Here is a 72,089-nt window from a genome sequence, read left to right as displayed (position 1 = left end):
TTGTAGGTGTTTTTTATACAGTATAGATGTTTACCCCTTGTCAGATATATGATTTGGAATATTCTCCCCCATTCTGTAGGTTGTCTTTTCACTTGATTGTCCTTTAATGGGCAAAGGTTTTGAGTTTTATGTCGTCCAACTCATCTGTTGTTGCTTTTGTTTCCTGTGCTTTTGGAATCACACCCAAGAAATCACTATAAAGCCTGATGTTGTGAAGTCCTTCCCTTGTGTCTTCTCCTAGGAGGCACATAGCTGTAGGTTCCATGCTTCGGTCATTAATCCGGCGTGAGCCAATTTTTCACATACAGTGCAAGGTAAGGGTCCAACTTCATTCTGTTGCGTCTGGATATCTGGTTTTCCTTTCTTTCCCGTGGCATTAGGACTCTGGGCTTCACGTCACTAATCAGGGCCTGGAGGTCTGAGCCTCACCTGGATTTTGGTCCTGACCATCAGAGTAAGTGCAGAACTAACACATGTAATTTCTGAGTGGTACAAACAAGACAGCTGCTTATCCTCATCTTTGACTGCCCACTGACCCATGGCACCATTCACACTGGAGGTAAAGCCCACTTTACCCAGAGGACAAAGGCAACTCGCTAGCAGACAGCAAGGAAGAAAGACAGGAAAATCCCATGAGCGCTAGATTATGTGACTGGTGGAGTTGCCTCCTGCTCTGAGCAGCCCCACCTTCCACACTTGGAAAGGAAATGAAATCAGTGTAAAATTTTGGAGGAGCAGGGGTATTACATAGATTAGCCTGTACCCTCAAGGCATGTAGAAACTGGTATCTGGAGGTGTTATACTGGCTCTACAAACTCCTAAAACATACGACGTTGCCTTGGTTTTGACAGAGGGAATGGAAAATTTATTATCCTGGTTACACCACACCATTTTTTTTTTTTTCCATTATAGCCAGAAATGCAATGGAAGGCAGAACTCTTCTCTATTGAACTTGTAGTTCTGGGGAAGGGAGTAGGAACATCAAAATAACATTTTTCTTTTGCCCTTCATTTCTACTTTGCCAAGATACTAGTTGCCAGACAAGAACTAGCCAGTTTGAAAACACACATGCAATGAAAATTCTGCTTTGCTAAAGGAACGTCTCTCACCCTGTGGTCAGAAAATGAAAGGGATTCCATACAGCCGGGACTCTGACAAGACCAGATACTGATCGTGGCTACTTTTTGCTTCCGGAACAGACAACCTGCCAAGTTGTGGAAGGAAGGAATTTATTTCAACAGAAAGTGCAGCAACCCTCATAAAACAGCGTGTAACAGATTGGGTCCTAAAGACCATCCACGGGCCCCGAGCCCGTGGCGCCAGGAAACAGGCTGTAGAAACAGAGAGGCCTCAAGTCAAATCCTAATCCACAGACAACAGACGGTCCCCTGGGTCCCCGGGTCCCCACTCTGTTCTTCTTCCTTACAGAGTTGGCTGGGCACACGGACACGTCCAAGAGCAGCAGGACAGAGCATGGGAGGACCCAGGAGCCCTTCGCGAGTCCATGGCCGCAGCTGGCCACCTTCACTGGGCCACTGGACTTATGACTCATAAGAATCAAAACCACTTCCTTGCTGTGCTTCACTGGGTCTTGGGACTTCTAGAGAGGCTGGGGGTTCAGTAATGCACCATTTTTGTTCTATAAAAATCTTCTGTAGAAACTGGGTCTGTTTCCAGAAATTAATATTTGTTCTGCCGATCTCTTTATTGGTGCACACACGACATATTTTCTCTTTATTCGTGCACATGTGACAAGTGCGAGAGCTTTATTTTATATACATTTACAACTTACGCATTTCTTCTTTTATTTTTCTTATTTTCCATGAATCTCTCTTTCTTCTGGAAGTTTCTTTTTTTTTCTCATAAACCTTAGTAAATTTCTAAGGGAGTATTTTTTTTAATAAATTTCATTAGAATTTATAAACTTTACAGAAAGACTTAAGAACACTTGAGATACTTCTGATATTCAGCTTTTTATCTATGGACAGGCTCTATTTGACATTTATTTGAACTCGACCAATTTTGTCTTTTGATGATACAAACGTTGTTTCTTTCATTATATGTTATAATGGTGGAATGCACAGGTTAAGTTCATTCTTCTATATCTTGTCTAAATTTTTAAATGTATCGACATAAAACTGTTAATAGTGTGATCTTACCATCAGTTGTAACATCTGCAGTGGTAACTTTTTTTTTTAATGTGTGGCATGATTTATTTGTTTCATTTCAATCTTTTTAAAAATTAATCCACTTTACTATGAGCTCCAGAAAATGTATTACATTATCCAAATATTTTATCCTCTTTCTTAATTTATCAACTCATTTCATTACACGAGTTATGCGCATTTATTGAAAAAAACTGAGGCATTCCAGATAAGCAAAAAAACAAAACAATAACAACAACGAAAAAACACCTATGATCAGGACATCTGGAGATAAAATCTGTTAACATTCTTAGGTGTGAATATAAGCGTTTAAATGTGCAAAAATGTGTATTACCAGTCTATACATTTCTTAAATTTTAATAGTTACTTAATGTTCCATCTACAAATATGATTTACTTAGTGAATTTTTCATCCTACTTGGAGGATCTGAATTGTCTGTAATTATTCACAGCTTCAAATAATGCCATGATGAACACTCTCATAGAAAATTACAGATGAAATTAACATTTTTTTTGCCAAGTTACAAAAAAAATAAGCCAATTTGGAATTTAACTGAAATGTAATTGAAACTACAGTGCAAACTTGGAGGTCACTGTTACTCTAGTGCCACTGAATTTTCCTATCCCGAAACATGGTATTTCTCATTTTATTAAGAATTTCTTCAATGTATGTTTCTTTGTTTGCTTGCAAATTTTCTCCACCATAATCTTCCTAATCTGCGAGACATCTTCACAGAAATTCTATTTTATTGCTCTATTACATATTAAATAATTTATTTTTATCAATATACATTCTAATCTATAATTGTTAAAATGAATGCTGCTCGATATTTGCATCCCAATCCTGCATCCAGAAAGCATAATGTGTTATTACCCTGTCCATCCTACTGGCTCAGCTGTGAATCACAGAAAGCCCTGAATCAATCTACAGACAAATATGACAGTTTTCTATCTGTAAAGCTTTACTCTAGCACTGTCGGAGAGAACCCCACTTCAACTGCCATTTCAGAATTTTGCTCATACTCAGTTACTGTATTTCTAGAAGACCTAAAAAACTTCCCCAAATCACACAATGTTAATTAACACCCTCGTGCAGCACCTCCAATCAGCCTGTCCACTCTATAAAGTGGTCACTGCCCTAACTCAATTCTCAAGCTCAGTTTTATGAGCTTTCAAACCTTACATAAACAGCACTACCTACTTTTCTTTCCTAGCTGGCTTCTTTAACTCAGCATTTTGCTTGTTAAATGTTTTCCATCCTTTTGCATTAGAGCCTATCAATTTTTTTTCTCTATACATTCATATCCCCTAATAGTAACCCATGATTAATTAATTTATCTATTCTACTGTGGATGCACATTCTTATAAATGGCATTAGGTGCAGAGTGGAGACACTGGGCCGGGCTATGTGTATGAACCCGGTTACATTTCCTCCACCACTGTACCAGAGTGCCCTTGGTCCACACCCCTGCTGACACCAGGTTCTAAAAGCCATTTCCTGGGTTACTTTAACGAAAGCAGAGGGAACGTACGCCATAGCATGATACGCTGACTCACACTGTACTAGTAATCAAGGTGCACGTCTGCTGTCTGTATACATTTGGACACCTTTTATGAAGCAACCGCCCAAAAGTCTCTTGTTTTGCCAATTTTATTTCCATAGGACTGTTTGTCTTTTCCTTAGTGATGCTGGAAGTTCTGTATATATTCTGAATACGAGTACATAGTTGCTCATTTGTTGGTCAAATATCCTCTCCCAGTCTTTGGCCTACGTTTTCATTCTCCAAATGGTATCTTTTGATAAAAAGAGGTTTTTGATTCTAAGGTATACGGGAGTTATCCATTGTTTCTTTGTAAGGTAAGTGTTTTTCACGTCCCATGTAAAAGTCTTTCCCTATCACAAGACCATGAAGATTTTCATATATATATATAAAATATATATTTTTATGTATAACTAATTTTCATATACAACATGAGGTAAAGGTCAAATTTTTATGTTTTCTATTGAACTGAACCCAACAGTATACTTGAAAACCTCTTCCTTTTTACCACAGTTTATGATGCTGCCTTCACGTCCACATACGTACGCCTCTTCTTCCCCATCCTCAATTTTTTGGGGGCATATCTGTAGCTTTACCAACACTAGTCACATTACTGGAGCAGTGAGTGCTGATGCTAAGTGGTATTACGTCCTTTTGCTTTTTCTTCTTTAAAATGTTCACATCCGTTCCTGGCCCTTTAGTTTTCAGCTTATTCAATTACACACGGGTGCTCAAACAGCTTACAAGCATGTTGGGATTTCGACTGAGCTGTTACGAAATCTGTAGATAAATGGGTAACTGAATATATTTACAAAGTCGAGTCTTCCAATCCATGAATACTCTATACCTTTCCATTTATTTAATTTGCCTTTATTTTTGCTCAGTAACGTCTGATAATCGCTTTCTGCATTACACCAATCCGGTTGGGGGTTTCTCAAGGTGTTGGGTATATTTTCATGTTATTCTAAGTGCTTTCTTCTCAAATTTTAGTTCTCAGCTGCTGGCACCGACATATAAAAAGACTGTGGTCTACAGGGGCCTTGTGTTGAGCAGACTTGATAAATTCCATTATAAACCTGACGAGAAATATTTTCAAAATTTTTATGTGCATATCATACCATCTGCAAATAATGACAGCTTTATTTTTCTTTCCATCTTTATGGCTTTTATTTCTTTGTCTTGCTGCATTTCACCATCTAGTGGATGCCATTGTCTTGCTCCAGCTATCGAAGGGAAACCCTAAACATTTCACCCATAAATATGTCTAGGGATGTGAGGCATTCTTAATCAGTTTAAGGGGGTTTCTGCCCGTTCCTAGTTTGCCAGGAGTTATGATAAACTAGTGCTAAAATGGAATAAGTAAGTACTCACACGATTTCACCTCTTCACTCTGTCAGTGTGGTGAATTTTATGATTGATTTTCAGTTAATAATCCAATATTGCATTAATGAGGCAACCTGGTCATGATGAAGTATCCTCGTTATATATGGCTTTATTAAGTTTGCTGGTATTTGGTGACTTTCTTGAGTCTTAATTCAAGAATGTCATTAATTTCCTTTCTTATATTCTCCTTGAGTGATTTTAGTGTCAGGGACACGCTGGCCTCATTAAATGAAGTCAAGCCCCTCCCTTTCTCTGTGTCTTTTTTTAAAGGGTGTTATTATTACATTTTCTTAATATGCCACTTTTAGGCTCACAGAAGCCGAAGGGAAGGTACAGAAGGTAGACGTAAGCCGTGCGCCTGGACACACAGCCTCCCCCACTGTCAGCAGCCCCCACCTGATGGTACCTGCCTCACAACTGATGCACCCACAGGCACACGTCGCAGTTGCCCTGCCTCCACCACTTACAGTAGGGGTCACTGTTGGTGCCGCACATTCTATGGGTTTGGACAAACGTATAACAAACGTGTAATGACACGTACCCACCATTATGGCATCACACAGTGTTCTCTTAAAATCTTCCCATTTTTGTTTTTTATTATTCCCTGGAAACGGTTACGTGAGACCAGAGTTTTTCCTACCTAAATATTCAATACTTCTGATGGTAAAGCCATCTGGACTGGGATGGGTGCTTCCTGTGGGTTTCCCACCTCTCTTTTTATGAATGATGTTAACGTGCAGCTTTGATTTTTTTTAAAGCTTCAAATAGTCAAATTTTTTTCACTCCAGGTATACTCATTTATACTCATTCCAGGTATATCATATTTTTAAAATGTTTTTTGAATTTAAATTTTCCAATTTACTTACAGTAGTTTTTTCCAGTTTTCCTTCTATAATCTCCTTAAAAGCCGTAAGCACTGATTTGGTTTTTTCCCTGCTGACACTGTACATTATGAGCCTCTCTTTATATGGTGTCTTTCTCAAAGCCTAATTTTAATCGAAAATCAATCCCTCCCCATTTCTTGCGAAATATTTCCCTATCTAATACACAAGACTCGTTACGCTGAAAATACCATTTTGTATATCAAACTTAATGATATTCCAAGTGCTGAAATGTTATAAAAATCTGTTAAGATATTACAATCTCCCATGTCTGTTATCGGAGCTCTCCAGCAGCAATTTCTGGCACGATGGAATCGGTCTATATCTGTGGAGTCCAGAGGCACTAGCCTCAAACAGCTGTTGAGCCCTTGAAATGTGACCAGTGCCACTATCTTTAATTTAACCTAATTTTGGTTTATATTTATCTTTAAATACCTGCATGTAGTGTTGGTGACCACTCTACTTAATTTTGCAGAATTCTCAACAATGAAAAATGTACACAAAATAATCGAAATAACCAAATCCATATTTATTCTTTTTTTAAGTTTATTTATTTATTGAGAGAGAGAGAGAGAGAGAGAGAGAGAGAGAGAGAGAGAAAGAGAGAATCCCAAGCAGGCTCTGTGCTGTCAGCACAGAGCCCAACACGGGGCTTGAACTCACAAACCCCAAGATCATGACCTGAGCTGAAATCAAGAGTCAGATGCTTAACCACCTAAGCCACCCAGGTGCCCCTTTATTCATTTTTAATTTCAGAATATCTTAGTGAATTTTAGGAAAAAATACATTACATTGTACAAATATGTTCAGCAGGATGACAATACTATTTTCCAATTCTTCAAATGTTAATAAACTAAAAATTATTGACATAAAATATTTTTTAATACTTACTTATTGATTTTGAGAGAGAGAGACAGAGAGAGAGAGAGAGAGAGAGAGAGAGAGAGAGAACGCCTGTGCCCGAGTCAGGGAGGGGCAGAGAGAGAGAGAATCCCAAGCAGGCTCTGCCCTGTCAGCACAGAGCCTAATGCAGGGCTTGAACACACAAACTGTGAGATTATGACGATTAACGGACTGAGCCATCCTGGTGCCCCCGTTGATACAAAATTCTTAACCCAATTCCTTACTTCTACCTTTATCAGGTAGAAATGTGTGTGTGTGTGTGTGTGTGTGTGTGTGTGTGTGTGTGGTTGAGACGAAATGTTGGAAAACATCTTTATCTCGTTTTTATTTTTTCAAAATTTAGATCTCTAAATCATTTTGATCAAAGTCCAGAAGTCACCTTCTGGCCCCATCTGTGTCCATGTGAGTGACGCTGAAACGCGGCTGAACAGGTGTGTGGGCGGATGGGTGTGGCCGCCTGTCTTCCGAACAGGACACAAGATCAGAGGGTGGCCTGACCCCGCTCAGCTATTACGGGCAGAGCAGAAGATGCCACTTGTCCTGAGAAGAGCGAGGGGGCTCCCAGTGGTCAGCAAGGTCACCCCCACCTCCCGCAGTAGCTCCATCACGTGCCTGCCGCAGGGAAAGGCAGTCGAGTCGACTCAGGGGACAAACCAAGTGGACAATAAGACCTACACAGAGTGGTAGGTCTGGAGCCCCACTGGCGAACTGTGGGCTTTCTGGCTAAGACCCACCGAGAGGCCGGGCACATCCTGCACCCCCTGCCAGGGGTACAGGGGGCCACCACAGGGAGTGTCTGCACTTTCCACTGGTTACTTAAGCCAGGTTGCCTGTTACTTTGCTTCTACAGATGGAAAACCACCTGATGGGTGTGGAATGACTGCTTTTTCTCTCTTTCTTCCTTTTCCATCACTACCCATCTGATGTGTCTTCACTGACTGGCTCACTGCCCTCTCTGTTCACATCAAGCCGGGCATTGAAAGTCTGGCCACCCTGAGGTCACTTCCTTCCCTGTCTCCTTCTTCAATCAGTGGCTTCGCATACACCTGTTCTGTTAGCAATGATTGTATTAACTCAGTCTTGTGCTTAGTGTTACTTTTAAATATCACTCAGGATTTTAGAAACATTTTAGAATAAAAGGAATTCAATAGCTTTTCACCTAGCGATTATTATCAACTAAAATAAAATATGTAAGATGACTCATTTTTAAAACAAGTGAAAAGACTATGTTAGTCGGTAATAAGCTATGCCAAGCATGTACCAAACCATGAAATCTGGCATCACAGAAAAGTATCAAATCATACTCGCGTTATTTATCACCCAATGTTGCGGGCGTCTGGGTGGCTCAGTCGGTTAAGCCTCCTACTTCAGCTCAGGTCATGATCTCGTGGTTTAAGGGTTTGAGCCTCGCGTCGGGCTCTGTGCTGACAGCTCGGAGACTGGAGCCTGCTTCGGATTCTGTGTCTCCCTTACGCTTACGCTCTGTCTCTCTCTCCTTCAAAAATAAACATCAAAAAAAAATTTTTTTTTAAATATCACCCAATGTTTCAATTCAGAAAGACCAACTCTTCTGAAGACAGTTTCTCCCAAATTACATATATTTGAAAAAGAAGAACTTAACAAGAAAACAACATAAAAAATAATAAAAAGAAGAAAATTTTAAAAATCCAGAAATGCTACAATTACTAAAGTAAGCAGAGAGAAGTTGAGTAGCAAAAACCTTTTACATATGCAATCTCTTCATTACTGTTTTATAATGCCTCATTTTACATATAAGCCTTACTTTAAAGATGAGCTCCATTAAAAAAAATTTTTTTTTCAACGTTTATTTATTTTTGGGACAGAGAGAGACAGAGCATGAACGGGGGAGGGGCAGAGAGAGAGGGAGACACAGAATCGGAAACAGGCTCCAGGCTCCGAGCCATCAGCCCAGAGCCCGACGCGGGGCTCGAACTCCCGGACCGCGAGATCGTGACCTGGCTGAAGTCGGACGCTTAACCGACTGCGCCACCCAGGCGCCCCAGATGAGCTCCATTTTATATTGTGAAGTGAGGCAGCAGAAAACAGCACTGGGCTTGAATTATTTAATAAACATGGCCAGAATATTGGTTTTATGGAAAAATATGTCCTCCCACTATTCATAATCTAATTCTGGATGGGTTAAGGAGATAAGAGGGAAAATCAAAGCATGAAAAGAGAAGGAAGTGTTGATTAATATTTATCTGATTTCTAGGTGGGGATAGCCTGCTGAGCACAAAGAAATGAAACCTGATTTAAAGCAGGATTTGATCGTAGATTATTTCTGGTGATGCCGGCTGCTCAGAGAGCAGAGCCTGGGGCTGGTGAGCACAGGCCTGCAGGCAGGAGGGGTCTGGCCACCCACCCAGAACAGTCAGTGTGGACCATTAGCCCCCTCCCCAGAGTCCCCACGACCAACAAAGAAATGTACGAGAGCACTTTCATTAGGTGTCATGCCCGGGGCTCCGTCCCACGAACCACGAGATCATGGCCTGGGCTGAAACCAAGAGTCGGATGGACCTTCAAGCTACTGAGCCACCCACGCGCCCTGGATATCACACTTTGACGCGGCCGATTGGCAGGAAGAGGTTTTAAGAAATGTGTAACTCAGTGATGTCAAGAGGATTTTTGGCATAACTCTGGGTCAAGGGATTTGGGTAAACTCAACCCGGCAAAGCAACAGATTCAGAAGTCACTGTGTCTCTTGTCAGGATCTAGGGTGATCCTGTCGTGCCCCGCAGTGTTTGGGGCTAAAATACATGTATCCAGGGGCAGGCTGGTCCCTTTGTGTAAGTCTGTGCGGGCCTCCTACAGACGCTTCATTATTTCCCGAAGCGAAAGGTGAGGGTCACGTGCACGGAGGCTGCTTTTTCATCCACGTTGCCAGGGATACTTTCCATCGTGGAAGACTCAGAAAAGGATGGCTTCATGGTATTTACCACCGTCTATAATAAGTAGATACCAGAACAACGGCATTTAAATATCTTCTGCGTGGGGCGGGGCAGGAGTCATCAAGTATGAGGATCTCCTGTGTCGGTTTCCACAGAACCTCGTGTCCCACACGCAGAAACTCAACGCCAAAAAGAGATCAGCAGACTTGAGACTGGTGGCAGGAGAGACCACAGGCTACTAACCGCATCCCTGGACGGCTGGGAGCGAGGTCTGCACCGCGTGGGTCACAGGCTGACCGCAACCCTCACGACACCTAGAATCTTTTTTTTTTTTTTAATCAAAATGTCATCTGTCTCCGTCTGCAAACGTGGGCGAAAATCCCTTCCAGCGCATCATGGCGTGGTTTATGACGGTAATTCTAAGAGGTTTTCCCAGCTTCACTCCAGCCAATGGCCTCCTTGGAATGTTTTTTAAACCTGAGCCAAGAGGTACCCACTTATCCATGATTTGGGTTTGTTTGTTTGTTTGTTTGTTTGTTTGTTTGTTTTCGGAAACTGAGATGTAATTGGCAGTTACAAGTTACGTGTGTTTGGTTGTGCTACTGTTGGGTAACTGGATGTGCGCGTGCACTGGGGAATAATCACGAGCCAGTCAACACAGCCAGCGTGTCTCAGGTTACCTTGTGCACGGGGAGAGCCTGTGACATCTGCCCCATCGTCAAGCTCCCGGGAGGCGACGGCAGCCAGCCTTCGCGGAAGAGGAAGGAACAGGTGGACGCCGACCCGGGGCTCCCGGGTGAGCGCAGGCCCGTGCAGCTCCCCAGACCTGCGTCCTGGAGCCTCGCCACCTGTCACATGCGCTCATTTTCCAGGTCCAACGGGTGGAAATCAGCACCCACCCGGTCAACGTCCGCCCGCCTGCCTTCCTGCCTCCGGCCTTTGCTCGGCCTGGCGGGCCCCACCTCCCCCCGCACCAGGCTTCGCTTCCCTCTCCCTCCTGCAGGCGACCCAAAGCCCCGAGGGGCTCCTCGCTGCAGCTCCATGAAGCCACGCCCGGCCGCCTCTGCACATTTTGCCCCTGACCCCGGGTGCCGTGTAAATCGCCTTGTCTTTGAAGTGGAGCCCCTGAGACCCGCTTATTTAGAATTCTCTTCTATCCAACAGAATGGTGAGCAAGGCTCACTGATCCATATCCTGAGCGGACATCACTTCTTCCCACAACTCCCTTACTTGCCGTGTGCCCCCTGCACCCCCGACGTCCAGATGCCCAGCACCCGGGTTCTCCGGCCCACTGCACACACCTCCGTTCCCATCAGCCTGGTGCCCCGGGTCTCCGCTCCCCGGGCAGCTCCCCAGGGCCTCTGCTGGGATTCCCAGCAAAACCTCCTTGTGAGTAACTGACTCTCACGGCTGTGGTAGGTGACACCCCCCCCCCCCCACCCCATCTCAACCATTCTGGACGACAGACCAGCACGTGTGGCAGGGAAGGCGCACGTTGTGACTCGGGTAGTGTTTTCCCGTGAGCGCCCCTCACCTCCCTCAAGCGGCTAGGACTCAGCCCCTCCCAGAATTCCAGTTGAATAAGCACTCCGGGGTCCCACCTAGGATCCAAAGCAACCCACCCCTGCTCTAACGTGCTGCAACCTGTGAGCGGTATCAGTTTAACAAGAGCGAGGCAGGCAGCACGGTAAAGGATGCCGATGGGGCTGGGCAGAGATCAAATAAGAAGGTGGAGCTGAGGGAGCCCCAAGGAAACGTCTACACTGTGGACGTGTACACTGCAGATGCTCAGGGCGCGTCCCTCCTCTCTCCACTCAGCAACGACCATGGCGTTCCCTGAGCGTCCCAGCAACTCACCCAAATACGTAACATACACGGTTGACCCAAGTAACGAAACATTTATGTGCAGAACACACGAATATACGTGTATCCACTGTGCATATGCTAACCACCCATTCGCAGGAACCAGCTATTTGTGACTTGTTTTGAGGAAACGGGTTAATATTACAGGCAAACAGGCAAATTTAAGTAAAACAAATCAAGCCTTACATCATATGCTAATTTCAAGCCATAATTTCCCTTTCTTTATGCAGTAGTGAACCCTCAAATCTATAAACACAATGCTTACAGTGTTGTATTTTATTTTGAATGCCGTTGCAAAGCCGGTGCAGTCGAAACTCTTAAACGTGAGGGCTGACACTCACCATCGGCGTATCTTTCTTTATTTAGAGTAACATACCTGTACGCTCAAAATAAACGCCTTAAGGTTTGCCCAAGTTAGAATTCATATTAAGTAAGACTTCTTGCAGGAATATGTATGCGTTAGCGAATTTGCAATCGCCCAGGCCCCTTGCCAGTAACGAAAATTATTACAACTTCAAGCACGCACAAAAGTATACTGCTTATTAATATGAAATATTGAAAATGAAAATGGTAAAGGGTGTTCTATTCCATTGAATTTTTTCATTTCAGAACCTACTATTTTTCTCCCCAGATATCAAGTCAGTGTCCTACAGTCTAGGTTACCAACCTCGATTCTGTAAGGAGCCTGCTTGCTCTCACAAGGGCAATACTGTATAGTATGTATTTCTTTTATATGTCTTTATATATGTATTCTTTCTATATATATAATAGCTAAGAATATATATATTCTATAGGTATATGTATATTTCTGATATTTTTTCTTTCCCCTTTTTTTATTTTTCAAATACCTTACAACCTACAAAACTTACTTGTGTCATTTAAGAAGCTCAATTTTCAAAACTTTTTAAAAGGAACACAGTGTAAGGGTGCCTGGGTGGCTCAGTCAGTTAAGTGTCTGACTCTTGATTTTAGCTCGGGTCCTGATCTCATGCTTCATGGGTTTAAGCTCTGTGTCGGGCTCTGTGCTGTGTCAGAATGGAGCCTGCTTGGAATTCTCTCCCTCTCTCTCTCTCTCTCTCTCTCTGTCTCTCTCAAAATAAATAAACTTAGGGGGAAAAAAGGAACACAGTGTAAAGACAGCAGTAATCTCACCTCATAGAACCACCTGCATTCATTGTCCCCCAATTTGTTATGTTCTAGAGTATAATAGGCATTACTAATATCGTATGTGGGTTTTTTTTCCCAGCTTCATTGAGGTACAACTGACCAATGAAAATGTAAGGTATTTAAAGTGTACATTGTGGTGGTTTGAAACACGTACACGTTGTGAAAGGACCCCCATGGAGTTCATGAACACATCCATGATCACACCTGTTTACCCTCTCTTTTGGTGAGAACATGGAAGTTTTACTCTCTTAGCAAATTTCGAGTACACAGCACTGTGTCATCAACGATAGTCACCATGTCTTACATAAGATACTTAGACCTTACTCATCTCTTAACTGAAAGTTTCTACCCTTCGACCAACCTCCTGCTACTTTCCCCAACCCCGAGCCCCTGACAACCACTTTTCTGCTATTTCTATCATTTCATTTTCTTCATTTTTAGACTCCACATACGTGTTACCATGCAGTGTTTGTCTGCATTTGTATGATTTATGTCACTTGGCATAATGCCCTCAAGGCCATTCGTGTTGTCATAAATAGCAGAATTTTCTGCTTCTTCACGACTGGGTAATATTACTGTGTACACATAAGCCACTCCTTCTGTGTCTACTCACCATCAGCGGACACTTCAGTTGTCTCCACACCTCGGTGATTATGAATAACTCTGCAATGACCCTAGGAGTACACATATCTCTTCAAGATAACAGTTACTTCTTTTGGATATATACCCAAAAAGGGGATTGTGGGATAATATGGTGGCTCTATTTTGAATTTTTTGAGAAACTTCCATACTGTTTTCCATAGTGTTCATGCCAAGTTACGTTCCCACCAGCAACGCACAAGACTCCCTTTTCTCCCTGTCCTCCCCAACACGTGTCACTTCTTATCGTCTTGGCAACGGACATCTTAACAGGTGTGAGGGGATATCTTGTTGTGGTTTTTATTTTCATTTTCCTGATGAGATAATCATTTGAGGTACCAGTTGGCCATCTGTAAGTCTTCTTTAGGAAAGTGTTTATTCGGGTCCTTGGCACATTTTTAATGGAGTTATTTGGGTTTGTTTTTTTTTTATTGAATTGTAAGAGCTCCTTGTACATTTTGTGTCATTAACCCCTTACTGGGTATGTGGGTTGCAAGCATTTTCTCCCACCCCACGGGCTGCCTCTTCATTATTGCTATGGCTGGTTTCCTTTGCTGAGCAGAAGCTTTTAGTTTGATGTAGTCCCACTTGTTTGTCTTTGCTTTTGATGCCTCTGCATTTGGTGTCAATTTTAAAAATCACTGCCTAAAGTACTGTTAAGGAGCTCACCCCTTATGCCTTCTTCTAGGGGTTTTATGGTTTCAGGTCTTACGTTCGAGTCTTCAATCCATTTTGGGTTAATTTTTGTGTATAGGGTAAGACAATGGTCCAGTTTCCTTCCTTCGTATGTGGTTCCAGCACCATTTATTGAAGAGGCTATCCTTCCCTCATGGCACATTCTTGGCTCCGTTGTCATAAATTAATTGACCATATATGTGTGGGTTTGTTTCTGAACTCTCTATCCAGTTCCATTGATCTATGTGTCTGTCTTAATGCCAATATAAACATTTTTTGGTTACTATAACTTTGTATAGAGTTTGCAATAAGGAAGGGTGAGGACTCCAGCTTTGTTCTTCTTTCTCAATATTATTTTGGCTATTTAGGGTCTCTTATGGTTCCATACAAATTTTAGGATTGGCTGCCCTATTTCTGTGAAAAAATGCCTTTGAAATTTTGATAGGGATTGCACTGAATCTTAGATTGCTTTGGATAATATGGACATTTTAACAATATTAAATCTTCCAATCCATGAGCGTGGTATATCTTTTCATTTATTTGGGTCTTCTTCAATTTCTTTCACCAGTGTCTTATAGTTTTCAGTGAACAAATCTTTTACCTCCTTGGTTAAATTTATTCCTAAGTATTTTATTATTTTTGATGCTACTGCAAATAGGATTTTTTTAATTTCTCTTTCAGATCGTTTGTTATTGGTGTATAGAAACATAACTAATCTTTGTATATTGATTTTGTATCCTGCAGTATTACTGGATTTATCAGTCTAACAGCTTTCTGTATATAATATTGTCTCATCTACAAATAGAGACAATTTTACCTCTTCCTTTCTGATTTGGATGTCTTTTATTCTCTTCTCTAGCCTAACTACTCTAGCTAGGACTTTTAGTACTATTTTGAGTAAAAGTAGCAAGCATAGGCATACTTTTCTCAATCCTGATCTTAGAAAAGATTTTAGTTTTTCACCATTGCATATGTTATTGGCTACGGGCTATGGCCCTTATCATGATGAGGTACATTCCTACTTTGTTGAGAGTTTTTATAATAAAAAGATGTTGAATTTCATAAAATCCTTTTTCTGCATCTATTGTGATGATCATGTGATTTTTATCCTTTATTTTATTAATGTGGTGTATCATGTTGGTTGATTTGCAGGTGTTGAACCCTTACATCTCCAGAATAAATCCCAGTTACTCATGGTGTATGATCCTTGTAATGTATTGTTGAATTCATTTTGATAATATTTTGTTGAGATTTTTTACATCTGTGTTCATCAAGGATATTGGCCTATGGTTTTCTTTTCTTGAAGGGATTTTGAGTGGCTTAGTATCAGGGTAACACTGGCCTCATAAAATGAATGTAGAAGTCTTCCCTCCTCTTCAGTATTTTGGGAGTGTTTGAGAAAGATTATTACTTTTCCTTTAAATGTTTGGTAAAATGCCCCAGGAAAGCCATCTGGTCCTGCACATTTATCTTGTCTCTCCTTCTTTCCTTGTTTCTTTGGCGCCTTCTTTGAAACCCAAAGGCAGTGTAATTTTGGAAGTAAACCTTGCATATTCCCACTTCCTCAATACAAACCGGATCTGAGAGGGGCGCCTGGGTGGCTCAATTGCTTGAGTGTCTGACGTCAGCTCAGGTCATGATCTCACCGTTCATGACTTTGAGCCCTGCATCAGGCTCGCTGCTGTCAGCACAGAGTCGGCTTCAGATCCTCTGTCCCTGTCTCTCTCTGCCCTTTCCCCACTCACACTCCCTCTCAAAATAAATAAGTAAATAAACATTAAGAAGGGGGGGCATATCAAAAATGATGGACCCATGACTGAGCCAATAGATACATAATCAGAACCATCAACTTCTGCTAGTCAGTATCCCTCCATAGCCACTTCCTGGTTCTTTAACAAGATGTAATTAGCATATAATTTTAAATGTTCTCACCCTCTCTCTCAAAAGAAAAATTGCATGGTATCCATTTCTGGGAGCCAGTCATGTTATCCATCTTTAGGCAACTTTAATTCTTCCTGTCTGGTTTGGCCATAAACCCAAATGAATATTCTATAATCTTTGTTCTTGCTTCTCTTTAATATCCTACCCTTCAGGCTCTCTTTTCACACCCAAAAAGGGGCTTAAAAGGTCTTCCTAAAAATGCCCTTCGTTAAATTCCCTATATTATTTAACTCTGTTATATAAGACATTACTGAGCTTCTATTTATTTATTTTTCCCATTAGGGGGCTGAGGATACAAAAATGAATAAAGTTAGAGGCTTCATGCCTTTTTATAACTTAGGCTTCTCTCTGTTGTGGGTGTAAAGTTTCCTCTTTTGTTCTGGGTGATCCATGGAAACAGAAGTATCCCAGTCGCCACAGGTTTTCAGAAGGTACTCTGGCTTCTCAAATCAATGCCAAGTTCTGTTGTCTGGAGGCTCAGAGCCACTGCTGGCTCCGTCCCAGGTCCCGAGAAGACTGAGTCCCCTTGGTCAGTCTTTGCCCTCCAGGGTCATAGGCCACAGCGACCTGGAAGAAAAACGTCTAAACGTCCTAGAGTGATGTCTCAATGGTGCCGTTTCCTCTTTGCCTTTACGGGTTGCACAGTTTCTTTTGAAATCAGATGGTACTTGTGACTTGCATGGACCCTGATATCTTGACGTCTCAAGCTGCATGATTTAACTCCTCTGGATTTCATTTACTCACCTTTTCTAATATGAGGAACTCTGATGATTCTCCAGACTGTGAATCTAGGAATCATCCATTTACACCACATAGGAGAGACATGAGTGTAGGTGAGTGTAGGTAAGTGTAGGTGAAGTGCCTCTGCTATGATACTAATTTGAGATGACAGGCTGTCCTCTTTGGGTTCAAACTCTGGTCTTCAATGGCACCTAGCAATGGAGTCAAATTCACTGGACTCCTATTCAATTCTTGAGATGATGAACAATATCGAGTAAAGAATAGACAGGAGGAGATTATGCTGTGCACAGACTTGATTATTCTCCCTGCCCAAAGTAACACCCCCAATAATTCTGACATCTTCAGAATCTCTGCCCACTCCTACAGTTCACTTATAATTGAGTGATTTTTAAGAAAAATATAATCTTTTAAAATCTATTCTATTATTAATATAATAGATAATATATTAGATAATAGATATATATAATATATAATATAGATTGATAATATAATAGATAATATATTAGATGATTAAATAACATAATATATAATATAATATAATATAATATAATATAATATAATATAACAATCTATTATATTATTAAATATATTATTTATATTACCACTGCTGTGATAGACTCGACTTCTTCCAGCTGTCTTGGACATGGGGGTTATCTTATAGATGTCATAGAAGTGTAAGTTTGGCCTTACCAGCACTTAACACATAACTAGCATGGTGGCTGACATTTACTTAAACATTTGCTATGGTAGACAATGAGACTTCGGCTTCATAATGAGAATATCAAATGACAGCAGAAACGCTTAAATGATTAGAAAAAGGCAGGGAAGCACATGGTTATATGGCATGATTCTGTTATGTAGGCATCTCGAATACTGTTTAGAGAATAAATAAATAATATAATTAATTGCAGACTTCTATCATTAACAATTTATTTTGTACTCACTTGCTATTCTAGTGTTAACACTCTTCTACGGAAAGAAAAATTGTAATAACAGTGTTTACTTTTATGCAATTAAAAGCACGGTGTACACAAGTGTTACTCTATCCAAAGAGCCCTGGAGATGGTTATTGGTTTCTCGTTCAATACAGTGGCCTTCTCAAACTGCGTGACACTAACATATTAGCCAAAGTGCATTTATTATAGCTTTTTCACCAACCCAGGCAACTCTGATTTAAAGTCATGCATTCTAATGTGTTTTGACAAGTAAATTGCTTGCCTTTTTTCACGATAGCCAACCACATAAATAATGCATGTGTGGTAATAGCTGCAGCAAAAATGTAAAAGTCAAGCACAAAGAACATGCAGCATGTTAATGATAAAGGTGCTCTCGCCTCCGAAGGAGCAAGTCACAACCCAAAGAAAGCCAACGCGCCTAAATGCATATCTTCTCATCCACAATGTGCCCAAGCTTGCAGCTTCCTTCTCCTTCCTCGACTTCTCCCTAGTTAAGACCCAATGTTTTCCAAGAAATATGCAGATTCATGACATTGTTCTGATGTTCATAAAATACTTTATTTTCCTCGGAGTTATTTTTCTGAATATAACACTACGGGAAAGCATACTGAAAATAATAATCAAGGGAACTGTAAAGTACAGGAGACGATTTTATCCTAAACTGAATTATTTTCCCAGCCTATCTACTACAGTAGCCCAGCCTCCTACCTACCAAACCGTAACATGAAGCAAAATGAAAATCATCGAAATTATTCCTCCATATCTCCCGCTGGGTCATCTATAGTGCACCCTACTTCTTCTTTAGAGTCTCTACGTTTGTCTGCAGTTCTACACCATGGATAATTTGAATAATGCACATACCCACATGCTGACTATGATTATCATCATCATCGCCATCATCATCATCATCACCATCATTATCATCACCGTTATGATTATCATCATTGCCATTACTGTTGTGTCAAAGGTAAAGCAAACCGTATAGACAGTCCCAAATCCTTCCTTGCTAACCCTTGGTTTTGTGTACATCCTAGCAAAGGAAACAAATCATAATGCGTTTGTCTAACACCGTAGTCTCTCTTTCCCCCTTATTATTTATTAACACTGTGGTGCTCACGTGTGCCAGAAATACTGATGCTCACCAAATATTGATGTGTTTCCCAAATATCCCAATCTCTGTGCAGTGTGCCATGTTTCTGAGCCAATCTTTAAGCAGAAGACAGGTGGGCTGTTACCAGGATGAAGGTACTTAGATCCCGTGTAAAAAGCTTCCCCATCTCTTTCTATGGTAATAGCACGCCCTGAAGTTATCTGTTGAGATTTCTGAGACAATATCACAACACAGAAATGGTCTGGATCTCAGTCAAAGTTCGGGAGGGAGTTGCTCAGGACAGCCACTGGACCCACCGTGGGTTATGTGTGAAAGAATAATAAATGTGAATGCATCAAACTTCAGAGAGAAAAGGTTTGTCTGCCAACATCCAAACATCTTGTTAAGTAAATTAAAAATGGCCTTATGGTTTCAGCCCCTGTTAGTCAAGCATTATTTTCCTTATAACCAAAGCCATTATACCCTTGCTTTTGCAAGAGAGGCCACTAGCCATTACAAACAGTGGGGTTTTATTTGGGGGGTGGGGGGTGGGGGGGTGGGGAGGGGAAATCCTACGCATTTTCATTCACAATTTTTATTCATGCATTTCTTCTTGTTATTATCCTATCACAACCATTATTCTGGCTCACTCTTTCTGCTACTTGATCTGAAATAGTTCCTCAAAAATAAAAGCCTAGCACAGATGTGTTTGGAAGATAAGGAACTGAGATACAGACATTTAGAATGACTTAGTGAAGATCTCAGGGAACACTATACGGGGAATTAGATCTCCTCAGCTCCTTTAGAAAGCCCTTTTCACAGCTCAGTTTGTATCCCATATGCTGCCCCAACAGGTCTGTCATACTTTCTAATATTTTAGAAATTTGATTTCCATTCTTAGAAGAGAAAAACAGAAGACACCGAGTTTCCAGTCCACCATGTAAGGACCTTGAAAGTCATTACTTCCACCCTCATGACAAGTAGAAAGCTGAGTACACTGAAAATCAGCAACTCTTCATAGACACGTGACAGAAGGGAAGCCACCAGGCAGCAGCTGCCCCCAGGATTGGAGAGCTGAGCAGGAACATACAGAAGGTCGCAATTTGGCAGAGCAGAAAGCTCTGGAAGAGCCTATGTCAGCCCAGGAGAAGCCAGACAGTAATCGATGAATTGCTGGAGGCTCCATGCGGACTACTCCGAGGGGTAAAAACTCCAGTGGACTCAGCCACGTGGGGACCACAGAATTTTGTCAGGTTTTTTTTTCCCTTCAGGAGCCCCAGCAAACTCTGAAGGTGAAGAAATAAGAAAAATCTCCTAGTGTTTCTGGCAGGGAGAGGGGAAAAGTACCATCTTGAAATATGCCTGTTTCTCTCAACAAGATCTGTCCTCAGGAGAAACCATTTTTACCAGAGTTGGATTTACCAGAGCCTAACAAAATGGGCAAAGGGAAATACCCGCCTCCACCCACCCTGCCAGCCCTGCTGTCACCCCTACTGGGGAGGGGACTTAGAAATATTTATAAAGGTCACAGTCCAGGGACACAGACACCAAAAGACTGACACCTAATCGTAGACTATAGAACATTTTCCATTTCCCCACATCACCAAAGGCCTATTCATCATGGTAACAGCATGCCCTGAAGTTTTACCCAATACATCATGCCCAGCTTTCCAACAACAAGTTACAAGGCATACTAGCAGGCAAGAAAGAAAAAAAAAAAAACAGTTTGAAGAGACAGAGCAAGAATCAGAGCCAGACTCAGATATGCCTGAGATGTTGGAATTATCAGAACAGGGATGTAAAGTAACTACATTAAAATTCTGAGGATTCTATGGGAAAAGAAGGCAGCATTCAAGAACAGATGTGTAATGTAAGCATAGGGATGGAAATTTTTAAAAAGAATAGGAAAGACATGCTGGAAATAAAACCTACGGGAACAGAAATGAGGAGTGCCTTAAATGGACTCACATACAGGTGAAGAAAGAATTAGTAAGCTGGAGGATATGTCAATATGATCCTCTAACACTGAAAAGCAAAGAAAAAAAAAAAAAAGACTGGAGAAACTACAACCAAAAAACCCAAGTACGTGAGACAATGATAAAGGTGCAATACATGTGTATGGGAACTAGAAGAACAATTAAATAAGAAAGGGATATGAAAAATATTTAAAGTAATAATAAGTAAGAACCTCCCAAGATTAATGCCAGAAATCAAACGGAGATCCAATAAGCTCACAGAATACCGTTAAGGATAAATGCCAAAAACCTACACCTCGGCAAATCATATTTAAACTTCTGAAATTCAAAGACAGTGAAAAAAACCATGGAAGAAGATGTGTGGTAAAACACACCTTAGTCATAGGGGAGTAAATAGAACACTTATAACGAATTTCTCTTCAGAAGCTATGCAAGTAAGAAGACAGAGCATGAAAGATTTAAAGATTTGAAAGAAAAACAAGACATCAACCTACAATTTTGTATCCAGTGAAATTTTCCTTCAAAAGTTAATGAAAAATAAAGACTTTCTCAGAAAAACCAAAACCGAGGAAATCTGTTGCTGGTAGACCTGCCTTGAAAGAAATGTTAAAAAGAATTTTTTTCAAAAAGAAGAAAATGATACAGATTACAAAATCCAACCCATATAAATAAAGGAGGAGAATTAGAGATGGAGTAAATGAAGGTAAAACAAAGTCTTTTCTTTTTCTTATTCCTATTTGGTTTAACAGGTAACACTGCACTCAAAATAACAATAGTAACAATGTACTTGATGATTACATCTTATGGATAAGTAAAATGGAAGCAGTGATAAAAGGAAGGAAAGGGAGGAGTTAGGAATCATTTGTGTAAAGTACATGAACTACTCGTGAGGCAATCCAGTGTTCTATGAAAGTAGACTTGTATTAGTTGTAAGTGTATATGTGAACTCTAGTGCAACTGGTAATAGAAGGCAAAACTAAATACATAATTGGTGTGCTATTAAGGGAGAGAAGCTTAAAAAAATTTTAAAGTTTATGTATTTTTGAGAAAGAGAGAGAGAGAATAGGGGAGGGGCGGAGACTGAGGGGGAGAGAGAGAGAGAGAGAGAGAATTCCAAGTGGGCTCTGTGCTCACAGCACATTGGCTCAAACCCACAAACCATGACCTGAGCCAAAATCAAGAGTCAGATGCTTAGCCAACTGAGCCACGCAGACACCCCAGGAGAGACAATAAATTTTAAAATGCTCAGTTAAAACCACACATGTTGTATCTCAGGAAGAAAAGTCCCAAATATATAACCAAACTTTACACCTAAGGGAGCTAGAAAAGGAGTAGCAAATAAAGCCCAAAGCCAGAAGAAAAAGGGAAATAATAGAGATTAGGGCAGAAATAAATGATATAGAAACCATAAAAAAAAAAAAGCCAGAACAGATCAATGAACCTAAGAGATGGTTTTTTGAAAGAATAAACAAAATTGATAAACCCTTAGCCAGACTCATCAAAAAGAAAAGAGAAAGGACCCAAAGAGACAAAAATCACAAATGAAAGAGGAAAGATCACAACGAATACCTCAGAAATACAAACAATTATAAGAGACTACAATGAAACATTATATGCCGACAAGCTGGGAAATCTGAAAGAAACGGAAAAACTCCTAAAAACTCACAAAGTATCAAAACTTAAACAGGAAGAAATAAAAAATTGGAAAAGACCCATAATCAGCAAAAAAATTGAATCAACTATCAAAAATGTCTCAACAAGAGTCCTCTGCCAGATGGCTTCTCAGGAGAATTCTACCAGACATTAACTCTAAGGAAGAGTTAAGGGGCGCCTGGGTGGCTCAGTCGGTTAAGCAGCTGACTTCGGCTCAGGTCATGATCTCACGGTCCGTGAGTTCGAGCCCCGCGTTGGGCTCTGTGCTGACAGCTCAGAGCCTCGAGCCTGTTTCGGATTCTGTGTCTCCCTCTCTCTGACCCTCCCCCATTCATGCTCTGTCTCTCTCTGTCTCAAAAATAAATAAACGTTAAAAAAAATTAAAAAAAAATAAAGAAGAGTTAATACCTATTCTTCTCAAAATGTTCCAAAAAAAAAAAATAATAATGGAACGAAAACTTCCAAACCCATTCTATGAAGTCAGCATCACCCTGATTCCAAAACTAGACAAAGACCCCACTAAAAAGGAGAATTACAAGTCAGTATCCCTCATGAACACGGATGCAAAAGTTCTCAGTAAGATACTAGCAAACTGAATTCAACAGTACATTAAAAGAATTATCACCATGATCAAACGGGATTTATTCCTGGACTACAATGGCAGACTCTCAACACTCACAAGTCAACCAATGTGATAAAAAGAAAGGATAAGAACCATTTGATCCTGCCAAGAGATTCAGAAAAGGCATTTGACAAAATACAGCATCCATTCTTGATGAAAGCCCTCAACAAAGTAGGGATAGATGGAGCACACCTCTCCATCACAAAGGCCATATACAAAAGACCCATAGCTAGTATCATCCTCAATGAGGAAAAACGGACAGCCTTCAGGAACAAGACAAGCATGTCCACTCACCCATTACTATTTAACACAGCACTGGAAGTCTCAGCTCAGCAACCAGACAACAAAAAGAAATAAAAGACACTCAAATCTGCAAGGAAGAAGTCAAACTCACTATTTGCAGAGGACATAATACCGTATGTAGAAAACCCAAAAGACTCCACCAGAAAAATTGCTAGGACTAATACATGAATTCAACAAAGTCGTAGGATATAAAATCAACACGCAGAAATCTGTCTCAGTTCTATACACCAATAATGAAGCAGTACAAAAAGAAATCAAGGAATCGATCCCATCTGCAATTGCACCAAAAACAGTAAGATACCTAGGAATAAACCTGACCAAAGAGGTAAAAGATCTGTACTCTGAAAACTATAGAACATTGGTGAAAGAAACTGAAGAAGATACAAAGAAATAGAAAAATGTTCCATGCTCATGCATTGGAAGAACAAACACTGTTAAAATGTCTATACTACCCAAAGCAATCTGCACATTTAGTGCAATCCCTATCAAAATACCACCAGTATTTTTTGTAAAGCTAGAACAAATAATCCTAAAATTTGTATGAAACCACAAAAGACCCCAAATGGCCAAAGCAATCCTGTAAGAGAAAAAGAAAAAAACAAAAACTGAGGCATCACAATTCTGGATTTCAAGTTGTGTTACAAAAGTGTAGCCACCAGGGCAGGATGGTACTGGCACAAAAACACACACACAGATGAATGGAACAGAACAGAAAACCCAGAAATGGACCCACAACTATATGGGTAACTAATCTTTCACAAAGCAGGAAAGAATATGCAATGAAAAAAAAGACAGTCTCTTGAACAAATAATGTTGGGAAAACTGGACAACGACATGCAGAAGAATGAATCTGGACCACTTTCTTACACCATTCACGAAAATAAATTCAAAATGGACAAAATACCTAAATGTGAGAAAGGAAACCATCAAAATCCTAGAGGAAAATACAAGCAGCAGTTTCTTTGACCTCAGCCGCAGGAACTTCTTACCAAATGTGTTGCCAAAGGCAAGGGAAACAAAAGCAAACATGAACAATTGGGACCTCACCAAGATGAAAAGCTTCTGCACAGTGAAGGAAACAATCAACAAAACTAAAAGGCAGCCTACAGAATGGGAGAAGATATCTGCAAGTGACATATCAGATAAAGGGTTAGTATCCAAAATCTATAAAGAACACTTACACTCCCCCCCAGCAAGGGGGGGGGACTTAACACCCCCCCCCAAAAAAATAACCCACTTAAGAAATGGGCAGAAGTCATGAATAGACACTTTTCCAAAGAAGACATACAGATGGCTAACAGACACATACGAGATGATCAATAGTACTCATCATCAGGGAAATATAAATCAAAACTACAGTCAGATGCCACCTCATACCTGTCAGAATGGCTAAAATCAACAACACAAGAAACAACAGGTGTTGGTGAGGATGCAGAGAAAGGGGAGCCCTCTTGTACTGTCGGCTGGAATGCAATCTAGTACAGCCACTCTGGAGAACAGTGTGGAGGTTCCCCCCAAAAACTAAATATAGAACTACCCTACAATCCAGCAATTGCATTATTAGGTATTTATCCAAAGGATACAAGAACACTGATTCAAGGGAGTACATGCACCCTAATGTTTGTAGCAGCATTATCAACAATAGCCAAACTATGGAGAGAGCCCAAATGTCCATCAATGGATGAATGGATAAAGAAGATGTGGTATATATGCAATTGAATATTACTCAGCCATCAAAAGAATGAAATCTTGCCATATGCAATGACATGGATAAAGCTAGAATGTACTATGCTAAGCAAAATAGAGAAAACATACCATATGATTTCATTCACATGTGGAATTTAAGAAATAAAACAGATGAACCTATGTGAAGAGGGGGGAAGAGGAGAGAGGGAAACAAACCACAAGAGGCTCTTAATGACAGAGAACAAACTGAGGGTTGATGGAGGGAGGTAGGTGGGGGATGGGCTAGATGGGGGATGGGCTAGATGGGGGATGGGCATTCAGAAGGGTGCTTGCAGGGATGAGCACTGGGTGTTGTATATAAGTGATGAATCACTGAATTCTATTCCTGAAACCAATATTTCACTGTATGGTTCACTAAGTAACATTAACATTAAAAAAAAATCACACATGGAAGGCGCCTGGGTGGCTCAGTCAGTTAAGCATCTGACTTTTGCTCGGGTCATGATCTCACAGTCTGTGAGTTCGAGCCCCGCGTCAGGCTCTGTGCTGACAGCTTGGAGCCTGGAGCCTGCTTCGGATTCTGTGTCTCCCTCTCTCTCTGCCCCTCCCCTGCTCATGCTCTCTCTCTGTCTCAAAAATAAATTAAAAAATATTTTTAAAAAATCACACATGGCAGAAAATGAGTAGATAAAAAATAAAGAACAAGGGCAACAAATAAAAACATAAATATGGTAGATATTACCCCAACTATACACATAATCACTATAAATATCAATCGTATAAATATACCAGTTAAAATACAGAGTGTCAGAGTACTCAAAAAATATAACCTGACTATATGCTGTCTATAAGAAATCTACTTTAAACATATAGACACATATAAATTAGAAGTAGATGAATAAAAATACACCATGCTAACACTAATCTAAAGAAAGCAGGAACTGCTATATTAATTTTAGACTGAGCAGACATTAGAGGAAGGAAAATTATCTGAGACAAAGACTGATATTACATAACTATTAAAAGTTCAATTCTACAAAAAGACATAATAATCCTTAACATGTATACACCTAACAACAGAGCATCAAATTACATAAGGCAAAAACTGATCAAACATCAAGAGAAACAGATGCACCCACTATTGTAGCTGCACATTTCAACACCCCTCCATCAGTAATGGACAGATCAATTCAGAAGTATGAAGATCAATAAGGACATAGTTGAACTGAACAGCATGATCAATCACCTGGATACAACCGCCATTTAGAGGCTATTTCTTCCAACAACAGCAGAACACACATTTTCTCAAGTTCAGATTTATCGTTGACTAACACATATCACATTCTTGTCTGTAAAATGCATCTTAACGGATTTTAAATAACAGAAATAATTCAATGTATGCTTTTAGACCCCAATGCACTGAACAGGAAATAACTACAGAAATCACGTGATAAATCCCAAAATACTTGGAGATTAAACAGTGCACTTCTAAATAACACATGGACCGAAGAAGAAATCTCATGAGAAACTTTAAATAGTTTCAACTAAATTAAAATTAAAATATAGTCTATCAAAATATGTGCGATACTGCAAAAGTAGTGCTTAGAGGGAAACTAATAGCGTTCACTGCATATATTAGAAAAAAGAAAAACCTAAAATCAATAATCCAAGCTCCCACCTTAGGGAACCAGATAAGGAACAGCCAATTAAGTCCAAAATACGCAAAACCAAAGAAATAATAAAAATCAGAGGAGAAATCAGTTAAGAAAATGATGGAACCAAAAGCTACTTCTCTGTAAAGATCAATAAAATTGATAAGCCTCTAGCCAGGTAACTAAGAAAAAAAGAGGGAAAACACAAATTACTAATATAAGAAACAAAGAGAAAACAATACTACTGACCCCACAGGCATGAAGACAATTAGAAAGGAATATTATGAGTAACTCTATGCCCACGAACGTGATGACTTAGTTAGAATGTATCAATTCCTTGAAAGACATGATCTTCTCAAACTCACACAAAAAATACATTCAGAATAGGTTTATGTGTATTAAAGAAATTGAGTCAATAATTAATATCATTCCAATACAGAGAGCTCTAGGCCCCAAAGACTTCACTGGTAAATTCTTCCAAACACCAGTAGAAACTATACAAATTCTCTACAATATGTTTCAGAATATAGAAGCGAGGGAATATACCAGGCCAGAATTACCTAATATCAAACCCAAACAAAGACATCATGAAAAAAGGAAAACTATAGACTAATATCTCTCATAAACATAGATGTGAACAATCTTTACAAATATTAGCAAATCAAATGCAATGATATTTAAGCCCACCTATGACCAAGGGAGATTTATCTCAGGTCTACAAGGCTGGTTCAATAATCAAAAACTCAACGTAATCCACCACATTAACTAAAACAAACAAACAAACAAATCACATGATCATATCAACAGATTCAGAAAAAGCATTTAACAAAATCAAACACCCATTCGTGATCAAAACTTTTAGTGAGATAAGAATAGTAGAAAACTTCCTCACCTTGATAAAGAGCATCTACAAAAGCCTATAGTTAATGTCAGGCTTCATGGTGAGAAACCAAATGTTTTACCACTGAGATCTGGAGTCAGGCAGGTATGTCTCCCTCCTACAACTAATCCCCAACATTGTAATGGAACTCCCATTTCCTTACTAATACAGTAAGAAAAAAAGGGAAATAAAAGATGTACAGGTTAAGAAGAAAAAAAACTTTGTTTGCAGATGGCATGATGATGTATGTAGAAAACCCCAAAGAATTGATTAAATAAGCAATTATAACAATGTTTCAGAATATAAGGTTAAATGTACAAAAGTCAATTGCTTTCCCATATCCCAGCATTAAACACTTGGGATTTGAAATTTAAAAATGCAGCAACATTTACATTGGCATCAAAAGAATGATATGTTTAGTTATAAATCTAACAAAATATGTATAAGATTTATATGGGGAAAACTAAAAAACTCAACCAAAAATAAAAGAAGTAGAGAAATATTCCTTATTTATGGATAGGAAGATCCAGTTTTTCCAAACTTAATCAACAGATTCCATGAAATCCCAATTAAAATCCCAGAAAGTGATTTTGTGGATATGGACAAGTGGAATCTAAAGTTTATATGGAAAGTCAAAAGGCCCAGACTAACCAGCACAGTATGGAAGAAGGAGAAGAGAGCTGGGGGACTAACACTGCTTGACTTCAAAACTTACATAAAGCTACACTAAATAAGACAGTGTGGAACTGGCAAAAGAGTAGGCAAGTAGACCAATGGATCAGAACATAAAGCCAAGAAACAGACCTTCACATACAGAGTCAACTGATCCTTGACCAAAGGGCAAAGATAATTCAATGAGCAAAGAAAGCCTTTTCAACAATCGAGGGGGGGGGGGGAAGAATTGGACATCTACATGTAAAAAACTGAATCTAGACACAGACCTTGCACCAAACTAAGAACATTAACTCAAAATGCATCACAGACCTAACCGTATATAATTCAAACCTATAAAAGTTCTGGAAGAAAACGAAGGAGAAAAATCGATGTGACTTTACGGGTATGCAATGACTTTTTAAATACAACACCAAAAAACATGCCCCGCGGAACGACATTTGAAATTGATAAGCAGGACTTCAGTAAAATTAAAAACTTTGGCTCTGGGAAAGAGGGCACCAAAATAACGGAGGACAAGGCACAGACTGAGAAACTACCCACAAAAGACGCGGCTGATAGAGCACCGTTAGCCGAAATGTACAAAGTGCTCCTAAAATATATCAAGACACGAACTATTGCAGTAAAAACCGGGCCAAACATAACAAACATAACGTAACATAACAAACATGCGAAAGCCTATTCGACGTCATGTGCCATCAGGGAAACCCACACCAAAACAACGAGATGCCAGAATACAGGTATTAGAACGGCAAAAATCAGAAACACCGACGACACCGAATTCCGGCAGAACCGTGGAGCGGCTGTAACTCACTCACTGCTGATGGGAATTCAAAATGGGCGGCCACTTTAGAACCCAGTTTGGTTGTTCCTTACAAAACTACACTACTTGTACCAGGTGATCAGGCAGTGTGATCACTGCTACTGGCCCACAGAGGTGAAAACTTACGTGCACACAAAAACCTGCCCATCGATGTTTATAGAAGCTTCAAAACTTGGAAGCCACCAAGGTGTCCTTCAGAAAGTGTCCTGCAGTACATAAACCGTGGTGCATGAAGATGATCCAATATTATTCCATGCTGAAAGAAATGAGCCAGCGAGCCGTGGAAAGATACGGAAGCACTCCGCATGCATATAACTAAGAGGAAAAAAAAGCTGTATGATCCCAATCTTATGACATTCTGGAAGGGGCAGAACTGTGGAGACAATAAACAGACCGGTGACTGCCAGGCACTGGGAAAGGGGGTGAACAGGTGGGGCCCAGAGGATTTCCAGGGCGTTGAAAATACTCTGTGTGATACTATAATAATGGACACAGGTCATGACACATTTGTCCAGCACCGAGGGTGAACTCTGTGTGACAATGATGTGTCGGTACAGGTCATCAGTTGTAACAAAATACCACTGTGATGTGGGGTGTTGATAGTGGGCGGGGTGGCTGCGTTGTGTGGAGGGAACTGTCTGCAATTTCTGCTCAATTTTCTGTGGACCTAAAACTTCTCCAAAAAATAAAGGCGATTAATTTCAAGCAGAGAAAGCTAAAGAACAAAGCTTCAGCAAATCTATTTTTATGCAAAGCACAAAATGCACTTTTATTTACTCAAAATTAGAATATATTGATCTGTTAGGAAAGCAATACATTTTGGTAACAGCTGTGCTTTTCAGAAACTAAAATTCCCCTTTGACAAGTATCTGGCTGACTTTTTTTTTTTTTTTTTTTTCTTATTTTTCTGAGGTTGGTTATGTCTTCCAAGATCCGGCTTATGAGACTATGGTTTCTATCATTCACACAGCATGCTATGCTATATTATGTAATGACACTGAGCCCAAATCTATCTACAATCTGTTGTTTTAATGACAACAAAAATGCATTAAGCAAATGGAGTAAAACAGAATTACTGCCACAGATGCCCATTTCCACAGCTTTTTGTTTTGTATTTTTACCAGGCTGCCAGGGTTCTTCTCTGATCAGGTTTATCAACCAGTAATTATAAGTGTGTGGTTTAAATGTTCATGTCTTTCTACAAAGCAGGACATAACTGCCTAAATTCCTCCATGTGGCCCTTTGAAACACTCGAGACATAAACCCACTCCACACCGTATCAGCAAAGTGCCCTTGGTGACTGATGGTGTATTTGATTCTTGCAAAATTACTCACGTGCAAATTTACTTAAACTATATCTATAATCTACTTTACCCAGCTTAAACAGGGGTGCCATTTACTTTTTTTTTCAGGCCGATACACTGACATATGATTATGTCTTTGTCCTTGATAAATGGCATGATTCCAAACAAAGTCAATACAGGCCTTTGAACAATCACCAGCCCTGTTACGTGTACAGGCTGTTCACATTTTGACCCTGAAGTGCACGTCGCAGAATCTAGATGCTGGCAAGTAGCAAAAGTTGAATATTCACATCTTTTTTTTTTTTTAATTCAGTCCTATTTTTGAGTAAATACCAAGAGTGGTGAGTTACCTAGGTCTGTCGAATTAACTATGTAAGAGATTGATGAGATCAGATAATATTTGGAATTACGATAAAATTGTATATACATCACTAAAGGCTTTAATCTTGAAATCACTCTTATGTAGTCTTTCAACCTTTTATAGCATGAAAGTACTGTATCATCATGAGGGAAAAAGGGAACAGAGATATCATAGAAGGAAATACTATAAGTGTATTATTCCTCTGCCCAAAAATGGTTTCATGCCTATTACACCACATTTATTTAAATGTACGTTGAAGCTGGGGCGCCTGGGGTGGCTCAGTCGGTTAAGCGTCCGACCTCGGCTCAGGTCATGATCTCGCGGTCTGTGAGTTCGAGCCCCGTGTCGGGCTCTGTGCTGACAGCTCGGAGCCTGGAGCCTGCTTCGGATTCTGGGTCTCCCTCTCTCTGCCTCTCTCTCTCTCTCTCTCAAAAATAAACATTAAAAAAAATTTTAGGGCCGCCTGGGTGGTTCAGTCAGCTGAGCGTCCCACTTTGGCTCAGATCATGATCTTGTGGTTCATGAGTTTGAGCCCCGCGTCGGGTTCTGTGCTGACAGCTCAGAGCCTGGAGCCTGCTTCGGATTCTGTGTCTTCCTCTCTCTCTAACCCTCCCCCGTTCATGCTCTGTCTCCTTCTGTCTCAAAAATAAATAAACATTAAAAAAATTTTTTAAATAAATGTATGATGAAGCTTACATTTTATCACAAATAAGCTCTACTGGGGCGCCTGGGTGGCGCAGTCGGTTAAGCGTCCGACTTCAGCCAGGTCACGATCTCGCGGTCCGTGAGTTCGAGCCCCGCGTCGGGCTCTGGGCTGATGGCTCAGAGCCTGGAGCCTGTTTCCGATTCTGTGTCTCCCTCTCTCTCTGCCCCTCCCCCGTTCATGCTCTGTCTCTTTCTGTCCCAAAAAATAAATAAACGTTGGAAAAAAAATTAAAAAAAAAACAAAAAACAAATAAGCTCTACTGTTCCATCCTATAAATTGCAACTACCAAAACTTAACTAGTCAACCTATAGATCTCAGACAAAATGTTGCTCCCATCTTCTACAGGCTAAGAATGCTGCTCAATGAACACAAAGAAAGGGCATTTCCTCTGGGGGGAAAAAAAAAAAAGACGTTCAGAATAAAGCAGCTAGGACCTCAGTTAACAGAATGTGAAGCTGAAGGAAATGTGCCGTCTGGGGTTCTCAGGAGATTCCCGGAGACCCCCTCTCACTGAGCAGGTGAATGACCATGGGCTCATCTGGGTTTCAGAATTGCCTGCACCTGGAGCTACCACGCAGCAATGACCCTCAGGATTCTTGCTTCCCCAAATGTCATAGTTACCATCCCGGTATCCCCAATGGGAGCCGGGAGCATGAGGGGCGGACAACTGGTCACTTCACTCACAGGTCTCTGAATCCCAGAACCCGCTCAGAAGCTGCTGTGGGGCTTTGCCCACACTCAGACCCTATAAGGCATGAGGTCCCATACCCCAACGCTCTGCTTGAAGATACGATGGGGACAGGGGTCTTGTGGGAAGAAGATAAGTTGCGATGAGCTAAGATTGCCCCAAATTCCTTGTCGCTCCATCCATCAATAGATGGCGGCTACTCCCTCACCTACAATCTAACCTGACTTAGGATCCTGGAAAAATTTGGTATGTGTAATTTCAATGCTGGCCTTGAATATGGGTGAGCACAGGGGATGTTAGGGCAGTGAAACTACTCTGCATTACTCTGTACACTGTAAATGTGGACAGGTGACATCATACACTTACCTAAACCCAGGGAACATACAACCAAATGGACACCAGGGGCTTTAGTTAATCATAACAACCTGATACTGGTACATCGGTTGGAACAAATGACCATCCTAATGCCAGATGCTAACACGTATACAAAACAAGTGTTATAACATACAGATGTTAATAACAATTACGTGTGTGTATTCAGTGAGGAAAGTAAATCATCACAGATATGATGACTGCTATTTAATATAGAAATCAGAACCAAGACAATGGCCAGGTATGTTAGAGCGTGAGATATTTCTGTAACTTAGTTTCGAGAGCTACAAATTATTAAAAATAAAACCCTCCAACACCAGAAAATTATTCTCTTCAAATGCATTATTAATAGAATTAGGAATTCATCTAACTAGCAGGATCATTAGTGTTTACACATTTTCCAATTCACGAAATTCTGTTATAAGGCTGATAGAAACATCATCTAATTTACAGTTTCTGGAAGAATATGAGACAGGTGGCCTTTCTACGGAAAACACATTTAGGCATTGAGCAGACAATTTTTCAGGAGGATAAGTTAGAAGACAGTTGAAATTTACATGAAGACAAGAGTAAGATTAAAAATTAGACTAGGTTTACTGAATTATTTAAAAAGAATTTCCTTTTTCAATTGTTTTTCCTTTTTTTTAAATTTTATTTTAGAGAGAGAGCATGTGCACACACGAGTGGGGGAAAGGGGCAGAGGGAGACAGAGAGAGAGGGAATCCCAAGCAGGCTCCACGCTGACCATGGAGTCTGACATGGGGCTTGATCCCACAACCCTGGGATCATGACTTGAGCCGAAACCAAGAGTTGGACGCTCAACCGACTGAGCCACCCAGGCAACCCAAGCATTTCCTTTTAATACTAATTTAATTATGACATTCTCATCACCTCTAAAGTCATAAAAAATTTCCATCATACTTGTTTGTTTATTTATTTATTTTATCAACAATCCACTAGTGGTCTCCTACTATGTTCTAGGCTGTATGCCACAGGCACTAAGAATATAAAGTCAAAGTATGTGTAATTTTTTGTCACACGCATGCATAGTACGTATATCTGAATAAGAAAAGTAAGGACACATCATATGGAAGAGAAAAGGTGGATTTCAAATAACTATCCAAACTGACAGCAATTCTGTAACTCCCTTTTAACAATGCCCTAACTATTTTGGGGATGTGTGTTCTCCGAGCTTTGGAACATTTATCATACTTCCCACACATCTGGCATGAACAATTAGTCTGCAGTGACTGGCACTCATATAAATAGGGGCCATGCTTCATTTTTAAAAACTGCTGCTGTAATTTACAATGACATCATTTAATTTTGACATCTTAATACTGTCTCCATAGGTTTGCTTTGACAATGTTTTGTTGTGTTTTGACACTGTTTGTAGTTTTATCCCAAATGCTTAGAATCTTGACTCTTTGTTTCACATCAGAGGCACAATAGCACTCCATTAAGACTTTTCTTGCTCTTGGAATGGAGAGCTGTTCTCTGAGATCTGCTTGACAGTTTCACTGTTATGTGGGGTGTCATTTACATCATGACCCGAAAGGCTGTTTTTATCCCCCCATTTAGAGGTAGCTCAAAATTAAGGGTTCAGGAAATAACACTGAAGCATGAAGTTTCACTTTGGAAAGTCTGGAACCCTGAGCTCTCAGGAAATTTAACTTGGCGAATAATATTTATTTTTCCACGCATCTGAGCATAAACTCTTACAAACGGACAAAAGGCATCGTTCTATGTGTCCAAAGGTATCATGTGCTTTACGACAGAGGATTCAACATGGAACTCATCTTGGAATCAGTGGTCATGCGTGCTTCCTGGCCATACAGCCTTGAAACCATTAACCGGGTGATAGCCTCCTTGTCTGTGTGTTTATATTACTGACTCACCAAGTTGGAGTCTCTAGCGATTCAAAGGAACCGTAAGAGTAAGGACTTAGTCAGTGTTTAAATCCTAGCTATGAAAGACTTTCATATCCGACAAGTTGGTCAAGGGGGGGTCACGTCTCATCTTTACTTTTACTTACTTATTTTTTAATGGAATTTATTGTCAAGTTAGCTAACATGCAGTGTATACAGTGTGCTCTTGGTTTGGGGGATAGATTCCCATGATTCATCACTTACAAACAACACCCAGTGCTCATCCCAACAAGTGCCCTCCTCAATGCTCATCACCCATTTTCCCCTCTCTCCTGCCCCCCCCATCAACCCTCAGTTCATTCTCTGTATTTAAGAGTCTCTTATAAGTCAGTCAGAGAAGGACAGATATAATATGTTTTCACTCATATGTGGAACTTGAGAAACTTAACAGATGACCGTTGGGGAAGGGAAGAGGAAAAAAACAGTTTCAAACAGAGAGGGTGGCATATGAGCTTATCCACAATGACGAAAGATCATTCTACCCCTATGGATTCATACAAACTAAAATGTATTGATATTTTACAACTCAGTCTGCGTGAGACAGCTGTCCTACAATCCATGCTTTCTCTTATCCAGGCAAAATAATCCACATATTTTCCAATTCTTGGTGTGATGTGTGTGTGTGTGTGTGTGTGTGTGTGTGTGTGTGTGTATCTAGGATGTTCTAGGGTCTCCGACCATCCTAAAAGATGTTCCATGAATATTTTTGTCATACCATCACCTTTTAATATTTAAAAATATTTTATGTTATACCATATGTATTTCCCTAAAATATTAAATATAAATCGCATTCAATTCATTGTACTAGACGGGCAAAACATTTTTGAATATTTATCCTGCCGCTTGGTACATTTATCGGGCTCTAATTTTTTTAATGTGTATTTATTTTTGAGAGACAGAAAGAGAGACAGAGCATGAGCAGGGGAGGGGCAGAGAGAGCGAGAGACACAGAATCCGAAGCAGGCTCCAGGCTCTGAGCTGTCAGCACAGAGCTCAATGCAGGACTCAAACCCACGAGCTGTGAGATCATCACCGGAGCCAAAGTCGGACGCTCAACCGACAGAGCCACCCAGGCGCCCCACATATTTAAAACAGGATAAAGGGAGGGTGCTGAGAACAGTGGCTCCCTGCTATCATACCCTGCGCCTAACCCCAAGTGGAGAGCACCCCCACCTGCTGGCTCACTGCCCGGCCCGCTGCAAATCCACAGCGGTAATCCATTCTACAACCCCCACTGCTGAATCTTAAATCATCTCAAATCTTTTCCCACCGGTTATTAGTCTGATAAAACAGGCTTCTTCTAATTGTTGCCTTTTAGGACACTACTGAGTATCTAACACAAAGTTAGAAGCAGCCGAAAAAGTCAGTCACCCCTCCACGTGGGAGGACACGAGTGAGTTCTAGTATCATGGGGTAAATAAGCTTGATGTGGCCAAGAGAGACGCACGAACATCAAACTGCTATCTGTCCCTCCTCCTGAAGCCCCAGGCGTCACAGCCATGTGCTTCACCTGTGATCGAAGCAGTCGTCAAGACGTACGTGTCTCAGTGCAAGGTTTTAATTCGCGTGTGCTTGTTTTTCTTAATTACGGAAGTAATGTGTGTATATAGTCTCACTGGAGAAAAATCAAATAAATCAAAACAGAGAGAAGATTCACCACGCAATCCCACAACCTGTTTTCTAGAAATCAGCATTACCGTTTGACGTGTTACTTGATCTAGCTTAGATGAATTGACACTTACATAAACGTGTATAATTGTAAATTTTTTGTCCTTAAATGAATCTCAAGGCCTATGTATGTCACACATCTTTTGTTATCCATGTAGCTGTCATTTTAGGCCTTTAAAATAAGGTCTTGGATAATTCAAATGATGTTTGATAATTCAAGGGGTTCAAGTCTGTGTGTACATCAACCACCACTCTACAGCCCACGGTGTTATTTTAAAAGAAATTAAAACCGGAGTGCCTGGGTGGCTCAGTCGGTTGAGCGTCCGACTTCAGCTCAGGTCATGATCTCGCGGTCCGTGAGTTCCAGCCCCGCGTCGGGCTCTGGGCTGACAGCTCAGAGCCTGGAGCCTGCTTCTGATTCTGTGTCTCCCACTCTCTCTGCCCCTCCACCACTCATGCTCTGTCTCTCTCACTCTCGAAAATGCACAATGTTAAAAAAAATTTAAAGAAATTAAGACCAATGTGAAAATTAAAGAAATTAATGCTAATTAAGATGAATTTGTAGTCTTTCCAGGGTAAGCATACCAAGAAAGAAAATTTGAGTTGTAATTAAAAAAAAAAGTTTCCATATATTTGATTTTATAAAGCTGTATTCTTCACCTTGATATCAAACACAGACCTTAGCATTTTCTTACACCAGATTATTGTTTGTTTGTATATGTGTGTTTGTGCGATTTTATGGCAGACACTTGAATAACAATCATTGACTTTTCTACCTCTTACATGTTCAAACACATGTATTGAGACTCTAGCATAAAATAAGCAGACTGCGTGTGTTTTCTAAGGAGAAATGTTTCCCAAAGCAAAAGGAATATAACATGACAACATAAATTGTTCCTATTTAGAAAACGCCAAACTGTAAAGGTTCCATAACGGGCTACTCCCTCCTTCTCACTTAAAGAAGATGATACACACATATGTTATTCAAGATGGGCCAATTTAAAAAGAAACCATTTCTGAAGCACTTAGACATATGGTTGACTTGCTTTTGTTTTAAGAACAAATAATAATATTTAGGCTGGCAGACAAATATATTTTTATACGTTCCAATTAATCTGGAAAACATAACCAGTAGTAGTAAAACAAATCTCGGCCAGAAAATGAGGGGCAATACCTAGAATAAGTCTCCAAATACACGGACCTCTCGCTGCATTCGGGCTAGGGGGCTCTAGCCCCTCCCTGGACCGGCACTAAGCAAGGTGGTTTGGTAGGAGTCCCACGTCCTGTCCCCACACAGATGCCAACTTAGCAATGAAATCTGGCCAGAACCCCAGAGTAACTGGGACCCTTGCACACTGTTGATCAGAATATAAAATGGTGCAGCCGCTGTAGAAAATGGCACGGAGACTCCTCAAAATATGAAAAATAAATGATCATATGATCCAGCAATCCCACTTCCAAAAGAACTGAAGTCGGTATCTCAAAGAGATGTCTGCATTCCCACGTTTACTGCACCATAATTCACAACGGCCAAGGTGTGGGCACAGCCTAATCCATGGATGGATGAGTTGATAAAGAAAGTGGGCCACATACCTAGAGCTGGGCCAGTATTCAGCTCTAAAGGGAGAGGGAGATTGTACCACACACACACTGCCACGTGGGCGAACCCGGAGGACTTTTTGCTGGGTGAAATAAGCCAGTTACTGAAGGGCAAGTACTGCCTGGTTCCACGTATGTGAGTATCTAAACTAGTCAAACTCACAGAGACAGAGGGTAGACGGATCGTTGCCAGGGGCCGAGGGACAGGGGAGAAACGGGGAGATGCTGTTCAACGGGTAGGCAGTCTCAGTCACGCGCGATGGATGCCTCTCCAGGTCTGCTGGGTGGCACTGCGTCGTAGGTCAAAACCACGGCGTTGTGCCCTCAAAACCGTAAGAATGGGGTGATTTCGTGGGGTCGCTGCAGTGAGGGACTGCAAAGCAGAGATATAAGATCCCTAGATGTAGACTGCCCCTCGGAAAAGCGTATCAGAGATAGGACTGGGTGTGAAAAAGAGAGAGAGGGACATGGGTGACAAACTTGTATGTGACAGTGAAGATACCGTTTTCTTAGTTGTGCTACCAGTTTGGGGCAAAAGAGATATAACAGCAGTAGACCTGTCACGGTACCCTTGTGCTACTTGATGTTCCAAAGACGACTGGGACAGTGTCTCCTACCCCACATTTCCTTCTACAGGGAGACCACCACTCCATCAAGGTGGGCCCACGTCCTTGTGTCTGGGCAGGCCCGGGACTTTCAGCAAAGCACCACAGAAGCAACGCTACGTGACTTTAGAGCTGAGTCACGGACGCAGTGGAATTCCTGCCTTAGCCATGGGAAAAGCACACAGCCATAGCGCACCCAGAGGACCGAAGCCAACGTGGAAGACACAGGAACCCCTTGCAGCCGCCACGTTGCCGGCAGACCACACGGAGGAGCCCTGTGCTGACGCTCAGGTTAACTACCGTGGTGTTGGAATCGTCCCTGCCCAGGCAGAGCGGCCGCGGTGGTGAAAAGGAAAACTCAGTGATTCCAGCCACCCCTAAATCTAAACCAGATTGCGCTGGCTTTGCAGCAGGTGGTGCAGAGGAGCTAGGAGCCATTCATGAGAGGTTGACACCCTCGCGGGGGGTGTTAGCGCCAATCCAAAAGGTTCTAAGGGGGCTGTCAGTAAGGGCTCGTGGGAAAGACAGGGAAAATGGTCCTGAAGCTGGAGAAAGGCAGACCGTTGTCAGGATGTGGAGGGAAGCTGGCAGCCCTCACGTGAGCCCACACAGTAACTCAACGACGGGGCTCGGGACACTCGAGCAGCACGCTGGGGAGAAGAGCCGTCTTCGTGTCTTCTCGCTGATCTTGGCAAAATGCCAGGAAGTAGAGGCACAGAGAACAATCTATTCAGATTTCAGGAGGAATCTTCTAGAAATCAATGAGCCAGCACTTGCTGGGTCTGGAGATCAAACTCTATCTCATCCCCAGTTTCTCTCTCTCAGAGAGAGACAGGACCTCAGAGGAAAGACCAGAAAAATATGGCCCTGGGGTGACTATGGGGCCACCTCCGACCTCAGAAAGATTCTCACCTCACACACCCTCCCAAGGACAAAACCCTTCCCATGTACGAGGGCATGGCTCCCGGCACTCGCTGTTAGATGTTGTTAGATACAGGGCCTCTCAGAAGGCGAAGGGTCGGGTCCCACGTCCCTCAGTCTCTTCACATGGAGCCCAGGACAGAGAAGGCCTGCCTCAGGGTTGGGATCAGGGTTTGGTTCATGGACTGAATCCCGTATCTTCTAAAATCCCACAACGTTTGCGGAGAAATGGACCGGCAGAGGGAACACCCACTGAGCTGAAGTGAACGGAGGTAAGAGGAAAATACAGAGAAATGAGCCCGTCACGACAGGAAGCAGCTAGAAAGGCCGGTCATCGCCAACACTGGGCATCTCCCACAGAAGGGGCGGGCTCTGTGAGCGTGTTTCGTTCAGTCGGTAAGCTCTGGGGCCGTCTGTTCCACATCAGTAACAACCAGAGCTGCAACTGAGTCTTCTGCTGATAATGATTTGATGAAAATGGTGCGAGTGACTTCTGGCCCAGCCCTGTTGTACCAGCGGGGTCTCGTCCACCAGGCACAGAAGTCCGCTCCAGGCACCCGAGAGTCAAGCGCAAACCTCTTCCAGTCCTCACGGCTCCTGGCTCTGCAGGGGCTCTTAGAGGTCAACGTCACGGCTCCCGGCTCTGCAGGGATTCTCAGCGGCCAAGGTCACTGACAAATATTCTGCCCGTCACACACCCAGACGCTCGCACAGTGTTGGAGAGGTTTCAGGAAGAAACTATGCAGAAACAAGTCAGAGAAAAGTATGCTAGTCTTAATAGTTCTTAACAAAACATTTCTGTACGTAGAGCACCCCACTTACGTTTCTGTCATTTAAAAAAATTTTGTTTGAGAGAGAGAGAGAGCACAAGTGATTGAGGGAGGGGCAGACAGAGAAGGAGAGACAGAGAATCCCAAACAGGCTCCATGCTTAACGCACAAGCAGACACAGGGCTCGAACCCACAACCCGGGGATCATGATCTGAGGTGAAATTGAGAGTCAGACACTCAACTGACTGAGCCACCCAGGCACTCCACATTTCTGCCATTACTAATAAATATTTTGAATAAGTAAGTCTCATTTTTATATGAGACTGCTCAGGTTCCATAAAGTTCAATCTCCTTACGGCCTATGAAATGCAACTTGAGTAGAAAAAAGAGTCTCTTGGGGCACCTGGGTGGCTCAGTCGGTTGAGCGTCCGACTTCAGCTCAGGTCACGATCTCGCGGTCCGTGAGTTCAAGCCCCGCGTCGGGCTCTGGGCTGATGGCTCAGAGCTTGGAGCCTGCTTCCTATTCTGTGTCTCCCTCTCTCTCTGCCCCTCCCCCATTCATGCTCTGTCTCTCTCTGTCTCAAAAATAAATAAATGTTAAAAAAAAGAAAAAAAAAAAAGAAAAAAGAATCTCTTTAATGTAAACACGACCTTCAGTTTTCCTTAAGTTATACGTTCGAATGTCTTTTTCATCCTGTAGATGAAAACTTCGCTCTATTACGAGGTTTGAGAGATGGTTAAGCCCCGGTCGGTTGGCACTGTGTGAAGGTGTGCCTGTCCCTAGACGAACACAATGTCAGCTCACCCGTGACACCCCTTAGTATAGGGACGCAGCCCGTGTGGGTAACAGCCTGTCTTGGTCCAGACTCTGCGATGGGCTCATCTTCTTTGTGTCCAAGAAGATGTGCAAACAATAACCCCGTGTTTGTAACGGTTTCATGTGACAATGCAATTACCCAGCGACACAATCCAACACCAGTCTATATCATTACCTATTTTTATATGATCGCTCAGCAAAATCCGACAGTTAGAATTACTGAGGGGAGTCGTGATAACAAGAATAATAATTCTTCAAACGTTATGCATTTTGGCATCGGTTTTGATACGTGCACCTGCCAACAATTACTTCTCAGCACGGAGAAAAGCTTTACACTAATTACACGATCCATGGTTTGGAGATGGTCCTCTGCCACCCCTTCCCACCTTATCGGATCAAACGGCTCCCCAGCTCCCAGGCAGAGGTCTGTGAGTGTGTATTTGCTTATAAATTATACTGCAATTGACAGTTCACAGAGCGTCGCACACAGTAGGCGCTTGAGAAAGAATTATTTAATGACATTTTTCATCCACGGTGCTGCAAATGCGCTCCGTTTACAATGACAAGTGGAAAAAGACTCAAACACGAAACAACTCAATTTTGCTGCAAAATCTTTGCTTTGGCTTTGGGATCCGTTCTGTTCTCAGCCTCCACGTGTCTCCTCCTCCTAACCCAGGCTGATCTCGGCCTCCATCCAGGGAAGGACCTTTCCCAGGTCAGGAGGGACACGAAAACTCTCTCAGGATTAACCAGCTAAAAGAACAGAAACGTGGTGTACGTGTCAGCCAAGACGTTATTTTTGTTGTGGGGCGAGGGTAGCTTTCTTACCAGTAAACCCGCCCTTCTTTTTTCTAACAGGGACACTGCTAATCTCCTGGTACCAGAAGGATACTTTTTTTAATGTACCTGGAAAGGAAAATCTACCACCAGCACCCACAGAACCAACTGCCACCGCCCGTGATCACCACATCCTGGACTCTTCCAGGGACTCAGAGCACGGCTGAGGCCCATCAGCAGAGAACGTCACCCAAGTATATCAAACACTTAGGGTAGAAAATAAATGTATTCTTCACAGCTAAAAACTCAACCTTTTGCATTTTTTACTTTTCTACTAATCTAATTTCGTAGGGTGTACGTGTAAGCCAGTGCAAACCCCGCCTCCCATGGTAGTGTGCAATGCGGCGAGCCTGGGTGTGGACCTCCATGATGCCCGGGTCCTCCTATGGGCGCCGGGTGCTGGGTGCCAGGTGCCGGGTCCTCCTGTGGGTGCCAGGTGTTGGGTGCCAGATGCTGGGTCCTCCTGTGGGTGCCGGGGGCTGGGTGCTGGGTGCCGGGTCCTCCTGTGGGTGCTGGGTGCTGGGTGCCGGGGGCTGGGTGCCAGGTGCCGGGTCCTCCTGTGGGTGCCAGGTGCCGGGTCCTCCTGTGGGTGCCAGGTGCCGGGTCCTCCTGTGGGTGCCAGGTGTTGGGTCCTCCTGTGGGTGCCAGGTGTTGGGTGCCAGATGCTGGGTCCTCCTGTGGGTGCCGGGGGCTGGGTGCTGGGTGCCGGGTCCTCCTGTGGGTGCTGGGTGCTGGGTGCCGGGGGCTGGGTGCCAGGTGCCGGGTCCTCCTGTGGGTGCCAGGTGCCGGGTCCTCCTGTGGGTGCCAGGTGTTGGGTCCTCCTGTGGGTGCCAGGTGCTGGGTGCCGGGGGCTGGGTGCCAGGTGCCGGGTCCTCCTGTGGGTGCCAGGGGCTGGGTGCTGGGTGCCGGGTCCTCCTGTGGGTGCTGGGTGCTGGGTGCCGGGGGCTGGGTGCCAGGTGCTGGGTCCTCCTGTGGGTGCCAGGTGCCGGGTCCTCCTGTGGGTGCCAGGTGCTGGGTCCTCCTGTGGGTGCCAGGTGCCGGGTCCTCCTGGGGGTGCCGGGGGCTGGGTGCTGGGTGCCGGGTCCTCCTGTGGGTGCCGGGTGTTGGGTGCCAGATGCTGGGTCCTCCTGTGGGTGCCGGGGGCTGGGTGCTGGGTGCCGGGTCCTCCTGTGGGTGCTGGGTGCTGGGTGCCGGGGGCTGGGTGCCAGGTGCCGGGTCCTCCTGTGGGTGCCAGGTGCCGGGTCCTCCTGTGGGTGCCAGGTGTTGGGTCCTCCTGTGGGTGCCGGGGGCTGGGTGCTGGGTGCCGGGTCCTCCTGTGGGTGCCGGGTGCTGGGTGCCGGGGGCTGGGTGCCAGGTGCTGGGTCCTCCTGTGGGTGCCGGGGGCTGGGTGCTGGGTGCCGGGTCCTCCTGTGGGTGCCGGGTGCTGGGTGCTGGGGGCTGGGTGCCAGGTGCCGGGTCCTCCTGTGGGTGCCAGGGGCTGGGTGCCAGGTGTTGGGTCCTCCTGTGGGTGCCGGGGGCTGGGTGCCGGGTGCTGGGTCCTCCTGTGGGTGCCAGGTGTTGGGTCCTCCTGTGGGTGCCGGGGGCTGGGTGCCAGGTGCCGGGTCCTCCTGTGGGTGCTGGGTGTTGGGTGCCAGATGCTGGGTCCTCCTGTGGGTGCCGGGGGCTGGGTGCCGGGTGCCGGGTCCTCCTGTGGGTGCCGGGTGTTGGGTCCTCCTGTGGGTGCCGGGGGCTGGGTGCTGGGTGCCGGGTCCTCCTGTGGGTGCCGGGTGCTGGGTGCCGGGGGCTGGGTGCCAGGTGCTGGGTCCTCCTGTGGGTGCCGGGGGCTGGGTGCTGGGTGCCGGGTCCTCCTGTGGGTGCCGGGTGCTGGGTGCCGGGGGCTGGGTGCCAGGTGCCGGGTCCTCCTGTGGGTGCCAGGGGCTGGGTGCCAGGTGTTGGGTCCTCCTGTGGGTGCCGGGGGCTGGGTGCCGGGTGCTGGGTCCTCCTGTGGGTGCCAGGTGCCGGGTCCTCCTGTGGGTGCCGGGGGCTGGGTGCCAGGTGCCGGGTCCTCCTGTGGGTGCTGGGTGCCGGGTCCTGGATGCCAGCGTAGAGACAGCACAGACATGCCTGCTGTCCGCACGGGTTCACGATTGCTGGCTGGCCCCCGGAAGGCGGTAACGAAGAAAGGGGTCCTGAACCCACCCTACCGTGCAGAAAGTGACCACGTGCCACACGCCCACGAAATAAAAGGGAAGGAACTGTGGACGTGGGGTCAGGGGGCCCTGAGCAGGGCCGTGCACAGCGCGCACATGGGGCTGGCGGTAGGCACAGGCAGACCATGAGTTTGGGGTGGGCGTATTTTAAGAAAATCCGTACTTCGTGTGCTCAGGGTAACAACCCATGTGACTGCGAAATCCCCAGGCAGCCTGACTTCATTTTGTAGTTAACTCCACGTCCTTTCACAACAAAATGCTTTACCGGACTGTCTGGGTCACAGCGCGTGACAGGCCCTCTGCCTTCCGTGTCTCCCTGTCACAGCGGCTCGGCGGACGGCCACGAAGACGGTGAGCAGGGGGCCTGGAACACAGCCGGGAAGCCAGTGTTCAAGGCCGGAGGGCCAGAGGAGGTGTGTGTCCGACCGAACAGATGCTAGAAACGTGCCCCTGTCACAGGAGACCGTCCCTCTGTAAACGATGGGCGCTCCTAACATAAGACCCACGAGGACAGCAGAAACCACACAGGGTCACGAAACAGACGCAGCCTCGGACCCTCCTGTGCCTCTACCAGCGAGGGCGCTTGCCCATGACCCCTTCATGCAGAATCTCTTACAAACTGGAATGCTGCTATTTTATGGAGCTTTAAATAATCAGAATTAGTCTGGTGGATCAGAAGACATTTAAACTTTCTGGAAGTTTCTGCTCACATAACAAATGGGACTGAAATACGTGAAGGCTGCCATTTCGTACTGTGCACTGATTTTTGAAAATTATCTTACTGTTCTAAAAATATTCCTGATGTATATGTTCTAAAAAGGTATTACTCTTTGGATAAATTGGCTAAAATCATGTTCATTGTTCACAGATCTTTGTAGCAGAACCAGCTTAAAGAATTCGCCGGCTCCTTCAATCAGACACAGAACAGGAGATTGTCTTTACCCGCTAACGATGCACAGGAACCACGGGGAAACTTCCATCTATGTGATGTTGCAAAAATTGTAGGGTTGCACTTATTTCGAAGGTCACATTTTAGCAATTTTTATGTTACATTTTTATACATGAAATCAATGAAATAAGTAAATACTACAGATCTATTTTGAAAAATATTTGCCTCAGTGATTATAATCTACGCATTATAAAACTTCCACATGATGGGGCGCCTGGGTGGCTCAGTCGGTTGAGTGTCCAACTCTTGATCTTAGCTCCAGTCATGACCTCAGGGTTACGGGATCGAGTCCTGCGTGGGGCTCTGTGCTGACAGCACAGAGTCTGTTTGAGATTCTCTCTCCTTCTGCCCCTCTCCGCCACTCGCTCTGGGCACTTTACCATACATAAAATAGCGAAACTAAATGTTATATTTTGGTGAAAACACAACTCAAAAGTGGAATTTGCATTTAGGAAAACACAACATTAAATTCTATTTCCTTTAGTTGGGCTGCACGGGGTCCTTCCTGACGTCCCCGCAGAACGCACCGCCAGCGTGGGCGTTCAGGCCATGGGAGAGGGTACCGCATTCTGTGCTCACCGCCACCGTTCTGTCCGCACACATCGCTCCAGAAGTAACTCTCCCGTCTCATCCTTTCTGTGTGTCCAGGAGCCTGATGACTCAGCCAGGTCATTCCCTGCCGCCCTGCAGCCTAGACGCGCTGTCCCCGCAGACGGATCCCCACACAAAGCCAGGGACCAGCGGTGCTCTCCCCGTTGCAAGAACGGTTCCCCCTCCTGCTCTCGGGGTCACCTCTCGGCACAGCATTCCATCACAGCAGCCCACGCTCGTCTTCCTCCAACACACGTCCAAAACCGCGCCTCTTAAAAGACCTTCGGAGGGTAATTTGGAAAAGAGGATGTGTTTGCCAAGAGAGAGAGGAGTTCAGGGCTTGGTAAACAGCTGAAGAGAGAGACGATCTTACTGTGGGTGGGCCCAGCTTCCCTCACAAAGTCCCAGTGGAAAACTCAAAGGCCGCACGGGGCACAACTACGTCCCGAATCCCAGGGCTCTCTGCACTCTGCTCCGGGCAACAAAATGACGTAAGGGAGCCAAAATTAAACGTTACCTTTCCTCTACTGCCGAGGCCCTTTGATTATTTTCGTAACATGCAAATTGCATCTTTAAAACTCAACGTGCATAATCACCTGAGAGTGCCTGTAAGAATCCAACTTATTAATTACATTAAAATTTATTCCATTAATTAAAGCCAACTCACTGCAATTAGAAGCCTGCAAATGAGGCTTCCTTTAGAAAAACGGAGGCGTGATTACAAGAGGGATGCTTTACTTGCTTTTAAGTTTATTTATTAAGTCGTTAATACACACAGACGGTTTCATGAGCCGCCTCCCTGACTTATTAGCACAGACTGATGTGGGCCAGGGAGGAATTCAATGACACGGAGGCCATGCCCACGGTGAAGGAAGACGAGCCCAGCCCGGGACCGTTTCTGCACCGTCTGCACGTCAGGCTCTGATGCTGGCACAGGGTTGCATCCAGGATGACGGCTCCCAGCCAGGCGCTCTGGAAGGATGCTCCTCTTTTCCACCAACTACCTCGACGTGGACAATACGCGTCAGCTCTCACCAGGACCGCTGACTCTAACCAGAAGGGGCATACGTGCAGACATGGTGCCTAATTATCGCAGGGCACTTTCAAGTGTACAGAGTATTTCAATATACATCACTCACTCGCTGAACATTCAAGGGCGCGTGGGCGGCTCAGTCGGTTAAGGGTCCGACTTCAGCTCAGGTCATGATCTCGCCGTTCATGGGTTCAAGCCCCACGTCAGGTTCTGTGCTGACAGCTCAGAGCCTGGAACCTGCTTCAGATTCTGCATCTCCCTCTGTCTCTCTCTACCCCTCCCCTGCTCGTGCTCTCTCTCTCTCTCTCAAAATTAAGCATTAAAAAAACTAATAAATAGCTGAGCACTCAATAGCCACTAATTTATCAATAGTGTTATGAGGATATTCAACTGAAATAAAACACGTAAGCTTTAGCCGCATACATAAGTAGTCAGGAAGAAGGTTCAAAACCACGTGGGCACCCCTGCAGACCAGCTCCAACACATCAGCGATAAGGGGAAACGGAGGCCATCAGAGTCTCGTGCTAGAGACAGAGAGTAGGAGAAACGGAAGTACGATCGAAGGAAGAGAAAACCGGCCTGAGATGCGTCGGAGCTCTTTGCTCCACGGGCCGACTCCTGGCTGCGCCCTCACTTAATGGCAGATGGCAGCAACTACTGAGTTGCCATCCCCAGGGAAGGCTAGCCAGCCGGCACGGGTCAGGCTGAGAAGCGAGGAGACAGGAACCTCTGAAGGCTGCGGGGACAGGTCCCTCCGGGGGCCCCGGAACCCCGGCTCTGACCCCGTCTCCACGCACCCCGCGTCTCCCGCCAGCTCTCTCCTGGGGGCATCTGTCTCGATGGCGAAAGTTCGCCTTTCAGGAGACACCGGTCATTTCGGATTGGGTCCCGACCTAATGGCCTCATTTTAAGTTGTTCACCTCTACAAAGACCCCATTTCCAGCAAGGTCACACAGGCTGAGGTACTAGAGAGAAGGACCTCAGTATATTTTTGGGGGGGGGCACAGTTGTATTGGTTTGATGGAGCTCCATAACAAAGCACCACAGGAGGGTGGTTTAAACCACACGGACTTATTTCTTCACGCCCTGGAGGCAGGGAGTCGGGATCCGGGTGTGGACAGGGCTGGTTCCTCCCCAGGCCTCTCTGCTGGACGTGTGGACGCAGTCTCCTCCCGTGGTCGTCCCTCTGCACGGGTCTGTGTCCCGACCTCTGCCTCCATCAGACTGGGTGACGGCCTCACAGTCGTGCCCTCTGTAACAGAGCCCGTGGTGTGGACCACTACTCCACGCTCAAACCCAAACCACACCCTAAAACCGATTTTGGTGAAAATATATAAATCAAGACTGAATGAGAGAACATCACTGTCCTCGCATTAAAACCACTATAAGGCAGAGAAGAATGCCCCCAGAGGCACATAAGCATTCCAATTTTCGAGTAAAATTACTAGTTCCATGACTGTGTAGACACCCTCCATAGGTCTTTCCCAAATTCATTTTCATACATATTTTCTTTTTATAAACAGTTCATGTTGAAAAATTGATATTTTTTTTTAAGAAACTGAGCCTTATTGGGGCGCCTGGGTGGCTCAGTCGGTTGTGTCCAACTTTGGCTCAGGCCATGATCTCGCGGTTTATGGGTTTGAGCCCCACATCAGGCTCTGTGCTGACAGCTCGGAGCCTGGAGCCTGCTTCAGATTCTGTGTCTCCCTCTGTCTCTCTCTACCCCTCCCCCAGTCTCTCTCTCTCTCTCTCAAAAATAAATATTTTAAAAAATTAAAAAAAAAAAAAAAGAAACAGCCTTATTTGAACTTGTATGCTTCCCCCGCTTGGAAAAGTCCTTAAATACAGAGCCAGAAACCTATCGGGTCACTACCAACCAAACAATATAACAGGAAGTAAGCAAAGTGCCATGATCTCCAAGAGTGATAAATGGCCGTCTGTGTTGAATTTCCTCCTGATGAGTGAATCGCGTCCTGCACGAATATGGTGGGTGCTTGTCAAGGAAGACAGTGCACCTGTCAGAGCGCATTCAGATACAATACCGCCTTCATCGGTTGGCGAGGAACGCCTCCCACGTCATGCTGAGGTCAGGATCATCGCTACTCTCTCTTTGGATCGAATGGGCGATATTTCAAAGTCACGTGATCAAAACACGTTACTGGAGGCGTGTTTTCACACCTCCCTGCCTCTTTCAACCCCGTAAGCAGCTTTGGATTCCTTAGTCTCCATCTGAACAAGCATCATTTTAATAGATTCTGCTTTTCAAACAGCTGCTGAGCAGTGTGCTAGCTGATGTCAGGAACCTTCCAGCTCTGCCCTTCCCCAGCTTATGGAAATGACGTGGACACAGCTCTGGGCGAGCCCCTCTGCAGGGCCCCTCAGCTGCAGAGAGCCAGCCGGCCCAGCCATCACCCCTCCCCAGGGCTGCCCGCCGGTCACTCAGGCGGGTCGGGGATGAGACCCCTGGGCCCTGTGTCCCCCCTCACATTCTCCCGGGCTGCCTGCTCCCTGCACCCCCCACAGGGGCCCCATAAACTCCCGCACGCGAATCCACAGCCCGGGACCTGCTTCTCGGGACACTGATTTGTGACGATGCCTCTAAATCCTGGGCGTCTGGGTGACGAGAGCGGGTGTAATGCTGAGTTAGCAATCACGTGTGGCTCACTTCATAGGCGAGGAAGGAAAGATATTATGTGAAATACATTTCACTCCTATTAGCATTTTTTTTTTATCTTTGAGAAAGTTCTCGCCAAAATAACCACGGATGAGAAACTGCCGTATGAGGAGGAAATAAAGAGCTCGCGTAAAGTGAAGCATGCTTCTCGTGCTGTCAGAAGCAGTCCCACTAAGACTGATGTGGAACCTCGTCGTGTCCCCAAATGCCTGGTTAATTCTGTCGTCTGTAAGAGACGGGGGTGCCGAGGCGTCGTCCGGCCCCCCCACAGCAGCACCCGGTGTGGACAATCCCTTTCCATCTTGCCCCACAGGACGCCCCCCACCCGTTAGCGGGCATTGCAGGATTTCCACGTGGGAGCTGGTCTGTCAAGCGCCTGCGTGGGCTCACTGTTGCTATTGCTACTTGTCTCCCGGTTTTGGTTTCTTCCTTCAGGCGTTGAAACAGGATGCCTGTTCCTTACTTTTCACCAAGGGATGGCCCTCCCTTACTAAACACGTCCACAGCGTTTTTACAGATTTAGTATTGATCGCTTTTGATTAAAAGCAGGAGAAATAGGGCCTCATGTGGTCTCGCCTACGATTAAAATCCGTGGGAAGAGAGTCCGGAGCAACGGTATAATGGCAAAGCTCGATGTAGAGAGCACTGAGCGTTCACTAATAGGGGTTGGCCCGTCGGCTCTGTGGAGGGAGAGGCCGGGCTCCCACGACAGGCGTGGGGGGGGGGGTGTGGGCTGACCACGTGAGATCCATCACTAAGACTGCACCCTCCTCTATTTAGGGGCAGAAATCTCATTCTGGGCTGCACTGCCCGCTAGCACAGGCACGAGCCATCTAAGTGGCTACTGATACTGGAAGTTACCAGACAAGAATTAAATTAAAAATAAGTAACATACAGTTCCTGTGTTGCACTAGCCGCAGGTCAGGTGCCCACGAGCCACATGTGGCACGTGTAGGGGGTAGCACGTGCACAGGACATTTCCATCGTGAGGGAAAGCTGGATGGGGCATTGCTGTCGTAGGGGAGAAAAGGCTGACACTTCCAGGCACAGATTTATGACAACGTGTTGGGGGAACACACGTGTCTCCAGCCAGTGTCAGATTCCAGGGGGGGTAACGAGGGCACTGGGGCAGTGGGGAGTCACGCCTGGAGGCCAGGTCCCAGGCGGGACTTGGGTCTGCCCGTGGTAGCTGAGGCTGGGCTCCCTTCAGATCTGGGGTGCTCGGCAGTTACCGGGCAGAACGGTCTTGGGTGAGTGGAGATGTCCCCGTGACTGGGAAGCTGCGACGGGGAGAGTCGTAACCCACCCACCGTGCCTGAGAAGTGAGGCCGGGTCACGACCTAGTGGGACCTGACCCTCAGCAGCTGTGTGGTAGCCCCCACCTCCAGGACCCCCAGACCGAGATGCCTGTGTGATGCCCTAGGCCTTGAGCCTGCCAGACGCCAACCTGGAGTCAGCAGCAGGGGCGGGCTGCAGAGCTCAGCCTCTCTTGGGCCAGACTTGACGAGCCAGGGGGACCAGGACGGCCGTGTCCTGTGAAAATCACCTGCGTTTCACGGACCAGCAAGAACTCACCACTGCCTTATTTTTCGTGTCCTAATTACTAGACTCCGTCAGAGTACGGTGCTGTATCATGCAAATACATGACAGCTACGCTTGATCTCAGCGGTACGGAGGGCAGCAGATACATGTGCCGTTTTGTGAACCCTCAGGGAGTCCAGGTGACAAAAAATGACACCTGCAGGTATGTTCATCAGCCCCTGTATTTCTGCCATTTCACTCTGGCCATCTCATGGCCCATCTGATGCTGGGGCGCCCCGAGTGGCTGCACCACCCTGTGCCCAGACCACAGTGAATTAAGGGGGAAGTGCACAAAACACCTCGCACCCAATATCAAATTAATTCCACGTGGAAGAGAGGAGTCCTATAAATACAAAACTATAAAAATAACACTGGGTAGATACTTGAGATTTTAAAAATAACCTGAATATAGAAAGACTTTTAAAGACTGGCGACGTACCCAGAAGGCAAGAAAGAATACTGATAAACCCAACCATACAAAGATCCAAAATTTCCACACGGGAGAAAAGCCAAAAAAGCAAAGTCAAGAGGCAAATGAGAATGCAAACAACACTATGTGCAATGCCTATTATTGATTAGAGCTAATTTAATCATATGCCCAACGTCCTCTAAAGCATTTGGGGAAAAGTCCAACAACGATAAAAAAGAAAAAAAAAAGATAAGACAGCATGAGTTCAAAGGATATAAATAGAAATGCCTCTCATACTTTTGATAAGATTGCATAAGAAAAGAACACTGAAACTATGCCAAGATGCCATTTTCGTTGGTTTGGGGAAGCAGGACACTCTACACTTGTGGACAGGAGTCTGAGAGTCTCTCCAAACCACACCATGCACACCATAGAGCTGGACCTTTCTCTCTCTCTCCCCCACGTGGGAAATGACAAAGACACGTGTTCATTTGCTGTTCTATCGCTTCTAATACTGGAAGCACCTTCCTTGTACAGCAACAGGACAAAATAAATCCACGGTGTTTTAGCTACACAATGGGACACTATGTGGGTCTAAAGAGTGGGGAAGCTTTTATTGTACTTCTATACATTTGATATAAAAGGTATATGATTGGTAAGACAGAGTTCAGGAAAACACGCATGATATCATTTCCATAAGAAAAGAAGATTCTATCAATTAGATGCACATAAAGCGTCTGTGGGAAATTCAACAAGCATGTGGCGACACGAATGGCCGCGGGAGGGAACGGCTTCGGCTGAGGAAGGGGAGAGAGGTTTACCCTGTTCCCTCGTGCGGTTTCAAAATGTGGACTTGATGAAAACTTTCACCGTGATACTTCCTTGTCCTTGCAAAACAGGTGAAACATCTAGGGAAGAGACAGCACACTTGTCGTCAGCATGGGTATTTGGGGGCTCATCTGTGAGATGGAAAGGGGGGGAGCACCATTCATGCATCTCGGCAACCCCCCGCCTCCCGCCCTGCACCCCATGACCCAACCCTCCCCGTATAACCCATGTGTGATTCTCTAAACATTTTATTAGGGGAAACCGCAAACACGCAAACGTGGAAGAAAGGTACAGTGACTCACCCAAAGCCGTCACGCAACTCCAGCACTGTCCGCTCACGGCCGACATTATTTCACTGCTGACTCTCACACATCACACAGCAAAGTCTGTCCATCCCGTCCCGCCATCTGCAAACATGCAGCGAGCCCATCTAGAGGGCTGGCGCTCTCTCCGAAAACGTAATCTCAACTCCACGTACACACCTGAACTTGAGCAATGCTTTGTCCATAGTATCAAATGTTTGATCGATGTCCAAACTTCCCCAACGATCTTAGAACTTTTTATCGTCTGCTTGTTGTTACGAGCGGCCAAGTGAGAAGTCATACACTGAAATCGGTTGTACTTCTTGAGCGTCTTCTCGTTTAAAAGTTCCTCTTGCATCAAACTCTCTTGCATTTTGTTTTTTCTTTGTAAATTTATTGATGGAAAGAACAAGATTGTCCTGCAGAATTTACCACTCTGGGTTTTGGTGACTATGTTAACAACTGTAGTGTTTTTAAACGTGCCTGAGGTTTTTTGTGGTTTTGTTTTTAACAAAAATGTTCTTGTCTCATTCCCCTGCATGTTATTAACACCTAACATAAATTCTGTTTTGAGATACGGATTCTGAGGACCGTTCCCACGTTGGATTCCTGGCTTCTCTCTTAGCATCACGAACTCCCCCCACCTCCTTCGACCCCGCTTTTCTCTGCCCTCCCGTGCTCACCTGCCTGGCCCAGGCTCTCTCTCTCCTGGACTAGCCTCCTGGGAATGTGCCTCAGGCCGAGCCCCTCCGACGCTCTGTGTCCACATCCTCTCGTGGGTTGTCTTCCGAGTCTGACTCGGGCTCACGTCTCAGAAGTCTCCCTCAAACGTGTGCAACGTGCCTCCGTGCACCCGCCCTCTAGATGAACGGCCGTACAAGAGAAACGTCCAGATTGCTGGTCTATATTGGTGAAACAACTGACTTAGGGTTCGTTCTTTGATGTACACAATCCACGTCAACTTCGTGTCGAGGGCATGTAAAGGACAGCGTTATGCTTGATGGAATGTACCCTGACCAGAAAGGTGGTCCCCCAGAGCAAGAGACAGGTGCAGAAGCAGATCCGCATGGAACAGGCCACTGCCCGGCACCTTCTCCGTGACAACGGGCCCCATCGGCAGGTGCAGGGCCCAGCTCCGGAGGGCAGGGGTGACACCCTACAGCAGAAGGAGAACAGCTTCAGAGCGCAGGTGCGGGTGTTCACACATGTGTGTGTGCACATGCACGTGTGCCCACGAGGGTCTGTTTGTGCACACGCACGCACGTGCACACACACATGAGTGTGCACGAAGGGCACCCTTGTCGGCACGTGGTACGTGTGCACCTGTGTGCGCATGCACATGTGTGAGCCAGGGGTGTGTGCAGATAAAATAACTGACGGCCACAAAGATACACCCCCAAGTCCTCCGCTGGCAGTGACCTGATGTGTCACATAACAACCGTCAGCTCACTGCAGCATTCAGATACGTGCCAGGTGGATTCTGATCTGTGCTCTTGCCTCGGGCCTCGTAAACATTAGGAACAGCAATAAAAAATGTCAATAAATGGACCTCTTTGAAAGTCTGTAGAGAGATCATTGAATTAAAGTAAGTATTTTCATAGGAAAGCAATTTTAATTCTACTCAACAGTGTGCACAACACTTCTAGAAGGCAAACACATATGTTACCACATAGAGAGAGTCTAGGAAGCTGTCTTGATAAACGAGTTTCACTGTTAAGTGAAATGATGTCTGTGAACACGATCGTGTCCACAAGACTCTATGTTTTTGGCAGAAAGTTAAAATAATCACTTGGCTGGTTTGAAAAATCATTTTTCTTTAAATGGCGCTATTAAATACGTCTTCAACAGCGACGTGTCACAGAAAAGGACAAACTCACCTCCCAACCTTCACCTGTAGGAGAGTGAACGCTTTTCTCCTGGTCGATTCCTATGTATCACCTCCCCAGATCTCCAGAAACAAAAATAAAATCTTCAACCAGTGTCTCCAAACACAGCCTGGCAACGATGCACGGAACTTGGATTTGAAAGAGAGTATCCAAGAAATACACCCGACTTGACTCCCACATCCAGACGCGTCAACGTTTTATGTTAGATAAGAATGTATGTGCCCTCAATCAGCAGATACCACACTTCTTAAAAAACTCCTATTTGTTTCCAAAAGTAACCCTTTTCTAATTCTACACAAAGCTTGAAAAAGTGAATGTTTAAAAAAATTTTATCCACATGTTACCCATAGTGAGTCATATTAATGTGATGAGTCTGTGAACAGGTATAAAATGAAATTGAGCCCGAATATTAGACTTGAAGTGCACACATGTTTTCTTGCCTCTATGTGTTATGTGGTCTGATACCACAACGGATAATAGATCCTACCTGGTAATTTTTCTACAATATGGTATTCTGAGTACAAAATTCTCCCATTCCCATATTGAAAACAGAAGTCTTCTCAAAATTTTCAACAAAATTTTAATACATGTAAAACAATCAATATTTTGTTCTATTGACAAGATTTTTAAATTTGCATCCTATAGAGTATGTTAAGGGCCCAGAAAATGAATGCTTTTGTAAAAGTTCATGCCTGCTTATGCTGCATTATACTCCTAGTTAGAACCCTGAGGTCAATGTTGTATTTTCAAGCAAGTAAAAAGTGATAACTTGGAGAAGATAAATCTCCACTGGTACTCTGTAATCTTTATGCTTATCTGAAAATTGTGAGGCCGAAGTCCTTAACCCATACAAAATAATCTCTGAATTTCCAATAGAGTTGTAAGTATAGGCAATCCGTGTGCCTTTTTAACTACAGCCATAAACTATTTAGAAATACCCACTAGCACTCCCTTTATGTTGCAATGCTTTGACTCTATCCTTAGAGATCTCTGAAAATGAATCCTTGGTCAACAGATTTATCGACATTCTTTATACTAAATTCTCTTCTTGGCAGCTGGCAATGCGCTGAAGTTTCTGATAAGTCCTGCAGTGGTTGGGGGAAAGGCTTCAAGTTAACCTCGTGTGTCGCAGACTTACTCCAGGACAGACGTCTATTCCAGCATTCCACAGATCTGCTCTGAAGACCACAACAAACACTCCCATTGCTCAGAGGACGTTAGGTGCTTCAGAACTGGGTGAACAGAAACCCTCCCCCGAAAGACAACAAGAAAGACATCCCTGTCTTTTCAGCTGGCCCGTGTCGGAGCTGCTGCTAACTGCTCAGTCTCACAAGAGATGCGAAATGGTCAGTGAGTAAAATATTGACCAGAAGCTTCCACCGAGGATGCTTAATAATGTTGCTGAGTCAGTGCCAGAAAAATCCATGTCTGTGCCCGTGTTTAGGAAACTCGTTGGAAGTTTGCCTCCAACTGGCAAGTGCTAAGATAATAATAAAGAACAAAACAATCTCTCTAATACCACACACCACGCCCAGGCAGAAGGGCAGCGCTTCAGCACCCGGGCAACGGGCCGAGAAAAAAATAATTCAGGTCAAAGAGAAACGGCACGGCGACAGAATGCCCACCGCGATGGGGAGGCAAGACGTCACGCTGGAGACTCAGCGACACAGGAAACAAAAGTGTGATTTCCAATTTGCTAAGACTCCAAGTTTGACTCAAAGTTTTTGGAGGCAAACACTAAAATGGAAATGCGTGCATAAAAACAGATGCTGTTCAGTCTAAGGTAACCCTATTTTGGTACCAATTACTGAGTCCTCAGAATGGCTAAAATGGTAATTCGGGGACTGGTGACAGGCATGAAGAATTGTAAGCACATTTGGACGAGACAGGACAGAGCTGAAACCATCATTAGCAGCCAGGATCCCTCCTGCTCCTCCAAATACCCCTCTGTGTCAAACACCTGCAGTTCGTTTGCACTTTTTTTTGTTTCTGTTTTTGTTTTTCTGCCAGGAATATCAGTAAAATACAAGAGCATGTGCCATAAATTCACTGCAAACATTAAAACCACGCAAGTATGGCTTCTCCTTCTGGCCGCTCCTTGCACGGGCAATACCGTGGAGCCCTGTGTGTTGGGAGACTGTAGCGAAGCCAGTCCACAGAGACTCTGCTGAAGCTGGACTGTACTGGAGTTTTGTATTAATTATCACAGCACCAAAGCTCCAATAACCACTGTAAATTGTTTCCGTGAGGGTGCAGCTGACGATGGTAAAGAACACTCCCAAAGGTAATATTTATAGTAAAACATGATGTGTCCAGTACTTTCCAAATAATTTCCACACTCTTAACATTTTAAAGTAATTTCAACTACTTGGTTTTAGGATCCTTAACACTAAATGTACTAAAAACTAAATACAGAGTTATGTTTAAAGGGAACTTTTATGGCTACAAATACCATCTGGGGGGGAAAAACTGTATTTTTTAAGTACTATCTTTCCAATTTTTTTAGGAACTTAGTGATTCAAATATTTCTGTGTTAAGTGAGAAACATATTTATATCTGATTGCACATAATCTAGTTGAAACTGCACAGACAAAATTCAGCTAATAATACGTTAAACTTTGGTTAACTCCGTTCTCTCTCCTTTGAACCCATCATCCAGTGAATGATCAAATTCATCACTGAATTTTATAGATGAACAAACCAACCTTCCGTAGTCAAACTTTTCTCCACTTTTTTCTTATTTCTCTACTCAAACCTGTAATAATGAAATGTTTTGTAATTAGCCCTAAAAATAAGACAGGGAATTCTCAAGATCACTTCATATACTCCATATGACTTTATCCTAATACGGTTTCTGGTGCCTTCTATACAGTGGCCGAGGTATAAATAAGCACCAGGCATTAAGGATGAAAATTAATTTGCATATTTTAAAATTGAATTGGGATTGCATCAAGAAGGTGTACATGTTAAACATCGCTAGAGCTTGGCGTGCGTATTATTACTGACACTTGCTCTCATCACAAAACTCCTCTCTTGCCCACATTTCCACTTTCCACAGAGAAAACTTTGGAAGTGTCCTGGAGTTCACGGGCACCCCGCCTCGTCCTGCACCCCTGCACACGCTCAGTATCGCCAAAACATCCTTCACTCTCGGGCACTCAGGAGGGGCTCGACCAGATCTGCTGTTCACGTCCTCCTGAGCTCTTTTTTTTAAGGTTTATTTATTTTAGAGAGAGAGCGTGCGAGTCAGAAAGGTGCAGAGAGGAGGACAGGGGATCTGAAGCAGGCTCCGAGCTGGCAACAGTGAGCGGGATGCGGGGTTCAAACTCACGAACCGTGAGATCAGGGCCTGAGCCGAAGTTGGGTGCTCAACTGAGCCACCGAGGAGTCCCTCCCTCCCTCCTGACCTCCGGTGGCCCCACCGCTTGGCCCACAGGTACAGGCCCCTGTCATCAGTGGACGAGGAATGCAGTTCCTCAAGCCGGCACCAGGAAGAAATGATGCTTTGGGCAGGACCCACACAACGGGAACCCTGGCCGTGAAAGATGGGCTGTCAGAGCCTTAGGCTTCCCAAACCTGCCAGACCTTGCCTGGAAAGGGAGCCGGGCCCTCACCTGCCTTCCGAGAGCAGCCTCCGTGAGATCTGAGCAGATTCTCAGAGGCACCGAGTCACTCCCAGCCTTGTATCTCCTGCTTTTTGGGAATACACCCTTTGTATTTATTGCAGTCAACTTTCCCTTTGATGACATTTGCACGTAAGCGTCCCTGTGGATCGTCCAGTCCGCTAAGTTGCTACTTGAAGAGCGTATCGCCTTTAGTACATGCTTAGTCTACACGGGATGAAGAGAAGAATCCTCAAAATTTCTCCTGAGGCTTACTCTGAACCCAAAGTTGAGCTAAGCTTTGTGACAGTTTTAATGGCTTACAATACGATCTCCTCAAGGAGTTAACAATGTATTTAAGAGGATGATTATAACGCATGACACAAATGTGAGTGTAAGACAGCATGTAATTGAGCGCTAAATTGTGTGGGGCATTCTGTCTACGCACTGTCAAAGTGGGAAGGAGACAAATTAGTGATGGCAGAAGGCGCTGGGCGAGGCAGTGCACAGAAGGAAACGAGCTGTCTCCAGATAAAGTTTGGGCGGATGCTGCTGGGGGCAGGGACTCGGACCCAGGGACGGGAAGACAGGAGAAAGTCACTCTTGCAACAAGCTGACAAGGGGACTCCTCTCGGGAAAGTGCTGGCTCAGCCCCCACAGGGACTTCAAAGATAATCAAGGGCACCGAAAATAATCGTCCTGGCTGAGCTGGTCACCAAGCGCAGGCAAAGTGTGCGTCCGGGTGATTCACAAGCACGACCCCCCTTCCTCCTCACAAACCACCTGAAGCAGGTGCTATTATTACCCTGTTTTGGAGACAAGAACTGACGCACGCAGAGATTCAGTGAACGGCGAGTAGACTGCGGCCGAGAGACCGGACCCCACAGGAACGCACCTGAGGGTGACCAGTGTCGGGGCGCAGAGAACGGAAGGTCAGGAAGGAGGACGCAGGGCTGATTAACGCTGGCCCTAACAGAGGATCCACAAAACAAGGTCTCTAAGGTAATACGAGACTTTATGGAGAAAACTGAGGGTCACTGAAAAGCACAGACAGTAGTGTAAATATATGCCCATATAAAGAAAAATACAGGCCAAGACAACAGTACATAATGTAATAAGGTGTAACAAGTATAGAATACTTGAGTGTATATTAGACATAATATAATTATACAATATAAATAAATCTGCAGTCACTGGCCCCATTGTATTTTTTATTTTTTTAAGTTTATTTATTTTGAGAGTGAAGGAGAGAGGGAAGGGGTCAGAGAGAAAGAGAATCCCAAGCAGGCTCCACACTCAGCAGAGTCTGACACAGGTCTCGCTCTCACGACCCCGGGATCGTGACCTGAACTCAGGAGTCAGTAGCTTAACCAAATGAGCCAACCGGGTACCCCATTGGGCCCCATTTTAGACTCCAGAACAAATTAACTTTCTTTTTTCTTCCATCTGTTTTGACCTCTGGTTCCCTCTACCTGGAACCGTGACCTCAGCTGGACCCAATGCAAACACGTTGACACGTGTCCCTGTGTTTGTGTCACACCCGTTCCCTCAGTTCCAAGCAGGCATCACATTCCACATTGCCTGCCACGTTGGGGAAGGAAAAATGGAAGTGAAGAAGCCTAACTTATTTGGGAGGATAGTCAGAAAGCAATATAAAGAGCAGACTAGATACACAGGACGCCGATAAAGTCCGGGGTGGCGGCTGGCTGACGCAGAAGTGCACCAGCAGGGGCCACATCAAGCGGTGGGTGTGCACCAGCCCCTCGACCGCGACCGAGGACGCTGATGGAAACGCACAGGCTGTAAGAGGCGCTCTGGGTTTGCGGAAAGAAAGGCTAAACATTTGAAGATGCTGGTATTACTGTTCACTTGAGGGCATGTGAGCACACAGAGACTTCCTTTGCTGAGAGAAATCTAAGGTCTCTCCACCTAAAGATGGTGGGAGAGTGGGTTTGGGTTTGTTTTGTTTAGCCCTTGATGCAAGTACTGAGTGGTGCTCCTGGCACGAGCCTAGAAGTCAGGGATGGAAATGCCCTGCAGGGTGTGGGATGGGTCCGCGAAATGCAGCCCACCAAGCCCACCGCCCGTGCCCCCACCCCGCACATCGAGAAATATGAGGACCGCGTAAGGTAGGGGGGTAGTTCTCTAGAGGAAAATGTCACTCCTTCAGTAAAAGCGTTCATTAAGGATGAGAGAAACAGGAAGGTAAATTTTGTGAACAAAAGTAAATCCTCAATAACATTTTTCTTTGTTTTTGATTGATCTTAACGGATACTCTGTAAAGTTTGGGAGTGGGTGAAATGCTTCGTTCCGCTGCGCCAGCGACACGAACGGCCGTGGGAACGCTTCTAGCCGCCACTGCCTGCCGCTTACGGAAGAGGAGAGCTTCCGTGTGCATCCACGGGTCGTGCAGTCTATGCAACAGGCAGATGGAGAAGTTTTCATCCATGGTATCTTTTTTTTCTAACATTTACTTCTATCTGAGAGAGAGACAGAGCGCGAGCAGGGGAGGGGCAGAGAGAGGGGGAGACACAGAATCCGAAGCGGGCCCCAGGCTCTGAGCTGTCGGCACAGAGCCCGATGCGGGGCTCGAACGCACGAACTGCGAGATCATGACATGAGCCGAAGTTGGACGTTCAACCGGCTGAGCCCCCAGGCGCTCCAATCATTCACGACGTCTTTAACACACCCCTTGATGCTTCTGTTCGGCTGTTCCCGGAAGCCGTTAAAGACAGCGAGCGCTAAACAAGCAGCTCAGAAATGGAATGATGATGTGTTTCCTTCCTTTTCAGGGAGTTCAGCTGGCCCATCATGTTCCCAATCGAGGTCATTTCTCAAGTTGCAGCTTCTGCTGTTTGCCGTGCCCAACCCCAGAAACTGTTCTTGATGGATTAGGACAACTCACCTCACAGTTACGTCTTTCTGTGGGAGTACAAAGTGCTAGAGGCTAATTTGTCATGGATTCTCTCGTGAGAAATACCCAATGCATCTGAGTTGAGTTCCCTGTTTTCCTTCGTGTCCGAGACTCATCCGTTCACCACTGGGCATGTCTGGAAACAGCAACAACGTGAAAACTTGTTCTGAATATTTCCATCTGGAGTTGCCTGCAGCCCCCGAGCCAGTTTGGTTGAGGGCAGGAAGGTCCGTCCCCCTTCCGTTGGGCGTGACCTCACGGCACTGTGCGCAGGCTCCTCCCCTGCATCGTCTGCCACCTGGCTTACGTGATGGAGCAAACAGCCCCCAGCCTACGGCTCTGTAAATAAAGGGAGAAACGGAAGCAAGTACCCAGAGTTTACCCTGAGTTTCCTACTTGGTTTTGATTACGGAAATTCAAACAACGAAGTACTGAGTTATATGAGACTCTGGTAAAAGATGGATTTCTTGATGTTTCTTCCATGTGATGATCCGTTAATAGTAGTTTTATCTGCAAAAAAGCAAGAAGACGGCTCCTGAGGAAGCCTGCCAGTGTGCCCTGCAGGTGAGATCGAAATCCCGTTGGGTTCTTTGTAAAGGGTCTCTCCTGGTGCTGATCCGGGCAACCGTGTTTGGATACCTCTACGACTCCCTATCTTTCCACACCTGCTTTATGTCCCCACCACAGTCCAATCCCCAAAACCAAGACGTCTGACCACATTTCTCGAAGAATTTAATTCCTGCTGTGAACTTTCCTTCATGGCGTTCTTACGTTCAAAACTTAAGACAACCTAAAATAATTTAGGTTTCGGTAACAGTCACGTTTTAAAATGTAATGTGCATCCTCAGGGCATCTGAGCGGCTCAGCTGGTTAAGCGTCCAACTCGTGATGTCTGCTCCGGTCATGACCTCACCGTTCATGAGTTGGAGCTCCCCGAGGGTCTCCATGCTGATAGCGTGGAGCCTGCTTGGGATTCTCTCTCCCTCTCTCTGCCCCTCCCCTGCTCTCTCTCTCTCTAAAAATAAGTAAATAAAGTTAAAATATATATATATATATATTTAATACATATTATATACATTTAATGAATTCTTTCTAGGTGATGGGTGATAACTCTCTAACTCTTAACAGGGCAGTGTGTCCCCAGGGAGGGGGAGCGTGTGGCAGGCATGGCTGATCAGGCCCCTGAGCCCCTGAGGAGAGCGCGGCACAGGGGGCCCCCTCCCCAGGGGGTGGGCCAGGAGCTTGTACACGACATCAGCTGACTGCGCACCGGGCAGGGAGCGAGGAAACCCAGGGAAACCACAGTGGTGCTTCCTCTCTGCTGGGACAAAGGGCAATGAGGGACACGAGGATCCTGAGCGTCGAGCCACGGCCTTCTCCACCCACTGTGCCCCCGAGACAGTGCCCATCCTTTCCACAAAGCTTAAGGAGAGAGGGGTGGTCTGAGGAGCCCCTGGAGGGAGCTTACTGGCCATGCAAACACGCATTAATCGTTAGTGACTTTGCATCTCTCCTCCGATCTCCTTCTCCAGCCCCAAACACGGAGACGCCCTCCCCTTGACGGTTTCCGGCCCAAAAGCGATGAAAATGCTATGACTGATCCTCCCCCGCTGTTGGCATTTAGCTCGAAGCACAGAGGCGGGCTTGGGGCTCAAACTCAGTATTTATGAACCAAGACACCAAGCAAATAACAAAAGAGCATTTTCTTTTACTATCAACATAAAACACAAGATATTCCAGATGAGCAGTTTCCGAGGAGACCCCAGGCAAGGGCATAATCCCCCTGCAGTCTGCCCTCAGATGCTCAGGTATTAGCTCAAGAGCCGACAGGAGGACACTCATCAGGGAGATGGCACGGCAGGCTAACCAACTTCCCTCTGTCCCCTCACTCCCCTCTGCAGGATTAGAGAAAGGAGTTAACTCTTTAAAACTATATCCCCACTTACCTCGCATCGTGTCTCTCCCAGGAAAACTCCCTCCTTTCTGCAACAAGAACACCAGGAGCACCCCACGGATCCCGGGATCTCCAATGAGATTAAGAGTCTCCGTTCAACCTGTGAACGTTGCTGGATCAGCCCCGCTCGCTCCAAAGCCTGCCCTTGGCTTTCTGGCTCCGGCACAAGGCTCCACCTCCCTGTTTCCCCTCATTTGCCTGGGGGTGCGGCGCACCGAGCGGGTAAAATGCACGCTTCGCAGCGGACGGGCTGACATGTGACATCGCACCTGCTCCTTGTCTGTCCAGTGCAATCTGAGAAGCCCCATGTCTTCAACCTCAGCTTCTCCAAACAGATGAAAATGCTGACAGTACTTAAACACTGCTCAGACTCAGTAAACGTAACCTGTTTGTTCTGGGTCCATTTTCACCTTTTGTTTTCTGAAGGTAGATGTTCCTTGAGATTCAAGTCTTTCGCTCATTCATTCCCCAGCCTACGTTTCAGAACCTCCCAGAGAGCCACCTAAAAGTAAAGACCGTGAAGTTTTCAGCTCACACCTGCTGGGTCAGGGTCCACGTTTGAGCCCCTGCTCTGTGCTGTGTGTGCCCACTTCTGCTCTCGGTGGTGCACCCTGACTTGTCTTGTCTTTGTCTGACCGTTAACCAAACACAAACCCTGCCCTTCCTCAGATTGTTGCTTTCTCCTCTCACGTGTTATAAATTACTTAGCGTTAGATGGCACCATGCAATATAATCTTCTCCCAAACATCCAGAAATAAAACTCAGTGCCTCCTGTACCAATGCAGTCTCTGGTGATGAAATCTGTAGCAATGATGTGACTCACTGGTCAAGGTCAGAGCCAGATTATCTCATACTGTAATGGTGGTGCATAAATCACTCTCAACTCTAGTTTAAAAGTTAAAAAACAAACATAATAAAAGTAAGTATAGCTACAAAAATTTGACATTGGATGCACAATACAAAGAATGTAAACTGTAACATCAGTAACCTAAACTGTGAAGTACAGAGATGCCAATGTACAGAGTTTCTGGGTGCTATTAAAGTTGTTCTCAGGTTAAAGTAGGATGTTAAGCCTCATGGCAACCACAAAGGAAAAACGGGTAGTAGATACACAAAAAATTATGATAAAGGAATCAGAATATATTACCACAGAAAAGTCATCAAACCACAAAAGAAGACCACAGGGAAAAAAGGGGGGGTGAACACAGTCAGAAAACAACAAAATGGCAATATTAAGTCCTCACCTATCAACAAAATTACTTTAAACGAAAATGGTTCCAATTTCCAATTGGAAGAAAAAAACATAATGGCTGAATGGATTAAAAAAACAAAATCTAATGATAGGTTACCTATAAGAGGCTCATTTTAGCTTTAAAAACACACATTGGCTGAAAGTGGAAGGACAGAAACAATAATGATAACCAAAAAGCAAGAGTAACTATACTTATAGCAGACAAAAGAGATTTTGAGCTAAAAATGTTTATGAAAGACAAAGGAAGTCATTTATAATGATAAAGGAGTCAAGTCCTCAAGAAGATAAAACTGTAAATATGCATGCATCCAACATTGGAGCACCTGAATATATAAAGCAAAAACTAACAGAACCAAGTGGAGGAATGAATAGCAATACAATGATAGTAGGGGACTTTAATGCCCCACTCTCAACAAAGGATGGATGACCCAGACAGCGAATCAATAAGGAAACAATGGATTAGAACAGCCTATAGATCAAATGCATGCAAAAGACGTATCTAGGACATTATATCCAGCAGAAGACAGATTCTTCTCCGCAGCACAAGGATCATTCTCTGGGACAGATCAGGTGTCAGGCCACATAACAAGCCTCAACACATTCAAGGAGGCAAATTATATCAAGTATCATTTCTGACCAAATGCTATAAAATTCGAAATCCATATCAGAAGGAAAACGGAAAATTCACAAATACATGGAAATTAAACATCACACTCTTGAGCAACCTTTGGATCAAGGAAGAAATAAAAAGGAATATTAAAGATATCATGAGATAAACAGAAACAGAAACACAACATACCAAGCCTTATGGGATGCAACAAAAGCCGTTCTAAAAGGAACATGTATAGCAGTAAATGTCCGCATTAAAAGAAAAAGAAGAATCTCCATACACTCCAATGCAGAAGTAAAGAAATGAAAAGATCAGACCAAAAATAAATAAATAGAGGCTCTGACCTTGACCAGTGAATCACATCATTGCTACAAATTTCATCACCAGAGACTGCATTGGTACAGGAGGCACTGAGTTTTATTTCTGGATGTTTGGGAGATTATATTGCATGGTGCCATCTAACGCTAAGTAATTTATAACACGTGAGAGGAGAAAGCAACAATCTGAGGAAGGGCAGGGTTTGTGTTTGGTTAACGGTCAGACAAAGACAAGTCAGGGTGCACCACTGAGAGCAGAAGTGGGCACACACAGCACAGAGCAGGGGCTCAAACGTGGACCCTGACCCAGCAGGTGTGAGCTGAAAACTTCACGGTCTTTACTTTTAGGTGGCTCTCTGGGAGGTTGTGAAACAAGAAAAGAAAATTACAGGCCAATACTCCTGATACATATAGATGCAAACAATTCTCATGAAATACAAGCAAACCAAAATTAACAGCATATTAAAAGGACTGTACCCATGATCACACAGGATTTCTACTTGGGATGTAAGGATGCTTTAACATAGGGAAATCAATAAACGTGAGACATCACACTAATAGGGTAAAAATAATAATCACATGATCATTCAACTGATGCGGAAAAAAGTAGTTGACAAAGTTCAACATCTTTTCATAATAAAAATTCTCAACAAACAGGGTAAAGAAGGAATGTGCTTCAACATCAGAAAGGCCATATATGATAAGCCCCCAGCTAACATCATACTCAGGGCTGACAGGTTGTAAGCTTTTTCTCGAAGATCAGGAATAAAACAAGTGTCCTTATTTTCACCACTGCTATTCAACATAGTACTAGAAATCTTGGCCAGTGCAATTAGGGAGAAAAAAAAGAGAAAAAGAAAGATATAAAAGGCATCCAATTTGTAAAGGAAGAAGGAAAATTGTCTCTTGGCAGATCTCATGATCACATATATAGAAAACCCTAAAGACTCCACCAAAAGCTGTTAGAACTAATAAATTCAGTAAGGTTGCAGGATACAAAATCAACATTAAAAATCATCTGCTTTTCTATACACTAGCAGCAATCTGAAAAAGAAATAAAGAAAACGATCCCATTTAAAATAACATCAAACAGGGGCGCCTGGGTGGCGCAGTCGGTTAAGCGTCCGACTTCAGCCAGGTCACGATCTCGCGCTCCGCGAGTTCGAGCCCCGCGTCGGGCTCTGGGCTGATGGCTCGGAGCCTGGAGCCTGCTTCCGTTTCTGTGTTTCCCTCTCTCTCTGCCCCTCCTCCGTTCATGCTCTGTCTCTCTCTGTCCCAAAAATAAATAAACGTTGAAAAAAAAAAATTTTTAAAAATAAAAAAATAAAAAAAATAAAATAACATCAAACACAGTAAAATACTTAGGAATAAGTTTGTCCAAGGAGGTGATATAGTTGCACACTAAAAACTGTAAGACAGTAGAAGAGAAGAAGTTGAAGAAGACACAAGTAAATGGAAAGGCACTGTATGTTCATGGATATCTTCTGTATTAAAGATTATTAAATTACAAAAATACAAATATTGTTACATTAAATATTTGTAAACATGGCCTACTACCAAAAGCCATCTGTAGATTTGATGCAACCCTTATCAAAATTCCAATGGCATTTTTTACAGAAATGGAAAAAAAAAAAAAAAAGAATCCTAAAATTTATATGGAACCACAATCACAAATAGCCGAAGTAATCTTGAGAAGGAACAAAGTAGGAAGCATCACATATCCTGATTTCAAACTATGTTACACACTATATCTGAAAGTTGCTAAGAAAGATCTTAAAGGTTCTCATCACTAAAAAAAAAAATAACTACGTGAAGTAATGGATAGGTTAACCGAACTTAATGTGGAAATCATTTTGCAATGTATTCACATATCAAGTCATCATGTTATACACCTTAAGCCTATACAATGTTATATGTCAATTATATGTCGATAAAACTGAAAAAAATACAAAGCTACAGTAATTTAAACAATACAGTACCGGTATAAAACAGACACGCAGATGAAAGTAAGGCAATCAAAATCCCAGAAATAAACTCGGACATATATGGTCAACAAATACTTGACAAGGGAGCCAAAAAACTCAAGGGGGAAAAAACAGTCTCTTCAATAAATGCTGCTGGGAAAACTGGATATTCACCTACAAACAAATGAAATTGGACTCCTATCTTACACCACTCACAAAAATGAACTCTAAACGAAACACAGACTTTAATGTAAGACCTGAAACTATAGAACTCCTAGAAGAAAACATAGAGAGAAAGATCCTTGACACTAGTCTTGACAAAGATATTTTGGATATGACACCAAAAGCATAAGCAACAAATGCAAAAATAAATAAATAAGCAAGTGTGACTACATCACACTAAAAAGCTTCTAAACAGAAAAAATAAAGGCAATCTATGGAGTAAGGGGAAATATTGGCCAACTATCTACCTAATAAGGGTTAGTATCCAAAACATGAGTAATTCACAGAACTCAACAGCTTGACAGCAAAGATGGATGGATGGATGGATGGATGGATGGACGGATAAATCCCATTAAACATGGGCAAATACATGAATGAACATTTTCCCAAAGAAGACATATAAAATGCCAACAGGTACATGAGGAAGTACTCAACTTCACTAATCATCAGGAAATGCAAACCAAAAGTACAATAAGATATCACTTCATTTTTTTTTAGAATGACTATTATCAAAAACCCAAGAGATACCAAGTGTTGGTTGGGGGGTGTAAATTGGTACAACCGTTGTGGAAAAAATACTATGGAGTTTCAAAATTTTTAAAATAGACTTACAATACAATGCAACAATCCAACATTTGTGTATATGCCCGAAGGAGATGAAATCATTATCTTGAAGAGATATCTGCCCTCCTGTGTTCACTTCGGCATTTATTCCCAATAGCTAAGACGTGGAACCAAGCCAAGTGTCCATCTTGGAATGAATGGATAAAGAAGATGTGGCATGTGTTTGTACAGACACACACACACACACGGAATACTAGTCAGCCATAAAAAAAGGAAATGCTGCCATCTTCAACAACATGGATGAACCTTGAAGGGACTAAGCTAACCTAAGTCAAATACAGAAAGGCAAAGACTGTGTGATCTCACTTACATGTGGAATCTAAAAAACGGAACTCCTACAAACAGAGAGTAAACTGGTGGAAGGTGGGGAAAATGGGTGATGTGGGTCATAAGGTACAAATTTTTAGTTACAAGATGAATAATTTCTAGGGATCTAATACACAGCATGATGAATATAGTTAAGAATAATGTGTCACATCCTCGAAATACGCTGAGAAAGTAGACCTGAAGCGTTCTTACCACACAAACACAAATGTTAACTCTATGAGATTATGGATGTGTTAACTATATTGCGGTACTCATTGTGCAACACACGTGTATATCCATTCATCACAATGTATACCTTAAACTTACACAATGGTATATGGCATTTATATCTTACTTTATGACTGGGACAGTAAGGCCTTTACACGTTTTTTTCTGTTAATAGGAAAGGTAATGAAATAAACATAAAGGAGTTTCAAGTAGTAGTTTTAAGTATTTTAAACTATGTATACATGTTATATTATATACACATATTTTAAATTGCATATACATATTTTAAGTTATATGTACACACACATACATATCTACACAGGTTTGATTCAACCATTAGCTAGAAACACTAGCTGACTTTCACATGTGGTTCTCTACTGACACCAAGCCGGTTTTCTTTTAAACTGACCGCGTTCGGGGCTAACTGAGGTTCCTTCGCCATTGAGTTTCACTGTATTACAGGCTAAGCACCATCATTAACTCACACCAGAATCAACTATGCCTCAAGGGAGAAAATCGCCAGAAATTATCAAGTTACTTAGACATAATTTCTATCTTTGAAATCTTAGTTCCCCTAGATGCCACTGTCACAACTCTTGAATACCTGAAAAGAGGACCCTACTCGCTGCCATAGACACGTTAGCCTACTTGGTCTACTACATTCTATTTGGATGTTTCTGCTCCAAATTTTCGAAAGACGAGAGAATACATCTATGTCCCCCACGCCCTCATCCTCTTGGGAAAAGCATGGTCTTATGGAACGGTGGTGTTCTTCTGAGATCCGGGAGCTTTTCTTTCAGTTAACACTTTGATGATTGTCCTTCCCATACTTGGCAAGTTGGGTTCCAGTTAAGGATTTTATTTTAGGGATTCTTAAAATAGCTTAGTTTCAATACCTAAAGCTTGGAGATCTAGAGAGAAAATGAGTATCAAAGTGTGCAGAATATGAAAAGGGAGCAGGACAGGATTGGGAAGTGGGCAGTACAGAAAAATTTTTTAAATGAGAAAAAAAGCCCGTGGCATGCCCCCTTTCTCTGCGCGAACCCCACACACCTACTGACAGCATCCTTTTTCTTCCCTCGTGCAAGAAACGTCGATGGGGTGGTGTTTACGCATCGAGATGCCGCTCACGGTGTTGACCGGTGAAAACAATACGTGTCGAGCAGAGACTGAGAACCAGAGCGAGTCCCCAAGGTGCAGTCAGCCCGACACATGGAGGGGACAGCCGGGTGCCCGCTGGGCTCTCGGGGAACGAGGGGAGAGGCGCCGGGAGGAGGGGTCTGGGGGCGCAGGACCTCTGTGTCGGGTCGGCTACCGGGAAGACCCTGGCGCGACTGGGAGCGAAGCGGAGATCCGCCGCAGGGTTCGGCCGCAGCGGCGACACGAACGTGATGGCGGAAGCACACTCCTCCCAAATTACTCATCCCCCAGATTTAAAAGAACAAGTTGTTCGGTACTCGGCTGTTTTCACAGGGATGCTGGAAGGAACAGCTTTTTTCTGTTCACGCGTGCCCACACGCGCACAACTTAACAGATCGCAGGGAGCAGCGAGTTCAACCGGCATTCGCGCTCTTTCATTGGCTAAGTCGAGCGTATTTTGCACCGTAATGCTCTCGGCACGCCAGGTACCTGTGGTCTCCCAGCTCCATTGTTCGGAGGCATTACTTTCTCTAGTGGAAAAGCAAGGTCCGCGAGCCTCTGCTTCTGAAGACAAGGGGAAGTATCTTGCTTTTCGAATGACTGCCACCCAGTGTGTTTTATGTTTCAGTTTTTTTATTAACATGACTCCAAATGTGAGTGCGATAAACAACGTAAATATTCTAATCACGTTTTATTTAACAACTTCGTTTTCCCCCTGGTGTTAAACATTGTGCTTTTTGGGAGGAGGGGCAGTACTGGTATGGTAGGTATATTTACTGTTATTGTTAAAGAATATTTATCACAAATGCATCTCCCGACTCTCCATGAGAACTGTTTAAACCACTCTGTTACACATTCCAGCACTTGAGGTTATATATGGATCCATTTTTAACGGAAAACATCCCTCCTGGGGAATCTTCCAGGCTGGTGTCCTACTAGCTACCAATGCCTACGGCAAAGCTACGTTCTGGGACCCCGTTCACTACCCACAAATTATCCCTGTTGATTCATCAACATTGAATCTCCTTCCTCCTCAATCTCATTTATCTCCCCATCTTTATTTGTTCCCCTGTTTGATGAATCATCCTTGATGTTTCTCATCCTTTGATGACAAATGATACATGAAAGTGAATTTTTTGTTTTGGTCCCAGAGTATTTCAAAAGCTCTTTGTTTCTTTATAAGTTGTGGTAGTTTGGCTAGATGCAGAATTTTTGTTGAAGATAGCGTTCCCCGTCAATTATCACGGCATTAGAGTGTCCTCCTTCCAGTGCTGCTGAATTCCACTCGGGTCCATACTCTTTCAAGGTGCCCAAATCACTACCGCTATGCCACAGATCACCCCAAATGTACTAAAGCAACGGTATCATCCCAAACGTGGTAAAACGTCAAAATATCATTATGCTTAGAGTACACAATAGGGTCAGAAATTTGGGAAGGGTGCTGTGGGGGGGGGGGGACAGGTCCTCTCTGCACCATGATGTCCAGGGTCTCAGCCGGGGAACTGGCAGGTTCCGCTGGGGAGGGACTGTAATCACCTGGACACGACATCACACGGGAGTCCAGCCCCCGGGCAGGACCACTGATACAAGCATGTACACATCGTCTTTCATACTCTTACTCATTTCTCCAGCTTTGCTGAAGTACGAAAGATAAATAAAATTGTATGCATTTGCTTGCACTAGGTGAATTTATAAGGTGTATAGATGATGACTGAGCACATACATCACATGCATATGTGTGCGTGTATGTACGTATATATATACAAACACACGGACAAGTCCATATATACACATACACACACCTATTATGAAATGATCTCTTCGATCAAGGTGATTAACACACCCACCACCTCACATCGTCACCTTTTGAGTGTGCGGCAAGAACAACGAAACTCCACTCTCTTGGCAAACCCCAAGTATGTAATGCAGTACCGTTAACTACAGCCGCCATGCTGGATATTAGATCTCCAGAACTCATTCATCTTCAAACCGAAGTCTCCACCCTTTGACCACCACTGCCCACTCTCCCCTCCCCACAGCCCCCACAACCATCATTCTGCTCTCTGCTTCAAGGAGTACAGTTGTTCAGATTGTACATATAAGTGATAGCACACAGTGTTGGACTGTGTCCGAATTATTTCACTCAGCTTAATGCTCTCCAGGTCCATCCGTGATGTCGCAAATGCTGGACTTCTCCTTGTTTTTTTAATTTTAAAAATGTTTATTTATTTTGAGAGAGAGAGAGAGAGAGAGAGAGAATGAGCAGTGGAGGGCAGAGACAGGGACAGAGAATATCAAGCAGGCTCCGCACTGTCGGTGTGGAGCTCCATGTGAGGCTTGAATTCACGAACTGTGAGATCAAGACCTGAGCTGAGATCAAGAGTTGGACGGTTAACCCACTGAGCCCCCCAGGCACCCCTGGACCTGCTCTCGTTTAACGGCCGAAGAATATGCCATTATGTGTGCACATATACTCTTTCTTCGTTATATATAAATGTTTTTCTTCACTCACCCGTTGAAGGACACTTGGGTTGTTTCCATGTCTTAGCTATTGTGAAAAATGCTTTCAGTGAACACAGTGGTGCAAATACCTCCTCGATGCAGTGTTCTCATCTGCTTTGGATATATTCCCAGAAGTGGAACAGCTGGACCCAGTGGTATTTCTATCTTTAACTTTTTGAGCAGCCTCCACACTGTTCTCCGCGGCGGCTGCACAGTTTACTTTCGCACCAACAGTGCACGAGGCTCCCTTTTCTCCACATCCTCGCCAACGCTAGGTGTCTTTTGATTTTTTGTAGTAGCCATCCTAACAGGTGCG

General features: G+C 44.1%; 1 protein-coding gene across 1 annotated transcript; it reads right to left on the bottom strand.

Moving 5' to 3' along the window:
• Positions 1 to 16,543: 16,543 nt before the first annotated feature.
• Positions 16,544 to 43,797, bottom strand: LOC124501218 (splicing factor 3A subunit 2). The gene is made up of 2 exons (XM_047065195.1): positions 43,168 to 43,797; positions 16,544 to 16,633 (listed from the first exon to the last, which is right to left on the bottom strand). The coding sequence occupies exons 1-2, from the start codon at positions 43,795 to 43,797 to the stop codon at positions 16,544 to 16,546; spliced, it is 720 nt and encodes a 239-aa protein (XP_046921151.1).
• Positions 43,798 to 72,089: the final 28,292 nt, after the last annotated feature.

The sequence above is a fragment of the Lynx rufus genome, unplaced genomic scaffold (assembly GCF_022079265.1).
Source record: "Lynx rufus isolate CCGP_SWC_20201006 ecotype Redwood Valley unplaced genomic scaffold, mLynRuf1.p SCAF_7, whole genome shotgun sequence".
In the NCBI taxonomy this organism is placed as follows: domain Eukaryota; kingdom Metazoa; phylum Chordata; class Mammalia; order Carnivora; family Felidae; genus Lynx; species Lynx rufus.
The sequence above is the reverse complement of the archived record's forward strand: the minus strand, read 5'-3'. Positions and strand labels throughout refer to the sequence as shown.

What these genes read in the sequence shown, in the direction of transcription:
- LOC124501218 (XM_047065195.1), bottom strand. Translation starts at nt 43,797, where the DNA reads ATGTCTGTGCTGTCTCTACGCTGGCATCCAGGACCCGGCACCCAGCAC. An exon ending in CACCTGGCACCCAGCCCCTG is followed by an intron (nt 16,634 to 43,167) that starts GCACCCACAGGA and finishes TTTTTCTTCCAG; the next exon opens with GTCGCTGTGGCCTATGACCC.